Source organism: Pinus tabuliformis, chromosome 6 (genome assembly GCF_031772625.1).
Source record: "Pinus tabuliformis cultivar Carrire ecotype Pingquan chromosome 6, CPIR1, whole genome shotgun sequence".
Taxonomy (NCBI): domain Eukaryota; kingdom Viridiplantae; phylum Streptophyta; class Pinopsida; order Pinales; family Pinaceae; genus Pinus; species Pinus tabuliformis.
In genome coordinates this window covers 71815182-71887270 of record NC_142292.1, presented here as the reverse complement: position 1 = coordinate 71887270, position 72089 = coordinate 71815182, and the positions used below count along the sequence as shown (strand labels likewise).

General features: G+C 39.0%; 2 protein-coding genes across 2 annotated transcripts in view; one reads left to right on the top strand and one right to left on the bottom strand.

The window, feature by feature from the left end:
• LOC149257298 (uncharacterized) overlaps positions 1-1178 on the top strand; it is a 3945-nt gene extending 2767 nt beyond the window's left edge. The window contains exon 2 of the mRNA XM_089368528.1: positions 1-1178. This exon is cut by the window's left edge and continues 870 nt beyond it. Coding sequence (XP_089224654.1) covers positions 1-1178 — 1178 coding nt within the window.
• Positions 1179-47469: 46291 nt separating this feature from the next.
• Positions 47470-58938, bottom strand: LOC149257297 (pentatricopeptide repeat-containing protein At1g73710-like). The gene is given in 5 exon segments (XM_089368457.1): positions 47470-49382; positions 49683-50221; positions 56694-56723; positions 56864-58071; positions 58444-58938. Coding segments are annotated over 5 exon segments (4185 nt in total).
• Between the last annotated feature and the right edge of the window lie 13151 nt (positions 58939-72089).

Sequence of the window (72089 nt, the reverse complement as noted above, 5' to 3'; positions counted from 1 at the left end):
CGGACCATGATCATTCGGACATCTTCCACCAAGCTTGGAAATCCGCGCACCAACTAAACCTCCCTAGAAGATGGCATGCAGCCTGGGAAGAATACAGAGAAGCCTTGATCGAATCACACATTCGAATTACAGAGGGCCCGGATGAGCTAGTATGGAACCAGACAGAACACGGTTTATACACCCCCAAAGATGGTTACATACAGCTTATCGCCCACAAAAAACCTGAGGTCAATGCTAGTTGGTGGCAGAGTATATGGAAACAATCCGCATCTCCCCGATCAAAGCTCTTCAATTGGTGCATACTGCGGAATAAAATTCCCACCGGAGATCAGCTTATGAAAAGAGCTCAGCATGGCCCCACATGGTGTGTTCTATGCAAAGAGGACTCGGAATCTACAAACCACATATTCCTGAAATGTCGTTCAACACTGATCCTTTGGAAAAACCTCAAGCCATTCATAAACTACTCGGGCGATTGGGTCGGTACTGATCTCATTAACGCATGGTCTGAATGGGAAAAGAAAAACAAAGGTTCTAAAATTATCAACCTCCCCATCATTGTTAACTGGGCCATATGGAAAACAAGAAACAACGTGATATTTGATAACAAGCCAATACACTGGCCATTGCTTGAGGCCAGTATTATATCTTCCCTGAGGGAACTTCCCGACCTGCCCCCTCCTTCATCTCGTCAACTTGCCCCACCCCCTCCCATCGACCCAAGTACACCTTGGGCATATTTCGATGGGGCTGCAAACATGCAAAGCTGTGGAGGAGGCATTATCCTACATGTATCAGAGAATCATCAATTCAGAATCAAGGCTGGTCTGGGTGCTGGCACCAATAACTTTGCAGAACTCATCACTCTCCGCCACTTACTTCACTTTGCACTGAGGCACCACTGCACTAGCATCAATATTTTTGGGGATTCACAGATCATCATAAATTGGATTAATGACACAGCTGCTTGTCACATGCACTCTCTCAGCATTATATTACATGAAGCACTTGCTCTCAAATCAGCTTTTAACAATATTACTATCTCTCACATTTACAGGGAACATAACAAAGGTGCCGACAAATTATCCAAGGAGGCAGCGCTGATGGACAAAGGCATTTGGGAGATAACAGAGGTCAAAGACCAGCAGGAATTTTTTTTTTCCACCGTCCGTATATAGACCCGGGATATCCAACCTTGGGTCAGCAAACAGCATAATAGGAACCGCTTACATATGACAGCAGCACTTATACAGACTTATACTGAAATTTTTGGTTATATTTTTGGGATTGATAAATGATGAATATGCTATAATAAAACAATCAGCATACCCTGCATGGTAATGCAACTAACAGCACTAACTGTTAAATACTTTGTAAAAAACAGACACATTCTCATGTAATTTTTGCTTATTAATGAAATATTTATGGATTTTTCCAGAGGAAAAAAAAATATAATTATTTGTATTTATTATTATCTTAGAATTTAAAAATATAATTTAATTATTATTAACTATATTAAATTTGTTTATATATTAAAAATATAATTTAATAATTAAAAATATTTATTTTTATTAAACAAAAATACAAACATAAAACAACAATCAAACTACATTGAAATAATAGACAAAATTATATATAAAAAGATATACTTAGAATATTATTGAAATTTGAAAATGTCACATAGAGATTAGACGTATTCATTCAAAATGCAGTAAAATACTAAAATTCTTTTGCACATGATTACTTTTGGTTCCAAATACATAAAGCTTCCAAAATAATATCATACAGATATAGTTTGAAAATATTAATATAAAATGTAATGCTTGAAACTTACTTTCTAGATATTTTCAAAAAATTATCTTTAAGAGTCAAGTCTTGTTAAATGAAAACTACTTTTGATATTTTCATAAAATTATTTTATTTATTTTTTAATAATATTTTATTAAATAGAATTGTTATGTAAATTTATCTATGGTCCACGAAGCCTAATTTATTGGTAATTACAAAAAAATATATAGTGAATTCATGTTCCTTTGGATTCTCGAGCTACACAGTGTCTCTCTAGTGGCAACACGTATGTATGACATCAAACAAATACATTTGTCAGTCACTGCTCTCTTCAACGCCTTTCACCTACATGTCTTTTACATCCACAACAACATTCACTGCTTGAATATGAAATCTGCAAGTATGATTATGCAAAGTATATAAATATAATGACGACAAAATAAGAGTCGAGGCAAATTACCCAATCAAAATTGAGAAAATTTATATTTTAAATTAAAAAAAATTAATTATTATTATTTTTTTCATGTTTACATTGGAAAACCTATTTTAATTTTTAGTCAATTTAGATTTAATGTCACAATCAATGCATTTTGAAAGCGTTATTTTTTTTTTATGACTAATCCTATTAAAAAAGTAAAAATATAATACATCGAGGCTCTGCCTCAAACTCTGTTTCTGGTGTTCATCAAAACAGTTGAAACTGCCCCAGATTGGGGAAACCAGCTTGAGTTTGCAAAAACAGTTACCATATTACATTGTACTGACATAACAGACACCAAAATTCAACCATGTGACCCAGCAAGATGGTGCTTCTCAGCTATACTGGACATAACAGCAAATTAACATAACTACTATACTGCTAATCAGACGCAAAAATATCAAGCGATTGGACCAACCCGTGATCTGCCTGAAGCCGATTTGGTTCATGTGTGGCTGGAGAAGCCAGAAGGCTTCAGTTGTTTGGCTCCTCCTCAGGAGGTTCCTCGACCACGGGACACGCATACAGCTCCCAGTCATCTTCCGTGTTTGCCACTGCTTTCTTCTCAGCATCCCCTGTAGGCCCCTCTACCTTCTGAGTGTCTCTTGTGCTGCTAGCGCATTCCACCGTTAAAGCCACACCTGCAGAGCTGCCACCCGCCCGTTGAAAGTCGTCTACATGCTCATCGTCATCAAACAGTTTTTGAAGCTTGGTTTCCTGACTAGCTTCCCTTGAATTTTCCCCCTGCACATCACTTAGATCCTGGTCACTCATGTCCGGAGAATGCTCCTCAGAACTTGTCCCTTGATCGTTATCCGACCTTTCCTCTTCAGTGAAGACGACGGTTACCTTGGCAGTGATAGTGGGTTTGTTCAGCCGACTATGGAACCTGAAATGGGTGGCGTGAGAGGCGGAGCCGGGACGCTGCTATGAAATTACAGAATGGAGCCCAGCATCTCTGTGCGAATCCCTTGACACCATTCCACGCCCGCGCCTTCTGCTTGCATAAGAATAGTGTTTGTGCTGAGGTCTGGGTTGAGGCTCATCTTCCTGATTCTGTGGAGAGGAAGGGGGAGTCAAGCTTCACACAGTTCGAGGTCTCGCTCTGCCTCCCCGGGAGCCTCCATAACGACTCCTCATACGCTCCCTAACCATCCTGGTGAGAACCGGAAGCAGATCAGCCGGAGAATTAGCAGGGGAAGGGGATTGATTGCAGAAATAGGGTTCTTGACCAGAATTTAGAGGGCATAGCATGGAGTGGGAGAAATGGAGGCCATTTCCCAAGTCGATGCAGCTAAGGAGGACAAGAGCTACTGATCGGGCGACGAATAATGGGAGCAGGAGGTGCCATTCTGATATCCATTTCTCGTTCTGAGGAGTTCTTTATTGTCATCTGCATGCGGGACAGATATCGTCTGTTGTGAGCCTTGATCCAGACCCCTTCCATCACCTGGCTGGTCCTTGCGCTGACGAAACTTAATGCACCCATTAATTCTCTTGGAAAACACCCGCATCCGGGTGCGTTTCTTTCTCCTGGATCATTTCATTTTTGACCAGTTCCTTATACTCCCCGATCTGTTGTTCACTAGCTGGCAAAGAGAGAGAATCTGTATGTAGAGCCTTTCCGCTTTCAACTCCTATGTTCGCCAGTAAGTCTGCTACTTTGTTCCCTTCTCGTCGAATATGTTTGAGATTGACTGCCCTGTGGGTAGAGAGCCAAGTTTCAATTAGATGTAATCGACTTGCTAGCCTCCAGCTGTTGCTTACCTTGCTAGAGGAGGATCCTTGTAGGATTTTGGTGACCATGCTGATAAGTATCTGCGAGTCTCCTTCGATAACAAGTGGAAAGAATCCATGATTATGAGCTAGGAGAAGGCCCTGCCATAATCCTTCTAATTCTGCAGAGTTGTTGGTATCCCACCCAATTGAGCCTAGGTAGATTTGGCATGGTATACCTGCATGATTTCTGATTATTCCCCCAAATCCAGCCTTACCTGGATTCCCTTTAGAGGCGCCGTCAAAATTTAGTTGGAACATATGACGGGGAGGAGGTGTCCATTTATTCGGTATGCTTTTTTTGACTGAAGTTTTTTCCTTGATTATCAGTGCTTGATCCCACTGTATATTCCAGTTTGTCCATATGGTTTGCTCCTGTGGGGTTGAGGGGAAGTCCTCCTCATACCAAGTTTGTAGAAGTAAGGTCTCCCTTATGTTTTGACATATTGTGATCCACAGGGATTCCTCAGTCATAGATTGATTTTTGAAGATGCGTCGATTCCTCTCCTTCCATAATGTCCACATAAGAAATCCCGGTATTAGCTTCCAAAGGGAGTTTAGAAGCTTGCTTTTGAACGGACTCTGATCCCAGTTTCGAATATTGTCGATAATATCTTCTGAAGTCCTCCCATCCTTTTGACACCTGAAGCTGATCTTTTCCCAGAGTTTGTGCGCTAGCGAGCAGGAGTTCATAATGTGCTGAGCGGTCTCCTCCTCTTTCTTACAGTTGGAGCAGTAGGAGGGACCATGGAAGTTTCTCTTTCTGAGGTTGTCCCATGTTAGGATTCTATTGTGACATAGAAGCCATAGAAAGGTGGAGATTTTCGGCCAGATTTTGGGGTCCCAAATTCTCTGCCAAAGAGGGTCCTTAACAATGTGCTCCTGCATGATGATGTGATAAGCCTCCTTTGTAGAGTAGGTTCCTTTCTCTTCATATCCCCACCTAAGCACATCCATCTCCTCTGAATATTGTATTCTTCTTTTTGATAGTTCTGTTTCTAGGGTCTTCTTTGCTAATTCCGTTCCTTGGCTTAATATGCTTTCCGCACTGTTCCATTGCCTGTTTCCTTGCATGGTGGATGGGTTCCAGAATTGCTTGACTGTGCTTGACATTTGCAGGATCTGTTCTGGGATTTGATGGGGTAGTAGTAAGTCCTTTAATTTGGGTTGTTGCTGCCATGAGTCCTCCCAAAAACGTGCTGAGTTTCCATTTTTCACTTCCCAGAAGCTATGTTGCTGTATTAAGAGTCTATGTTGCTTGGCTGCATTCCATATTAGTGAACCTGTCTTAACTTCTGAAATTCAGATTAATTCTTCTGTTGGTCGACTGTTGGCATATTTGGCATTCCAAAGCCTGGCCCAAGGAGTGGACGGTACAGTGAGCCACTTCCACCAAATGCGAGCTCCCATCACCATGTTGCTTTGGTAGGGATCGCACAGACCCGTTCCTCCTGCAGCTTTTGGAAGACAGACAGAATCCCATTTGACCAAGGCCCATTTGCGTTTTTGAGTTGTATTACCCCACAGGAAGGATCTCTGTAGACATTTGATTTCCTTGAGAACCCATTTGGGTGCCGCCAGGATAGAGAACAGGTACAGAGGCATGGATTGGAGGACAGACTTTATCAGGATGAGACGACTAGCTAAGTTGAGGGATCTATGAGTCCAGGAAGATAGGCGTGCCTCTAAATTTTCTAAGAGCAGTTTCCATGAGGAATGTTTCAACGCGGCATCAGTTAAAGGGGCTCCCAGGTACTTGGAGGGAAGAGTGGCAACTAAGAATCCAAGGATTCGAGCTATAGATGCTTGGGTGACAGCAGGCGTGTGAAAAAAGAAAATCTGGGACTTGATTTTATTTATTTTTGCTCCCGAAGCTTCAGAAAAATTAGACAATAATGAATTGAATTGACGAGCTTCCTGAACTGAAGGATGACCGAAAAGCATATTGTCGTCCACAAATTGCTGGTGGGTGAAGGTGGGAGAGTTTGGAAAAGTCAGACCTTTGAGTTTCCGGGAAGATAAAGCATCTTTAATACAACGTCCTAGACCTTCCGCCATTATCACAAAGAGGAAAGGGGAAAGCGGGTCTCCCTATCTGATTCCCCGAGAAGGTTGAAAAGGGGAGGATGGAATTCCATTGATCAAGATTGAGAAAAAAGAGGAAGAAATGAGATTCATTACCCAGTGAGTCCAGGTTAGGGAGAAGCCAAAAGCGACAAGGATTTTCTGAATGTATTCCCAGCTTAAGCTGTCAAATGCTTTTGAGAGGTCGATTTTGAGGAGCATACCTGGTTTCCTGGAGCTTTTCAGAGAATGAATGATTTCATGAGTAAGGATTATACCATCCGTGATCTGCCGGCCTTCGACATATCCCGACTGCTCTGGTGATATGAGAAATGGTAATAGCGGCTTGAGTCTTGTTGCTACAATTTTTGAGACGATCTTGTAGATGACATTGCACAAGGCAATGGGCCGAAATTTGTCTGGGGTATTAGACTGAGCCTCTTTTGGTATCAGCGCTATGAATGTGGCATTCATAGCTGGCAGCATCCATCGCATAGATCTTGATTCCTCGACAACCTGCCAGACATCCATTTTAATTAGGTCCCAAAAATTATGAAAGAAGTTGGAAGTGAACCCATCAGGACCTGGCGCCTTTCCTTCTTTCAGCTGAAGCACTGCATTTTCCACCTCCTGTAGGTCGATCGGCTTGAGTAGAAGTTGATTTTGCTCCTCCGTAATGACTTTTGGTATACTCCTTGTAATTTTATCTATTGCTTGCGATCTGTTACCCTGTGGTTCTTGATGGGCTTGCTTAAAGTAGTTGAGTAGTTCTAATTCAATGTCTTCATGGTTTTCTACTCTTGTCCCCTGCTCAGTTTGAATGTGGGTAATGTTATTGCTCATTCTGCGCTGGATAGTCGTTCGATGAAAGAACTTTGTGTTTTTTCCCCCTCTTTTAGCCACCTGATACGAGATTTTTGCCTCCAGAGCAATTCCTCCTGTTTGGCTCTTTCTGAGATTTGTGCTTCAAGAGCCCTTTCCTGTTTCACATATTCCTCTGTTCTGCCCTCTGTGATAATTCGTTGTTGTAACTGCTTCATGTCTTGATCTAGTGCTGCCTGAGCCTGGAATATGTTGCCGAACGTAGAGTGATTCCATTGCTTTATTCTACTTTTGAGGTGTTTAAGCTTCTGTTGGAATTGCAGCATTTTTGTACCCCTTGGCGGATTATAGTAGGTCCATTCCGTGGTGACCAAATTTTTAAAATCCGGATGAGTCATCCAAAATGACTCGAATCGGAAAGGCTTACGACTTGTATTGCCAGGTCGAGACCAATGAAGGGAGATTGGCCAATGGTCTGAACCGGAGAATGGTAGTATTGAAGCTGAGAGGTCGCCTCCCAGATGGATTGCGTTGTCTGAGATAAGGAATCTGTCCAGGCGAGACGCAATTTGTTGGGTTCCAGTTCATTATTGAACGACAGGTCTATAAGCCAATTTCCTTGGATGTAATCTTTGAAGTTGTTGCTCTCCGTATCCAAATTATTCCTTCCTCCTCGCTTTTCTTCCATCTTGGTGATCATATTGAAATCCCCCCATTTATCCATAATGGATGAGCCCTGTCTGCATTGATCACAGAGAGTGTGTTCAGGAGTTCGATTTTATTCCCTGACTCCTGGGGAAAATAGACATTAGTTAATAGCCCATGAATATTGGTTCCTGTGATATGGAATGTCGCTTGGAGGAAATTCTTGTTGGCATGAATATTATTGAGCTCAATGGTGCGAAAATCCCATAAAATTGCTAAGCCTCTGGAGGCGCCGGATGCATCTACTGCTACAACTTGACTACCAGGCCAAACTTTTGCTGCTATTCTATCTAAAGAGATGGAATTGCATTTGGTTTCCTGCAGGAAGAGTATTTGTGGTTTTTCTTGCTTTATCATATTTTTGATTAATCTACTTTTTCCCGGGCTATTGAGCCCCCTGATGTTCCAAGAGATGAGCTTCATGATTGAAGGTTAGGGAGAGAGTCGTAGTACTTCGTGAGCTTGGAATACCTCCCTGACCCCACAAGCATTTCCCCAATGCGTATGGTGCGCTGAAGGTCCGTTTTCCTTCCTCGTTTTTTGAACTCTTTACTGATATTTTTCCCATCCCAGGGACTTCCTGTTTGGATGCCCAGTGATTTCTGTCTTTGAGCTATGGATAGGATTGCTTCCAGATTCTCCAACTGCTTCTCAGGAATTTTGTCATACATTTGTGCATCACATGCTTGTTCCAGGCCCTGGATGTCCAAATCCCCAATATCTATGTTGTCCTGTTCTTCTTCCATATGCTGTATTTCGCTTATTCCTTCTGTTGTTTCTGTATCCTTTGCATGTTCGGTATACCCATTATCTTCCTCCATAACTTGATAGGACCAATTGAGCTTTGTGCTTTTATCTGATGAGGACGGATCTGTGGTTAATGTTTCTTTCAGGCTTTTCTTGGGATCAGACTCTGGAGATTGCATGTTCGTTGCCTGGACCTCCTTAACTGAGGTAAGGTTCTCAGAGTTGTGGGCATCTTGCTGGGCTAACACTTCAAAAGTATTGCTCGTGGAAGGCCGTGAGGTATTAGCTTGTGGTTTCTTAGGGTTTGAAGTGGATCTTTTGTTGTTTCTCCTTCTATTAACTACTTTTGTGAAGCCTTTCTGATCCGTCTCATTCGATTCAGAATTATTCAGGGGTTTTTGAGTTAAAGGACAGTCTCGGAACAGATGACCCAGAGTATGGCATCTTCTGCACCGGAATGGCACATGTTCATAATCAACTAGCTGGACCCATTCTATATCATCATGAAAGATACTTACCGTGTCCGGGAGAGGCTTATCGAGGTGCATGTATACGCAGATCCGGGCGTAGGATGTGTACCTTTGAAGTTTTGTCTCCTCAGCAGTTTTGACATATTCTCCAAGCCCATTTCCTATGACCTATAAGGTCTCCTCGTCCCAGTACTCTGTTGGCAGAGAATACAGACGGATCCAGACTGGCGCCCAGCTGAGATCCTCTTTGTCTGGATTGAACCGCTCCACCCATCCTCTCAGGAAAAGACCCGCTGCATTAAAGAAGTAAGGCCCTCCATCTATTACCCTGTTTTTGTCCTCTATGCAGTTGAATATGGCCGTGAAGAACCCTTTAGGTCCTAGCTGCAGCGTGATGTGTCCTTTCGGCTTCCATTTAGCCGCGATCCAGCCATGCAGTGCTTTTTCTGTTGGCCACATCCCGATGAATTTGCCGATCAGTGCGTGATCTCTCATGTACTGGATCCTTTCATTGATTCATTGACTCGGTATCTCTATCTTTGGGCGTTCAGCAGCGACCGGTCGACATGTGCTTGAAGCGATCTGGGGTCATTCTCTGTTCCTTGTTTGTGTATCTTCGGGTACTGCTTCTTCCTTGTCTGCAGGTATTTCAACGTTCTTGGGTTCATTCTCTCGCCGCCGTGAAGGATCTTCATCTCTTGGGGGAGGCACATCGTCCCCCCTGGGGTTATTCATGCTGCTTTCTCTATTGCTTGACGGGTACAGCCTGTCCGACTAATGCTTGTAAGACAATGGTGCAGCGTTCTGCTCAAATCTGCCGTTGCAGGTTTTTGCAGAAACCCTACTCCTCTCTCAGTCGCCAGTCGCCGCCCTCTCTTCGCTTTGATTTAACTTACATCGTTGTCAAACATTTCATTTTGAAAGCGTTATTACCCTGCTGTGGGAATAATAAAGCAATATATAAAAGAAGTATAAACAAAATTTAAACGACGATAGAGTGTACCTTAAAATTACATAAAATAACCACAATCATCAACAAACATCGCGACAAAGGGACTACACCTAACATCACATATAAAATTTAACATAAGATAGAAATCTACCGTAAATTGTCCTAAAATTAACAAATCTGGATAAAGTAGAGGACACACTTTATCCAGTGTTTGACGCGCGATGGTTTTCGCATTGCTGTGAGCCGCGTCAAATTCTGCTAAAACTGTCGAACCACGAGATACCATGGCATACAGTATCGCCATGCGAGCCGTTGCCTTTGCGTAATCTTTTTATTGCTATAACCAGACGCCCCGACGTTCGAACCACCGATGTTTGAAGGGAATGAAAGACCGAATGAATAAGTCTGTTAATTGCCCCGATCCGTTCGTCTTGCGTCAAGCTTCAACTATGGGATCGAAAAAGGCAAAAATTCATGGGCAAAAGGGATTGAACCCGAGATCCGACGAGATGAAGGAAACCCTATGCTTAGGGTTTGAGAGGGAAATGGAAATGGAATTGATTGAAAAAGGATGAGACCGAACATTGCAGAATGCGGCAGAATATAGTGCGATATGCTCGTAATATTTTTTTTGATTATCAATTAAAATGGATTAGACCTCTGATTTGTCGCTGGCGTGATTAAGGAGCAGGACAATCATTGTTTGAATATGAAATTTGCAAGTACGAGTCATTGTGCTGTAAAACACATAAATATAATGATGAGAAAATAAGAGTCCAGACAAATTACCCAATCAAAATTGAGAAAAAAAGAAAAAAGAAAAATCTAAAATTCCTAAAACTCTATAATAGGTCATTTTTTCATTATCTAAAATTCTCCTCACCAATACCGATTCATTATTTAAAAATAAATTAATTTTTTTCTAATGTTTACATTGGAAAATCTAATTTAAAGTTTAGTCCATTTAAATTTAATGTCACAATCAAAGGCATTCTAAATGTGTTATTACCCTGATAAGAGTTTATCCAATCATTTTCAAGATAAATAGCTCAAAATATTATTTAAAAATAAAAAAAATTAATCTCTAATGTTAGACTATAGAAAATTTGCAAAAAACCATTTGGTCAAACCTTAACTAATACGGGTTTGACCAAAAACTTACGGGTTTAATCCGTCAGAATCAATTAAACATTTTATAAAATTTGTTTTTATTAAACTGGTTTATACATTTATTTATTTATAAGTATAAAGCTATTATAACAATATTTATGGGCACAAAAGTTACTACAATAATATTTATCAAAGTATTATATTTCAATAGTATATTTGGAGAAAATATTTGAATTGGAATAGGAAAAATAACAATCAATTCACCCAACCACCCAAAATAATCCCAATTAATTAATTTTAGAAAACATGTCCAATCTTTTTTAATTATTTAAAAATATTTTAATAAATCTATTTTTTTAAATTATTTATTCTTACATATATATAATTAAATATATTAATATTTATTAAATTAGCTTAGATTCATCTTAACTCCAATGTACCAAGCATCTAGGTATCAAATCTCTTGAAAGGCAAACCTCTTTTAGAATAAAAAGGGATTTGATCCCTCTAGCCTTAGTAGATCCAGAATTAAGATGGATCTAATCTGGTATAACATATATGTAGTTGAGATTGAAACATTTTATTTATAATTCACTTCTTCCACATTAAAATGTTAAAACATGCCCCATCATATTTTTCCTTATGCATACATTTAATCATTTTTATTATTAATATTTTCTAAAATATTACCTCTCAAAATCCATATTAAACATTGAAAAATTACAAATCTCCCTCATACATTTAATTAGAAAGCAACTGGAGCAAGTATTAATGTAATGTGAATTCTCTCAATCTTCTCTATATGTCTCTATGTTAAAATCTTTTACTCAATATTTTATTTATAACTCAAGTTAAATTTTTGTTTTTTATTGAAATTTTAAAAATCCTATATATCAACTCCATATTAAAAATGAAATAAATTACAAATCTCCCTAGTTATAAAAGGTGAAAATATAAGATTTTTTTTTTAAATTTAAATCACTTTATTTTTCTCTATATATGTTATTTACTATGGACATTGAAAAATATCTTTTGTTATTAATATATTTTTGTTTTAAATATCACATGTCCACTGAATGTATAATGAATTACACATAATGTAATATCTATAATACTTGTTCATTTCATCTCCATATTAAGTAGTGAAAAAATTACATTTTTATTTTTATTTATTTTTATTGATCTGTATATTAAGTAGTTAAGAAATTACATTTCTTCCTCATACTAAAAGGTAATTTAATTTTGGCTTTTGGGTTACTTTATATCTCTATATAAGGCAATGTAAAATTAAGGTGCAAATTGAAGGATTTCAATTATGGACCACATTAATTTATTTTGTTATTTCTATTTTTAATTTGTTTTTTTTGTGAGTCAAAGGTCTTCAATTATATTCTCATGAAAATAGATAGTACAAAATGTGTCTCTATGGCTCCCCTGACCTCATTCCGACCAGAATTGTTGGTAAGGGGAGCTAGAGTATTCAAAAGATATTCCCATTTAACAATTATCTCTGCCAGGCTGATGAGCCTTATAAGCCAAAAATGAGAAAAAATGATCATAAAAACAGAAAGCAACATATCATGGAGGTGGCTTAGGAGGAATCACAGGAGGTGTAGTAAGAAATCCAGCTTGTTCATGCATGTGAAAGTCGATATGTTCTACACAAGCTTCCAGGTCACGAAGGCGAGCATTAGTACGATGTTGGCTTCAACGAATGTTGTCCAACTATTCTAAAATTTCATTCTATCTGAACTGAATGTCATTCATGTAGGTCACCAGTTCATTTATGTCCTCATACCTATGCTCTCTGAGGATGTGCAGGTTGGCCTGGATTCCTTAGAGTTGATCTACGTTGGACTCCAGATATGTTGGGGCATCCGCATGTCATAGGGAGCAGCCTTGGGCATGAGCCAGTTCCCCTTCTTGTTCCACACTTGTCAAATTTTTCGTAGAATCACTGTGATTGTTGGCCTGGTGCCTTGCAAGGTTGTGCTACCCTCCACCACGTCAAAGTCGCCCTCTCTTGCGTGACATTACCACCTGGACAATATAATTCTCGAACACTAACTTAGAGGGAACCCAAACTATCTCACCATAGCAAGTGTTGAGAATGCAACAAGATGATGGAGGCTAGTGAAAAGAAGTCGCCTTCACTAAGTGGGCCTGCAAGCTATTTTTGGCGCAAAGTCTATTTTTAGACTATGTCTATTTTTAGACATATGGATCATGGTCTATGAGTTGCAAGATGCTATTTGTGGATGATTGATCATGTTGGTAAAAATAGATGGACTTCTATTTTCAGACATATGGGCGGTTTCTATTTTTAGACTGCCAGGCTAAAAATAGAACAGTCGAATATTATTGTCTCATACTAATATTTGGACTATAAACATTATCATATCCTCTTGGAGCACTTCAGTTTGAGCTACAAATGTGGCACATGCAGCTGTCAAAAGGAAATACGCTTTTCTTGTGGGTCAGTTGAGCTATTGCATGTAGGACTTCAGTTAGAACTCATGTGGTTGAGTTTGGTGGAGTTGATTCTGGAGTTGATGGAGTTGTGTTCAGTTTGACTTGGTTAAACTAGTTGTATTTAGTCTAACTGCAGAATACACTAGTGATGAGTGATGTGAATTAATTGTTAAATTAATTCACTAATTATTAACTCATAAAGCAACTAAAGAATACATCAGTTAACTCTGTGCATGGATAGTTCAGTGGAGACAGGTGTTAGAGGTTGAGATTGCTATCAGTTGTGACTATAGTTGTACATGAGATCTTGCACAATCAGTGGGATTGAGTAATGCCAATGAGGATTGCGTGTTTCAGCCAAGGAAATACGAGTTTTCTCCAGCCATTCATCATTATTCTCTTGCAGGATTGCGTAGTGGAGGCAGGCAAACAATGGAGGAGATTTGAGGCATCAGATCTGAGCTAGTTTGTGTGTAATAGGTGGAGATAGTACTGAGTACTTGTGAGGAGTATTGTACTATGTATTGTTACATGTTCTCAATCATTATAATATACAGATATTGTGGGCTTTTCAGCTGTAAGCTTTCCCCGGGTTACATACTGTGTTAATGTGCGCATGCGATTGATGTTTCATTGTTTTTTTTGCTGCTAAATTGATGACCAACATAGAGGAGGTTATGTATTATGCATGTATTCCGCAATAGTGTGTAATCAGGATAATCTATGTGAATAAGTGTCATATTATTCAAAATTTCTACATGGTATCAGAGCAGTTGATCATCAGAACTATTATTCAAAAAGTGTTTACATTTTATTTCTTCAGGCAGAGTTTGTAATCGGGCCAGGTAGCCTCTGGATTCATCCTTCCTTTGGAAGGTGAGATATCCGGTAAAAGACCATACAATCAATCTCTGTACGAGAAATACTTTGTTCTCTCGAATTTTAGATCAGAGGTGGTTGAGTTTTGAGCTGGTGGAATTCGAATTTGCAGCAGTGTTTTCTTGGTGCCAACGTTGCAATGTCTTTCAACGGATTGCGATTGGAGTATGCTCTTGAGGGCAGATCGAATTATATTGCATGGAAGGACAGGATGGAGGCAGTGTTAGATGATAATGGGCTGAAGGAGTTCATAGAGGCTGAGGTCCCAAGGCCTACTGATACTGCGCAAGTTGATGCTTGGCAAAAGAAAACAGCAAAGTGTCGAAGGATTCTGTTGGAGGGCGTGAAGAATCACATTGTGTCCAGCCTGCATGGAAAGGCTTCTCCATACTTGATCTGGAAAGTGTTGACAGATCTATTCCAAAGCAAGAGCGATCAGAGGAACCTGGTGCTCAAAGATAAACTCGGAAACATTAAGTGCGAGAAGGGAGACAACATGCCCAAGTATCTCATGAAGTTCACTCAGTGCAGGGATGAGCTGGGAAGTATGGGGGTGACTGTCGATGATGAGGACTTGGTGAGCTTGGCTCTCCTTGGTCTTCTGAAGAGTTGGCATTCCTATCAGGACTCTGTCAATGGTCGGGAGAAATTGCCAGGATGGGAGAGACTTTGGTCAGATCTTGTGCAGGAGGAGATCAGGCAGAATACTGGGGACAGATCTTCATCAAAGGCACCTGATGAAGAAAATTTCGATTTGGCTGCCAAAGAAAAGAAGGGGAAGAACAAGAAAGCTTCTCATTCCGGTGCGAAAGGCAAGAAGTAGGACATGTCCAAGGTGAAGTGCTTTCACTGTCACCAGCACGGACACTATGCCACTAATTGTCCGTAGAAGAAGAAAAATAAGCAAGTTGTTGGATCTGCAGCAGGAGAGGCCTTAGCCTCGCAGTTTGAGCTTGATTTTTCATTGATCGCATGCTTGGTATCAAGTGTGATGGGATCGGTATGGTTCTTGGACAGTGGTGCGTCTTTTCACATGACAGGAGATCGAGATTTGTTTTCTGATCTAGAGGAGAAAGATCTTGGAGTGCACATCGAGATGGGCGATGATGGTAGATACAGTGTGACCGGTATCGGTACCATTTCCTTTGAGAGGGAGTCTGGTAAACCCTTCATATTGAAGGAAGTGATGCATGTTCTAGGATTGAAGAAGAATCTTATCTCTGTGGTGATGTTAGAAGACAAGGGATATGATGTTGTTTTCAGTGAGGGAAAGGCTTTCTTGCGCAGTGAGACAACTGGAGAAACTTGGAAGATAGGGGTTTGAGTCAGGAACCTTTATCAGTTGCATGTAGATGGCTGAGCAGCAATGGCATCCAAGGCAGAAGGATTGGTGAGCCAGGATGATGGCGAGCTATGGCACAGGAGATTGGGTCACCTTCACCATGGAGCCTTGAAGATATTGCAGCAGATCACTACTGGGCTTCCTAAAGGCACTCTTGCGCAGTCAAATCAATGCAAGGGGTGTACTTTGGGAAAGTTTGTGAAATCCACCTTTCACGAGAAGGATAGTTGCGCCACGACGATCCTTGAGAAAATTCACACAGACGTGTGTGGACCTTTCTCAGTAGCTTCGACAACAAAGCATAGGTATTATGTGATCTTTGTTGATGATTTCTCTCGAAAGTGTTGGATCTTGTTCATGCAGAAGAAGAGAGAGACATACTCAAAGTTCTGTGAGTTCAAAGCACTGGTCGAGAAGGAAGCGACAATGGTGGTGAATACATCTCTGGCGAGTTCAAGGATTTCTGCAGCATAGAAGGGATTCGAAGAGAGCTCATAGCTCCCAATAACCCACAGCAGAACGGGGTTGCTAAACGGAATAACAGAACGATCGTGGGTGCTGCACAGCCGATGTTGCATGATCAGAGCCTACCCCTTCACTTGTCGGCGGAAGCATGCAATACTGCAATATATGTGCAGAACCGTTGTCCTCATAGGATACTTGGCATGAGTACACCCGAGGAGGCTTATTCTGGTAAGAGGCCTGATATTTCTCATTTGAGGATTTTTGGTTCTAACGTTTACATGCATGTGACGAAGGATGCCAGGAAGAAGCTGGAGTCGACCGCAGAGGTTGGGATATTTGTGGGGTACACTGATACGCCCCACAACTATCGTGTGTATTTGCCAGACAGTGGCAAGACTGTTGTGCAACAGGATATAAAATTTCAGGAGGAGAAAGCCATGAAGTGTTCGCTTGAGAGGGAGCCACACTTGCATGCAGATGAGGAGCTATTAGTTCCTAAGGATGAGCTTCAGGACGTGGATCAGCCACAGGACGAAGTTCATGGAGTGGAAGAAACCACTCATGCAACGCCAACCATCAGAGGGCGACAGTGCTTGACAGAAGCTGAGCGACTGGATCAAGATGCAGAGAAGGTTGTAGGACCACCTACTGCTCAACGTAGATAGAGACAGTCACCTGATCGGTACACTGGATACATGGCTCTTGTGAGAAAATGTGTTGTGACTGAGCCATCCTCTTTCGAGGAAGTTGTGGAGGATCCCGCATGGGTAGATGCCATGGTGGAAGAGTATGATTCGATTGTCAGAAACAGTGCATGGGAGATTGTCCCAATACTGAAGGGGAAATCAGTGGTGGGTTCGAGATGGATCTACAAAGTGAAGCAGGCAGCTGACAGGAGTGTGGAGAAGTACAAGGCAAGATTTGTTGCCCGAGGCTTCTCACAGATAGAGGGGATCGATTATGAGGAGACCTTTGCACCTGTCGCAAGGTATTCTTCCATACGGACGATTCTTGCTCTCTCAATGCAGATGGGGTGGTACATTCATCAGATGGATGTGAAGACTACGTTCCTCAATGGAGTCATTGAGGAGGAGGTGTACATAGAACAACCCGAAGGTTTCGAGATCTTCAGCAGCGAGTCGCATGTGTGTAGACTCAAGAGAGTGCTGTATGGGTTGAAACAAGCACCACGTGCTTGGTACACATGGATAGACAATTATTTCACCAGACTTGGATTCTCCAAGAGTGAGGTGGATCCTAACCTATACCAGATTGTGTTGGAGGGTAAGTTGCTTATCATTGTACTTTATGTAGATGATTTGGTTCTAACAGGTGATGAGCTGTTGATACTTTCATGCAAGGATGATCTTGCTAAGGAGTTTGAGATGAAGGACTTGGGCCTCCTTCATTATTTCCTGGGATTGGAAATTTGGCAGCGCAGTGATGGACTATTTGTTTCTCAGGGGAAGTATGCTCGGGAGATACTGGAGAAGTTCAACATGCATGGCTACAAGCCTGTTGATACTCCTCTTCCTGGAGGTTGGAGGAAGGAGGATTCTACTTCAGCAGAAGTAGTGGATGCCACTGTTTATCGACAGTTGGTGGGGTCGCTTATGTATCTAGTCAATACACGACTCGATATATGCTATGCTGTTAACCAGCTTTCACAAGCTATGGTTAAGCCAGCCAAGCTATTCTGGAAGGCAGGCAAGAATGTATTACGTTATCTCAGAGGCACATCAAGATATGGATTGTGTTACAAACAGGAGGATGAGGTGAAGCTATGTGGCTTCACGGATGCAGATTGGGCAGGGAGCCCAACGAACAGAAAGAGCACATCTGAAGGGGTCTTCAGTATCGGGTCAACAACAGTTTCTTGGTACAGCAGGAAGCAGAGATCCGTGGCGCTCAGTTCAGCAGAGGTCGAGTATATGGTAGCAAGTTTGGCTACATGCGAGGCTATATGGATGAGGAAGATCCTGGTCGGGTTGTTCGGTTCATACTTGGAGCCTACTGTGATTTACTGTGCTAACCAAAGTTGCATTAAACTCTCGGCTAATCCAGTATTTCATGATAGATCCAAGCACATTGACATCAAGTACCATCATATTAGAGATTGTGTGCAGCGGAGAATCATGTTACTTTCATACATTCCAACGGAGGATCAGGATGTTGATATCTTGACGAAGGCGCTCACCAGGAGCAAATTCGAATACCACTGAGGCAGGATAGGGGTTGTTGATAATCCATATCTTGTTGAGAGGGAGTGTTGAGAATGTAACAAGATGATGGAGCTTAGTGAAAAGAAGTCGCCTTCATTAAGTGGGCCCACAGGCTATTTTTGGCGCAAAGTCTATTTTTAGACTATGTCTATTTTTAGACATATGGGCGGTTTCTATTTTTAGATTGCCAGGCTAAAAATAGAACAGTCGAATATTATTGTCTCATAATAATATTTGGACTATAAACATTATCTTATCCTCTTGGAGCACTTCAGTTTGAGCTACATATGTGGCACATGCAGCTGTCAGAAGGAAATACGCTTTTCTTGTGGGTCAGTTGAGCTATTGCATGCAAGACTTCAGTTAGAAGTCATGTGGTTGAGTTTGGTGGAGTTGATTGTAGAGTTGATGGAGTTGTGTTCAGTTTGACTTGGTTAAACTAGTTGTATTTAGTCTAACTGTAGAATACACTAGTGATGAGTGATGTGAATTAATTGTTAAATTAATTCACTAATTATTAACTCATAAATCAACTAAAGAATATATCAGTTAACTCAGTGCATGGACAGTTCAATGGAGACAGGTGTTAGAGGTTGAGATTGCTATCAATTGTGACTATAGTTGTGCATGAGATCTTGCACAATCAGTGGGATTGAGTAATGCCAATGAGGATTGCGTGGTTCAGCCAAGGAAATACGAGTTTTCTTCAGCCATTCATCATTATTCTCTTGCAGGATTGCGTAGTGGAGGGAGGGAAATAGTGGAGGAGATTTGAGGCATCAGATCTGAGCTAGTTTGTGTGTAATAGGTGGAGATAGTACTGAGTACTTGTGAGGAGTATTGTACTATGTATTTTTACATGTTCTCAATCATTATAATATACAGATAGTGTGGGCTTTTCAGCTGTAAGCTTTCCCCGGGTTACATATTGTGTTAATGTGCGCATGCGATTGATGTTTCATTGTTTTTTTTGCTGCTAAATTGATGATCAACGTAGAGGAGGTTATGTATTATGCATGTATTCCACAATAGTGTGTAATTGGGATAATCTCTGTGAATAAGTGTCATATTATTCAAAAAATTTATAGCAAGAAATTAGGGGTCAAATTGAGAACTAAGGAGCCCAACCCCACCTCTGGGCACTAGACCCAATGATACAATGAAACCCAATCAAAGTAACGGTGGCATCACTTGATACCAACCCCCAGAAAAATGCACCACTCACAGAAGAGGAAATAGACTCCCAGACCCACACCCACTCCACTTGCCTGGCAAGGGGACCCAACAACGAATAACCAAACCTGGACCTGAAACCAAATGGTCTCAACTTGGGCCAGAGGCTAGAACTAAGCAAATAGAGGCCATAAATAAGAGGGGTAGAGGATAAGTAATCCAAATGGGAGTGGAAAGGAGTAGGAGGCCAAAGAATAAGCAATTCCCAACATGAAAAAAAACCACTGCCTAAGAGTTGTTCACCAGGAACCCTCCATCTCCGACACAAAATATCTCCATTAGGTGTAATTCCACCACCACCATCCTAAGCCTAATTCCACATTGCAAAACAAAAACAATACTTTGCCCAAAATTCAACCACCACCCAAACAAGAAATGCATCAGATACCCAAAGACAAAGCAAAAGGATTACCTGCACCAAACAGGGGTCAAGGCTAGCTGGGACACCACACCATAAACTGAATATGATGCACCCAAATTCTGAGCTAGAACCACCACAGAAGACTATACCTCCAGCCAATTTTTCTCCAAGGTCCCAAATGAAAACCTGAGAGCCGAAACTGAAACAACAGTTGCAAGACGGGTTTCCTCTGCGTTTCATCGGTAAAAACAACACCAAGGCGAGCACGCATGGCCTCCAATGATCTCCCTTAACACCCTACACCCAACACTCATCACCCGCGTTTCAACAACCTTTCCATTTCCCTTAGCCATCATTAAATCTTCTTCGCCCATTTTTGGAGAGTTCGGACAGTCGAGGTACTGTCGCATTAATATTGATTTAACACAGAGCATGTATGTCACATGCTTTGAAGGGAAATACCTGAGGTGCATCTGCCATCTGTTTTCCCACCCCCGTCGAGGGTTCTATGTTTAATTTATTAATTTAAAGTATTGTTTTACTATTTCTAAATGTAACGCTATGTGATAACATATCTCCTATACTGGGTTGGGTTGTACAGTGCCTCTGAGGATATATCATATTAGAAAAAACTATATTTAAATAGGCTACATTGGAGAAAAATACAACTAGTTGATCAAACTTGGATGCCAAAAACCTCCATTTATAAATATATTATTTTATCTCAATTTTTTTTAAGTTATTAATTATTAAGTAATTATTATCATTATTATTTTATGTTAATTTAATTTTAATTTGTATGTAGTTTGACCATTAGAGAAAAATACGATGGAAAAACCACGGGTTGCAAAAATCTCGAGCCAAAATTATTTATTAATTATTTTTATTTTTTTGTAATTTGACTAAATAGAAATGTTTACATAACATAATCTAACATAGCATATGTATACTTATGAGCCCAACATTTAAAAACTATTCACATATTTAACTCCTATATATCTCACATCTAAGGTGTACACATCTAACATCTAACACCTACACATCTACCCCACACTCGGTTATAGAGCGCCTCTCGACGCAAAAACTAAAATTATGTTAGATAAATGTTTTAAAAAGTTAATCATATTAAATTTTTAAAAATATTTATTATAATAGTAAGAATTAATAATAATAAAAGACTATATCCCTAGATCGGGGTGATAGACAACATGCAAGAGGGGGGTGGCGTGGCCAAATTTCCCCATGCATAAGAATGAAAGTTTATTTCTCTCACTATGGAGTTAAGTTGTCTGTCGTTCTCCTGTCCTGTGATATGCATCCTTGTCCTATGGAATTTATATTGCGCCTGGACCTCTCCCCCTTGTTGGTGGGATTATTTCCTAGACTGTTTCTTAATGGAGGGCCCATGTAGAAGGAAATCTACAGAGCCATGGTGTGAATCCTAGCCTTTTCCCATGAAGGGGTCACTTGCTTCTGGTGATAGAGTGGAAATGACCTAGGATTGCAAGCATGCCAATTTGGATTATGCAGCCTGGTGGAACAATTGTTGGATTGGGACATTGACTTATGAATTGGAGCTCTCGTGACTGTGGATTTCTTAGATGTTGAAGGGGGTTGCTGAAGTCATTTTCACTATGAATCCTGTGTCTGCTTCTTGCTGGCTCCAACGATATGGGCTTCCGCTATTAGGACCTAGGCTCTTTTATTGTCCCTTATTATATGTGGTTATTTCTTTAATATTGTGTGGTTGAAATTTGATGAAATTATTTTAATTCCTTTGAAGCTATATTGTGACCTTTGTCGTGGGACCTCCTCAAGAGTTCTTGTCTATGTTAAAAAGTGGTCTTATCCACCTATGGTTTATTGGTCTTCTCACTTGTGCAAGCTTGTGTTGTCTTGATATCTCTATAACTTCTAGCATTTCTTTTATCTTGACAATTAGTGTTTCTATCCCTTTGGTCTGGGTTTGTTGGGGTTTACAGTCTCACTTGGCTCCTTCCCTATCGACAAATTATGCCCATGCAACATATGTGTAGCTACAGGGCCAACCGCAAGCCTAGGTCCAGGCCTAGGAATTCATTGCCATCTTCCATTCAATTATTCCTCCAACTTGAAACTCTTACCACCAATGACTACTAGGGATATTACGATGTTGAAATCTTGGGGGAAGTAGCCAACTAGTTTCTTGACCTTGGCCACACGAAGGGAAGAAGGAAACAATACATTAACTTCATTACCCTCCACTGGTAGATGAAAACTCTTTTAGGTTGTGTCCTGAAAAGGAAGTATGAAAATCAAAACGAAATCATTTCATCCTTGAATGAGATCAAGTGAGTGCAGTGATATTAATGCTCGTGTTTGACTAACTTAGACACTCATTTGGATAATATGGAAAGCCATCTCCAATGCGAACTTAATCCCTTTGCTCCAACTAGTACAAATGCATAAGATCCTACTCCATTGAATTTTTCTAACACTTGACCTCATCATATATCTGTTGGAAATACTGAGAGGGGGGGTGAATAAGTATTTCTTTTTCCCACTATTGTTTCACTAGTTAAAACATATATATTTAGAACACAAGATGAACAGCAAGAATAAATGCTTTTATTAATATAAACTGTGCAGTAAAATAGATACAATATATAGATGGTTACAATCAGTTTCCAAGCTCCAACTTGGACTTTGGTGAGGCTCCAACCTCCAGAGCACCAACTCTATTTTGCCAAGACACCAATCTTGGACTTAGGAGCACAAACTCCCAAGGACTTCAATCCTTCCTACTTCTGAGGCATCAACCCCAAGGACTCCAATCCTACTTACTTATGAGGCACCAACCCCAAGGAATCATATCCTTCTTACTTCTGAGGCACCAGCCCCAAGGACTCCTATCCTTCTTACTTGTCAATATTCATTTGATAGTAATGTTCTGCTCTCAGAACTCTTCTCTGTTGAGTTCTATCTATTTATAGCTTCACTGTAGTCTCCAAAATACAGTATCAATGACAACCAGTCTTCTTATGAATGAGTCTTTACAACTCTGCACATTGCCCGCACATAGTCTCCAATAGCCTTCATGCTCTCTGATAATGCCTTCACACAGCTCTAGTCAGTCTACTGTTAGCTGCACTAAGCTCTGCATAAAGAACAACTTCTTGTTCAAGCTTATGTTCTCTTCTGGCTACTTCTTCCCTTCGACTCTCTACTGTCCTATTGGCCCTTCAGCCCTTTTTCTGTTCTGTTGGATCCTCTCGCTGCCTCTGTCTCCTCCAGATTATTTCCACGGCTTTCAACATCCTTCAACAAAATTCACTGCTGTTGATTCCCTATCTCACACTCTGGTTCTTCACCATACAAACAGTCCCCACAGTCCTCTGTTTTTACTGTTTTATGCATTCCCATGCCTCTGTCCATTCGTTTCCTCTTACACCGCCTCTTAGACTTCCTCAACGCTCGCTGTCATTTCCTCTGTGCTCGCTTGCTTCTTCAGCTTCCCGACTTTTGGTTTCCTCTGTCTATTCATGCTCACAGGACACGTTGAATCAACGGCCAGGTCCAAATGATCCACGAAGAACCCATCTCCCCTATTTACCGTAACAGTGCTCCATTTGGCAATGATGTCGGGCATACATAGAGTTTTACGTTTAACGGACCTGCCATGTCCTATCACAATTGCAATCGGCTTGAATCTAGTCTTTTGAGCTATCGTTCAGGCCTCCTGAACTATCGGGAGCGTTATCGTATTTCATTTCTACCTCCAAACCCTGCGCAAGAAATATACACAAATACACAGGAATTATGATTGAACATAGGCAAAAAACCTAAAGGGCGGACTTCAATATTAATTCACCTGCAACTATTCCTGTATCGGATTAGGAAATATACACAAATACACAGGAATTATGATTGAACACAGGCCAAAAAACTAAAGGGCGCACTTCAATATTAATTTACCCGCAATTATGTCGCAATTAGCACTCAAGGCTTCCAGGGGTCCTTTATACATCAAGCTCATGATATCGCCAATGGAAGACGCCCGATCCTCCACTGGACATGATATTATATTAAGCCCGTCTATAATGTTGCTTTGGGTTTGGTCTTACAATCGCAATCGGCGCTTGGGTGTGGCAAGGTTTCATAACATATGCAATTGTGACGGATGCGATATGGTATTACACCATAGTTAATATTCTCATCGGGTTTGCAACCTTATCGCTATCGGCGATCGCAAGGGGCCACTTACCACTGTATGACTTTCGCTCCGAATTCCCGATATGATAATCGCTATCGGCAATCGCAAGTCGCACAGGGTCAAGACTCATCTTTAACATAGACCCCTCATAGCGATGCGATGTGCTGGACCTGATAGGATCCCAAATCTCCCATGCATATATTTTCAAGTCTGCTTTTCGCCTCCAATAGTGTATTTGGAAGATATACATTTGCTTTGGTTGCCAATAGTGTTAATGCCACCTTTGCTCCTCCGATAGCTCTTGATAGTGTTATTTGTGAATATATGGCTCCAAATAGCTCTCGATAGCTGTGTCTGCTTCCTCTGTGGCTCCGACAACTGTGTTTGCTGCATCCCATGGCTATGTTTGCTCTATCGTTGTGTCCTCCGCTCTTCCTCTATGCTCCTTTGATCGATCTTCCTTTGGATTTTTTCTCTGATAGCTGTTAATGCATATATAGATGGGTTTTGCCTCCGATAGCTCCCGATCGCATAATTTGCTTCGTCTGATGCTTTGTTTACTCCTTTGTTGCTCCGATGGTTGTTTGCATCCTCTGTTTTCCATTTATGCTCCCCTTATTTGGCATATATATATATATATATATATATATATATATATATATATATATATATATATATATATATATATATATATATATATATGGCTCCTCCTGTAGCTCCTCTTGCTCCAATGTGGCTCCTCTCGTTTCCATCTGCTCCTCTGGTGGCTCTATCTACTCCTCTCGTCTCCATCTGCTCCTCTGGCTTGGCAGTGTCTTTCAAAGACCTCCTTGCATATATGAATGCCTCTCTTGCTCTGATATCCTACAATATGATTTGATATGCCTCCTTTGGTAACTCCTCTTGCTTATGGCTTGGCTATCCTGATGGCCTTGCTCCTGTCTCTTCATGGATCGCTCGGCTTCCCCTTGGCTTCATGTCATCCTCTAGCATCTAGAATATTGCCATATTGACATCAACAACAACCTAGGACAACAATCTCCCCCTTTGTTATTGATGGAAATATTCTTCTTCTCTCCCCCTTTGACATCAATGGCAAAGGAGTGCTCTGGGACTCCCCCTATCAAGTTGCTTCTCTTCTTTTTACTCAAGATAGAAGGATTGATATTTTATCATCAATTTGCACATTATTCCCTCTTCATGTCTCAGAATTGCTTTATCATGGCTTCAACAATGCTTAAAGATGCTCTACTTTAATGCTTTCATTCAGATTGCAAACGGCCATACACCAAGTGTCCAAGTCCAGGCTTTTATGCTTCAATCCATATGGCTGTCTCCATAGGTAACATTGAGAGACCTTCATAGTCCAAATCAAGAGAAAAAGCCCTTGAGATTGTCTTTCTTGCTATCTTTCTTCATATCTGAGTTCCTTTGTGTCTCTGTGCTTCCCCTTAAGTTAGTATTCAATCATCATTGCATTTGGACAAAAATGTGAGGGGTTGTGCCTTACTGTTGCTATATTTTTTAAGTGATATGTATCAGCTTAAGTTATGCTTGACTGCACAACATTCTCCTTCCTATGAGCCATCTTTTCCTTGTGTTCTTGTACATATCTCTGCAGATTCAGATATCCAATCTGTGACTGTCTTTTAAATACAATTGCTGATCTGCACCTTTTTGCAATTCTTCAGTTTATTATATGTTGCCAGCTGCTCTTACTTCAAACTCCATTCTAGATGTATCTGTTTGTTTGAAGACTGCCTCTATCAGTGTCCAGAATTTATCTGTTCTCACATTTAATTCCTGAGTTAATACATAAACTTCTATGATAACAACACCATGGTTGTTTGCCCTATTTCTTTAACAACAGTCCAAAGAATGGTTATAGGATCATATGCTTCAATGGAGTGCTCCTGAGAACATGATATGCTGCCCCTAACTGTATGCATCATCTCCTCTTGGCGGAGTCTTCTTATAAAATGCTTAGATTGTCAAAATTTAGTCCAATGACATATGTTGTTGGCTGAAGAACTCAAGGGACTTTCGAATTTTATTTCCTTCCTTCTCCATACTTGTGTAACTTTCTTCTTTTGCATGGTTCTAGCTTGTGTAAGAGCCTATGTCAAGTTACAATCACGTGCCATATGACCAATGTTATGACACTTGAAGCATTCTCCATTGTTCATGAATAAGATGTAGAAATTTGAATAATATAACACTTATTCATAGAGATTATCCTGATTATACACTATTTGCGGAATGCATGCATAATACATAACCTCCTCTACCATTGATCATCAATTTTGTGGAATTAAAAACAATCGCATGTGCACATTGAAACATCAATCACACATATAAACACAGTATGTAATGGGGAAATCATACAGCTGAAAACCCCCAACTATCTGTATATTATAATGATAGAGAACATGTAACAATACATAGTACAATACTCCTGACAAGTACTCAGTACTATCTCCACCTGCTACACACAAACTAGCTCAGATCTAAACAAGTCACAGGTTCAAATCTCCTCCACTGTTTGCCTGCCTCTACAGCGTAATCCAAGTTGAGAATAGATCAGATCCAAGTTCAAATTCCCTTGGCCTGTACTGCGCAATCCTTATTGGCAATCTCAATCAATGATTGTGCAAATCTCATGCACAACTATAGTCGCAACTGATAGTAGTCTCACCCTTTCACCCACCTCTAACACTTGTCTGCACTGAATTGTCCATGCACTGATTTAACTAATGTATTCTTTAGTTGATTTATGAGTTAATAATTAGTGAATTAATTATTAATTAATTCAAATCACTCATCACTAGTGTATTTGACAGTTAGACTAAATACAACTAGTTCAACTAAGTCAAACTGAACACAACTCCATCAACTCCTCATTCAACTCCACCAAACTCAATCACTTGAGTTCTAAACTGAAGTCCATCATGAAATAGCTCAACTAACCCATAGGAAAAGCGTATTTCCTTCTGGCAGTTACATGTTCCACATCCGTAGCTCGAACTGAAGTGCTGCAAGAGGATAAGATAATGTTTATAGTCCAAATATTATTAAGAGCTAATAATATTCGACTATTCTATTTTTAGAGCGGCAGTCTAAAAATAGACTCCGCCCATATGTCTAAAAGTAGAGGTCCATCTTTTTTACCAACATGACCAATCATCCATAAATAGCATCCTGAAACTCATAGACCATGATCCATATGTCTAAAAATAGAATTTGCGCCAAAAATAGCCTGCGGGCCCACTTAGTGAAGGCGACTTCTTTTCACTAATCTCCATCATCTTGTTGCATTTTCAACACTCCCTCTCAACAAGATATGGATTATTTTCAATCCCTATCCTGCCTCTGTGGTATTCGAATTTGCTCTTGGTGAGCACCTTCGTCAAGATATCAATGTCCTGATCCTCCGTGGGAATGTATGAAAGTAACATGATTCTCCATGCACACAATCTCTGATATGATGGTACCTGATGTCGATGTGCTTGGATCTATCATGAAATACTGGATTAGCCAAGAGTTTAATGCAACTCTGGTTATCACAATAAATCACAGTAGGCTCCAAGTGTGACCCGAACAACTCGACTAGGATCTTCCTCATCCATATAGCCTCGCATGCAGCCAAACTTGCTGCCATATACTCGGCCTCTGCTGCACTGAGTGCCACAGATCTCTGCTTCCTATTGTACCAAGAAACTGTTGTCGACCCAATACTGAAGATCCCTCCAGATGTGCTCTTTCTGTCCGTTGGGCTCCCTGCCCAATCTGCATCCGTAAAGCCACATAACTTCACCTCATCCTCATGTCATACCACAATCCATATCCCGATGTGCCTCTGAGATAATGCAATACATGCTTGCCTGCCTTCCAAAAGAGCTTGGTTGGATTAACCATAGCTTGTGAAAGCTGGTTAACAACATAGCATATATCGGGTCGTGTATTGACCAGATACATAAGCGACCCCACCAACTTTCGATAAACAGTGGCATCCACTACCTCTGCTGAAATAGCATCCTCCTTCCTCCAACCTCTAGGAAGAGGAGTATCAACAGGCTTGTAGCCATGCATGTTGAACTTCTCCAATATCTCTCGGGCATACTTACCCTGAGAAACAAATAGTCCATCAATGCACTGCCAAATTTCTAATCCCAAGAAATAATGAAGGAGGCCCAAGTCCTTCATCTCAAACTCTCTAGCAAGATCCTCCTTGCATGAAAGTATCAACAGCTCATCTCCCATCAAAATCAAATCATCTACATAAAGTACTATGATCAACAACTTACCCTCCACCACAATCTGGTATAGGTTAGGATCCACCTCACTCTTGGAGAATCCAAGTCCGGTGAAATAACTGTCTATCTGTGTGTACCAAGCACGAGGTGCTTGTTTCAACCCATACAGCGCTCTCCTGAGCCTACACACATGCGACTCACTGCTGAAGATCTAAAAACCTTCGGGCTGCTATATGTACACCTCCTCCTCAATGACTCCATTGAGGAACGCAGTCTTCACATCCATCTAATGGATGTGCCACCCCATCTGCGCTGAGAGAGCAAGAATCATTCGTATGGAAGAATACCTTGCGACATGTGCAAAGGTCTCCTCATAATCGATCCCCTCTATCTGTGAGAAGCCTCGGGCAACAAGTCTTGCCTTGTACTTCTCCACACTCCCGTCAGCTGCCTACTTCACTTTGTAGATCCATCTCGAACCCACCACTGATTTCCCTTCTGGTCTTGGGACAATCTCCCATGCACTATTTCTGACAATCGAATCATACTCTTCCACCATGGAATCTACCCATGCGGGATCCTCCACAGCTTCCTCGAAAGAGGATGGCTCAGTCACGACACATTTGCTCACAAGAGCTATGTATCTAGTGTACCGATCAGGTGACTGTCTCTGTCTGTACTGTGCTGTAGGTGGTCCTACAACCTTCTCTGCATCTTGAGCCAGTCGCTCAGCTTCTGTAGTGCGCTTTCGCCCTCTGATGGTTGGAACTTCATGAGTGGTCTCTTCCACTCCATGAACTTCATCTTGTGGTTGATCCACATCCTCAAGCTCATCCTTAGGAACTAATAGCTCCTCATCTGCATGCAAGTGTGGCTCCCTCTCAAGCGAACACTTCATGGCTTTCTCCTCCTGAAATTTGATATCCCGTCGCACAACAATCTTGCAACTGTCTGGCAAATACACACGATAGTTGTGGGGCGTATCAGTGTACCCCACAAATATCCCAACCTCTGCGGTCGGCTCCAGCTTCTTCCTGACATCCTTCATCACATGCATGTAAATAGGAGAACCAAAATCCTCAAATGGGAAATATCAGGCCTCTTACCAGAATAAGCCTCCTCGGGTGTACTCATGCCAAGTATCTTGTGAGGACAGCGGTTCTGCACATATACTGCAGTATTGCATGCCTCCACCCACAAGTGAAGGGGTAGGCCCTGATCATGCAACATCGCCCATGCAGCACCCACGATCGTTCTGTTCTTCCGCCCAACAACCCCGTTCTGTTGTGGGTTATGGGGAACTATGAGCTCTCTTCGAATCCCTTCTGTGCTGCAGACGTCCTTGAACTCGCCAGAGATGAATTCACCACCATTGTTGCTCCTAAGAGCCTTCACCTTCTTCCCCGATTCCTTCTCGACCAGTGCTTTTAACTCACGGAACTTTGAGTATGTCTCGCTCTTCTTCTGCATGAAGAAGATCCAACACTTTCGAGAGAAATCATCAACAAAGATCACATAGTACTTGTGCTTTGCTGTCGAAGCTACTGAGAAAGGTCCACACACGTCTGTGTGAATTCTCTCAAGGATCGTCATGGCGCAACTATCCTTCTCGTGAAAGGAGGCTTTCACAAATTTTCCCAAAGTACACCCCTTGCACTGATCTGACTGCGCAAGAGTTCCTTTAGGAAGCCCAGTAGAAATCTGTTGCAGTATCTTCAAGGCTCCATGGTGAAGGTGGCCCAATCTTCGGTGCCACAGCTCGCCATCATCCCGGCTCACCAATCCTTCTGCCTTGCATGCCATTGCTGTGCAACCATCTACATGCAATTGATAAAGGTTCTTGACTCAAACCCCTATCTTCTGGGTTTCTCCAGTTGTCTTACTGCGCAGGAAAGCCTTTCCCTCGCTGAAGACAACATCATATCCCTTGTCTTCTAACATCGCCACAGAGATAAGATTCTTCTTCAATCCTGGAACATGCATCACTTCCTTCAATACGAAGGGTTTACCAGACTCCCTCTCAAAGGAAATGGTACTGATACCGGTCGCACTGTATCTACCATCATCACCCATCTCGATGTGCACTCCAAGATCTTTCTCATCCAGATCAGAAAACAAATCTCAATTTCCTGTCATGTGAAAAGACACACCACTGTCCAAAAACCATACCGATCCCATCACACTTGATACAAAGCATGCGATCAGCAAAAAATCCAGCTCAAACTGCGAGGCTAAGGCCTCTCCCGCTGCAGATCGAGCAGCTTGCTTATTTTTCTTCTTCTGTGGAAAATTTGTGGCATAATTTCCGTGCTGGTGACAGTGAAAGCACTTCGCCTTGGACATGTCCTGCTTCTTGCCTTTCGCACCGGAATGAGAAGCTTCCTTGTTCTTCCCCTTCTTTTCTTTGGCATCCAAAGCATAGTTTTCTTCATCAGATGCCTTTGATGAAGATCCGTCCCTGGTATTCCGCCTGATCTCCTCTTGCACAAGATCAGACCAAAGTCTCTCCCATCCTGGCAATTTCTCCCGACCATTGACAGAGTCCTGATAGGAATGCCAACTCTTTGGAAGACCAAGGAGAGCCAAGCTCACCAAGTCCTCATCATCGACAGTCACCCCCACACTTCCCAGCTCATCCTGGCATTGGGTGAACTTCGTGAGATACCTGGGCATATTGTTTCCTTTCTCACACTTAATGTTTCTGAGTTTATCCTTGAGCTCCAACTTCCTCTGGTCGCTCTTGCTTTGGAATAAATCTGTCAACACTTTCCACATCAAGTATGGAGAAGCCTTTCCATGCAGGCTAGATAGAATGTGATCCTTCACGCCCTCCAACAGAATCCTTCGACACTTTGTTGTCTTCTTTTGCCAAGCCTCAACGTGAGCAGCATCAGTAGGCTTTGGGACCTCAGCCTCTATTAACTCCTTCAACCTATTGTCATCTAACACCGCCTCCATCCTGTCTTTCCATGCAATATAATTTGAGCTGCCTTCAAGGGCATACTCCAATCGCAATCCGTTGAAAGACATTTCAACTTCGACACCAAGAAAACACTGCTGCAAACTCGAATTCCACCAGCTCAAAACTCAACCGCTTCTGATCTAAAATTCGTGAGAACAAATTATTTCTCGTACAGAGATTGACTGTATGGGCATTTACTGGATATCTCACCTTCCAAAAGAAGGATGAATCCAGAGGCTACTTGGCCCGATTACAGACTATGCTTGAAGAAATAAAATGTAATCACTTTCTAAATAATAGATCTGATGATCAACTTCGCTCCGATACCATGTAGAAATTTCAATAATATAACACTTACTCACAGAGATTATCCTGATTATACACTATTTGCGGAATGCATGCATAATACATAACTCTACCATTGATCATCAATTTTGCGGAATTAAAAGCAATCGCATGCGCACATTGAAACATCAATCACACATATCAACACAGTATGTAATGGGGAAAGCATACAACTGAAAACCCCCAACTATCTGTATATTATAATGATAGAGAACATGTAACAATACATAGTACAATACTCCTCACAAGTACTCAGTACTATCTCCACCTGCTACACACAAACTAGCTCAGATCTAAACAAGTCACAGGTTCAAATCTCCTCCACTGTTTGCCTGCCTCTACTGCGCAATCCAAGTTGAGAATAGATCAGATCCAAGTTCGAATTCCCTTGGACCGTACTGCGCAATCCTCATTAGTAATCTCAATCAATGATTGTGCAAATCTCATGCACAACTATAGTCACAACTGATAGTAGTCTCACCCTTTCACCCACCTCTAACACTTGTCTCCACTGAACTGTCCATGCACTGAGTTAACTGATGTATTATTTAGTTGATTTATGAGTTAATAATTAGTGAATTAATTAATAATTAATTCACATCACTCATCACTAGTGTATTTGATAGTTAGACTAAATACAACTAGTTCAACCAAGTCAAACTGAACACAACTCCATCAACTCCTCAATAAACTCCACCAAACTCAATCACTTGAGTTCTAACTGAATTCCATCATGCAATAGCTCAACTAACCCATAGGAAAAGTGTATTTCCTTCTGGCAGTTGCATGTGCCACATCCGTAGCTCGAACTGAAGTGCTGCAAGAGGATAAGATAATGTTTATAGTCCAAATATTATTAAGAGCTAATAATATTCGACTGTTCTATTTTTAGAGTGGCAGTCTAAAAATAGACTCCGCCCATATGTCTAAAAATAGAGGTCCATCTATTTTTACCAACATGACCAATCATCCATAAATAGCATCCTGCAACTCATATACCATGATCCATATGTCTAAAAATAGACATAGTCTAAAAATAGACTTTGCACCAAAAATAGCCTGCGGGCCCACTTAGTGAAGGCGACTTCTTTTCACTAAGCTCCATCATCTTGTTGCATTTTCAACATAATAATTCATGATTTCTTCCTGCAAAATTGTTTCTTGGACGTTGTCGGAGACTATAGCATCTATCTCTATGAGATGGTTGGGGACCATAACATCTATCTTTATGATATGCTTTATAGTCTTTTGCCATGTGACCAAAGTTTGAACAAGAATAACAATAACCAAAAATTGAACTTTGGTACCTAGGAGATGGAGGTTTCCTTGATGTACTTCTGAAGCCTTTCTGCCTTGAGATCTTTGATGATAACCATTTCCTCTCGCCTCTTTGAAATCATCTACATTTCTTCTTGGAGCAGGATTTCTTCTTGGAATACGATTTCTTCTATTGTAGCCTTGATTTTTCTCCTTGCATTTGCTAGAACTGGGAGCATCACCATTTATTTCTGGCTTCTTCACATCTCTTTTGTTTAAAGCATTTTCATTCTTGTTTGAGGATTCACCTGCATACCCAAGACTTGATTTATCAGATGGACATCTGTGATAGCTGAGCATGTCATCCAAGGCCTGAGAGCTCTTCAAGATTTTGTTAATCCCTCCAACCTTTTTTCTGAGGAGGACAATCTCTTCTTCCAATCTTTCACACTCATTATTCTTCTTAGCAAATTGTTTCTCAGTTTCTTCCTTGATACGAGTAGCTTCATCTGCTTCTATTTTAAGGGAGATCATATTTGACTTCATTTTGAAGATTTCTTCATTCTTTGCTTGACTGCTCTCCATTCTCTTCTCAGCTCCTTGTGCTTGTTTCCTGGCTTCTTGTAATTGAGACTTAAGGGAGGAGACCTCTACCTTGTACTGACCAATCTCTTCTTCAAGTTTGTTCAAGCTCTTGTGCCTTTGTTCAAGTTGGCTTGACAAGATATCTTCCTGCTTCTTTGCTTTATCCAGTTGATTTGTCATGGATATGACTTCTTCATGATGCTTTCTTTTGCTTTGATGATATTCCTTCTTAAGCTTGGCAAGCTCTTCATCCCTTTCTTGTACTTGAAGCTTGATGAGGTCAACTTTCTTTCTTGTTTGATCTTGGTCACCAACTAGAGTTATCTTCTTAAGTGACTCATTTTCCTTTTTCATATTGTTAATCTCTTCCATGGCAGTCATAAGTTGAGTGAGGAGTTCTTCTACAAAATCTTTTTCATTCTCTTCATCTTCTAGGTTTGCTTTAGCCTTGATGTCATCATTCTCATTTTCAGCTTCTATGATGGGTTCAGGATCTCCTTCTTGATTGATGGTCATGGTCAGTGCTCCTTTTGAGTGAAGATCATGAAGTTTGTCCCATATGCCCTTTGCTGATGAATCTTTTCCTAGATTGTTCTTTACAGAATTAGGGAGCCCATTCAAGATTGCCTTTACTGCTTTTGCATTGTACTCCTTGGATTCTCTATCCATCCTGCTATCATCAATCACTGATTTCCAGATTTCAATGCCTTGAGTCTGTAAGAAATTCCTCATTCTTTCTTCCCATATATTAAAGTTCCCATTGAGCCTTGGAGCCTCCTCAAATTGATTGTCTTCTATTTTAGTAGTAGAGGGAGACACATCCTTAGGAGGATTGGAGACTTTCTTCCTTGACTTCGCCATTTGTGTTCTAAGGTTCAACCTTCAAGCTGTTAGGCTTTGAATGAAGGTACCTGCTCTGATACCAATTGTTGGAAATACTGAGAGGGGGGGTGAATCAATATTTCTTTTTCCCACTATTGTTTCACTAGTTAAAACATATATATTCAGAACACAAGATGAACAACAAGAATAAATGCTTTTATTAATATAAACTGTGTAGTAAAATAGATACAATATATAGATGGTTACAATTAGTTTCCAAGCTCCAACTTGGACTTTGGTGAGGCTCCAACCTCCAGAGCACCAACTCTATTTTGCCAAGACACCAATCTTGGACTTAGGAGCACAAACTCCCAAGGACTTCTATCCTTCCTACTTCTGAGGCATCAATCCCAAGGACTCCAATCCTACTTACTTCTGAGGCACCAGCCCCAAGGACTCCTATCCTTCTTGCTTCTGAGGCACTAGCCCCAAGGACTCTTATCCTTCTTACTTGTCAATATTCATTTGATAGTAATGTTCTGCTCTCAGAACTCTTCTCTGCTGAGTTCTGTCTATTTACAGCTTCACTGTAGTCTCCAAAATACAGTATCAATGACAACCAGTCTTCTTATGAATGAGTCTTTACAACTCTGCACACTGCCCACACATAGTCTCCAATAGCCTTCATGCTGTCTGATAATGTCTTCACACAGCTCTAGTCAATCTACTGTTAGTTGCACTAAGCTCTGCATAATTAACAACTTCTTGTTCAAGCTTATGTTCTCTTCTGGCTACTTCTTCCCTTCGACTGTCTACTGTCCTATTGGCCCTTCGGCCCTCTTTCCATTCTGTTGGATCCTCTCGCTGCCTCTGTCTCCTCCAGATTATTTCCACAGCGTTCAACAGCCTTCAACAACATTCACCGCTGCTGATTCTGCTATCTCACACTCTGGTTCTTCACCATACCAACAGCTCCCACAGTCCTCTATTTTTACTGTTTTATGCATTCCCATGCCTCTGTCCATTCGTTTCCTCTTACACCGCCTCTTAGACTTCCTCAACGCTCGCTGTCATTTCCTCTATGCTCGCTTGCTTCTTCAGCTTCCCGTCTTTTGGTTTCCTCTGTCTATTCATGCTCACAGGACACGTTGAATCAATGGCCAGGTCCAAACGATCCACGAAGAACCCATCTTCCCTGTTTATCGTAACAGTGCTCCATTTGGCAATGATGTCGGGCATACACAGAGTTTTACATTTAATGGACCTGCCATGTCCTATTGCAGTCGCAATCGGCTTGAATCTAGTCTTCTGAGTTATCATTCAGGCATCTTGAACTATCGGGAGCATTATTGTATTGCATTTCTACCTCCAAACCCCACGCAAGCCATATACACAAATACACAGGAATTACGATTGAACACATGCAAAAAAACTAAAGGGTGGACTTCAATATTAATTCACCCGCAAATATTCTTGTAGCGGATCCACAGCGTATGTCGCAATCGGCACTCAAGGCTTCTAGGGGTCCTTTATACATCAACCTCATGATATCACCGATGGCCGACAGCCGATCCTCCACTGGACACGATATTATATTAAGCCCATCTATAATGTTGCATTGGGTCCAGTCTTGCAATCGCAATTGGTGCTTGGGTGTGGCAAGGTTTCATAACATATGCGATTGTGACGGATGCGATATGGTATTACACCATAGTTAATGTTCTCGTCGGGAATGCAACCTTATCGCTATCGACGATCGCAAGGGGCCACTTACCACTGTATGACTTCCACTCCGAATTCCCGATGCGATAATCGCTATCGGCGATCGCAAGTCGCATAGGGTCAAGACTCATCGTTAACATAGACCCCTCATAGTGATGCGATGTGCCAGACCCGATAGGATCCCAAATCTCTCGTGCATATATTTTCAAGTCCGCTTTCCGCCTCCGATAGTGTATTTGGAATATATACATATGCTTTGGCTGCCGATAGTGTTAATGCCACCTTTGCTCCTCTGATAGCTCCCGATAGTGTTATCTGTGAATATATGGCTCCCGATAGCTCTCGATAGCTGTGTCTGCTTCCTTTGTGGCTCCGACAGCTGTGTTTGCTGCGTCCCATGGCTCTGTTTTCTCTATCGCTATGTCCTTCGATCTTCCTCTATGCTCCTTTGATCGATCTTCACTTGGATTGTTGCTTTGATAGCTGTTAATGCATATATAGATGGGTTTTGCCTCCGATAGCTCCCGATTGCGTAATCTGCTTCCTCTGATGCTATGTCTACTCCTTTGTTGCTTCGATGGCTGTCTCTGTCCTCTGTTTGCCATGTATGCTCCTCTTCTTTGGCATATATATGGCATATATGGCATATATATATATATATATATATATATATATATATATATATATCTATATATATATATGTATATATATATATATATATATATATATATATATATATATATATATATATATATATATATATATATATATATATATATATATATATATGGCTCCTCCTGTAGCTCCTCTTGCTCCAATGTGGCTCCTCTCGTTTCCATCTGCTCCTCTGGTGGCTCTATCTGCTCCTCTTGTCTCCATTTGCTCCTCTGGCCTTTCATCTCCATCTACTCCTCTGGCTTGGTAGTGTCTTTCAAAGACCTCCTTGCATATATGAATGCCTCTCTTGCTCTGATATCCTGCAATATGCTTTGATATGCCTCCTTTGGTAACTCCTCTTGCTTATGGCTTGGCTATCCTGATGGCCTTGCTCCTGTCTCTTCATGGATCGCTCGGCTTCCCCTTGGCTTCATGTCATCCTCTAGTATCCAGAATATTGCCATATTGACATCAATGACAACCTAGGACAAAAATATCTTTTTACAGTTATTTTGATTACATATGTAACTCAATTTTTGCTTATTCTTGTAATTATTACATTAGTTACTTTGATAAACTTACTCTTAAGTCTGGTTTCCCTTGTGGGAGATTGAGACTAGTAATAACATGAACCAATATGTTTAGAATGACATATTTTGAAATTTTAAAATAACATGAAACTAACTTGCAAAAATAATAATATGAAATTATATACTTATTCACCATTTAATTCCAAATTAAATTGTATATATTTACTATAATATTTTTTTTTCACATTTACTTTTTTATGATAATTGTCTTATTATTCAATTAATAAAAAAATATATTAATGCTTACAGAATTTAGATATCTTTATAATTCTAACTAATAATATTGATATAAAAACTTTATTTAAATGATTTCATCACTCTCGTTCACAAATTTCAAAATATGTTATTTTAAGAATTTACTGTTTTAGCATTGATTTAAATATTTTTATATTTTATAAAAAAATATATTATATATTATATATTAAATAGTCAAATATCTTATATATATATATTAAATAATCAAAGATCTTAACTAGAGTGAGTTAAGTTTCTAAAAACATGTTGTAACTGATCTTATTTACAACATTTATTATAAAATAATTATATGCAATAATGAAGTTATCAATTCTCCATAAAAATAACATAAACATTTGTATCTCATCCAGCCTATCAAAATTATGTTTCTCCTTGAATTCTTCCTCATCCGCCACGTTTTCTCCTTTAATTCTTCCTCATCCACCATGTCGTGGTTTATGTCTTCTTCCCAATATGGCCATTCGTGACAATCAATATTTCAAAATTAGAGATTCTTCAAGTTAGGAAAAAAAATGTTGACAAAACGCTATATATCAATTGTGGTTAATTAGGTAAGTTTTAAACTAGCATTTGCACCACATGTTGCAAAGGAAACGCCGTAAGGCAATGATATAAAAAACAATAGCATAGAAGAAAGAAGTCAAAATTTTATGCAAATGACATAAGAAACAACAGCATAGAAGAAAGAAGTCAAATTTTTATGCAATTTTGTTTCTTTACCGGTGTTTATTTTTTATCATCAACAAATGGCTAGATCATATATTCATATTACCAAGAACCTTCGCGTTTGAGGGCGTTGACACAATGCCACAAAGCTCATTCTGATGATCACCGGGAAGGGAATTGTTGTGAGAGATGCAAATTGTTTCCATTGTTTCTCGAATGGACTCTGTTCTTGCACTGATTATTGTAATGCTAATTGCAAATCGTCTCATACAAAATAGTGTGACTGCAAGCATAAGCAATTACTTTCCTTTTGTGACAAGCATATGTTTGATAGAGAAAAATGGAAAAATGCAAAAGCAGAGGGGATTAGTAAAATATTTGATGTCTAATCTAGGGTGCATACATAGCATCGGTTTAATCTAGGGTGCATACATAGCAAAAACATACCTCGATAGTTAGTGACATTTTCATAAGACAGATTGAATTTCTACCTGATTCATTTCTTCATATCGGCCATAATTTTACAAAAAATGTCAAATAGGGGTTACATTAAGTATAGTATTGCTAGAAATTTGCATAATGCAGTGTTGTTGGGTGGTATGCCAATGGTGACACGTCATGTGATCATATTTCATTGATATAGATGGTATTTCGAGCATAATTATTTAAGGTTATGTGTAGAAGATTTCAAGAGAAGATATGCATGGCAGGTTCAAACTGCCCTAACATAATTCACCCAAAAGATACAAAATTTATCTGACAAACTGATTTATCTTGGACAATGTGATTGTTACATGAGAAGGCATGCATTGAGCTTAAGATTGTAAAATATCTCATAACCTTTTCCAATATGCTATAAATCAAGGCCAAGGAACACTAATGTAGGGAATGATAAACATGCATAGAAGCTAGGACATTCATAACATAGTAAGAAGAGCATTCCCTATGGGGTCCTCTAGGTCAAACCCATTTCTAATTACATGGCCATGCACCTCGTTTCCTTGTTGCGGAGCTTCTGGGCCAGCGCACGCACCAAGTACACTGGAAAAGGTAACATGATCCGCCTCTATAGCTGTCTTTTGCATCCAGCCATAAAGCCTTAATGCCTCCCGACAATACCCATTTTTAGTATATCTAACAATCATAGTATTCCATGACACCACATCCCATTCAGGCATTTTGTCAAACACTATCCATGCATCTGCTACATATCAATATTGACTTGTTCGACTTACTCATAACTAGTCACTGAAGCTGATCATATAGTGCAAGAACTCCAGCCCTTACTACTCTTAACATAATATTAGTTGTTACTCCTCTGAAGAGGGCATGGATTCCCTCTTGGCGCACAATCTGTTGAAAAGCATGGACAGTGTTGCTATAACTTGTTTCTAGAAAAACAACTTGACAGAAAATTTTATGTGAGATCCATCATAGTTGCTAGAAGTAACATCACAAGCTCAGAACATGAGCAAGAATGTAGATTTTATGTTATATTTCTTACTTGTATAATGTCTTCAGCATGTCGTGTATAAGACAAAGAAAGAAAGTCAATGTTGTTGCAAACTCCCCAAGATGCAATAACCTTCAAAGTACAAACAACAGAAATAAATCAAATTACAAACCTTGTCATAATCAAATCACATGACGCACAATAAACTTTAGCACAAAAATAGACTAGTGCCCTGCAATTTGTAAGGTTACATTTATTTCATGAGATCAAAGCTTGAACTATCTAATATTTGAAGAGCAAGGGTTACCACAATTAGCAAATGCACAAATTAATTTATTTGACACTTTGATTTCATGTTAGTTACAGACTGCATGCTTTCAGTTTATAAGGTTTATCCTAAGGTCCTTGATGGCTGCCAATACTGTCTTCTGACATTGCTTGATGAACATTTGACAAAGGATGAGAACAATGATGTAATTGAAATTCAAAGATTATGAATAAATAAGGAAGACCTTTATATAAGGGAAATTAACTCAATATGTTCATTTTAAAGATATGCTATCACCAATATTAATATTCATTAGGTTGGGGACAAATAGAAAATTAGCATTAGGTTTCTAACATCCAAATGGTCTCACCATAGTTTGAATTAAGCAATCCTAGTGATAAAAAGAGTGAGAATATGTTAAAAATTGGATTCTATAAGCTTCTAGAGGGCATTATGTTGTCAAAGATTGCCCGAGGTGAGAATTAATCAAGTGTCGGATACCCAAAAAATCAGCCATTGGATTTAGTAAACTACAAGTAAAGCCTGTTCAAGGTGTAAGATCGAATTTACCATAATGAGCATAGACAAACTAACTAGTGGACAGGTAGTCAAACAAACTATGTGCTTCTAAAGGCATTATGTCGTCAAATATTGCAGATGCCCCAAGGTGAGAATTAAACAGGTGGATGATACTAGAATTTGAATGTGTAACATCAAAGTTCCAAATGGCTAGTTTATAAAGAGAAAATTAGTAAGAAAGGAGCAGGGTAATCTTATATAATTTCATTGGCTTCACGTTTGAACATTATGTTATTCTGAACCATGATACCCTAAATTCATATATTAATTCAATGGATTTCATTAAACAATGCCCTATCCTTGAAGCAAAGTAATAGAAGAGTACTGCCATTTCTGTGGAAACTGTATATGTTCTGAACCTTCTTTCTTGATAAGTTAATGTCAGATATATGATCTGATGGCTATTTATTTCTGTGAATGCTGTCACAGTTTGCTTCTGATATTTTTTTCCAGTTGATAGACAACTTTCAAGACTTTTGCTGACTGCAAAACACAATTTCATGACCAACACACAACTAAACAAAGCAAAGCAAACTGTGTGAAAGGCAAATAATGCCGATGGGAAAAGAATAATCTCTGAAATCAGTGAGAATCTATGCCCATGCAACCTACAAAATTTGTACGTGCTTAATATTGGCATAAATTCTACACCAATTGGGCTTCACACAGATATTTTTCTCAACCCATATTTAGGTAACTCTTACATTTCCGAAATCTTCATTGATGACTCTTCCCTGGCCTGTATTCATTAATATCTGACTTGAAAACCTAGAAAAAACAATGAATTTTGACCCATCAATTGCAACAAAAAACTAAACCATTCGACATTACCCAATTGTAGTTCTATGTGCTAAAAATGAAATTGCAGCATTAAAACAATTCCAGTCAGTCATGACCATGGACCCTCTGTCTAAAAAAATTATAACTATATTGGCAACTAACACAGTAATATCCATGCTTGCAATTACTTACGTGTTTATCTGTATCACTCAGTGTCAGAAGATCAACATGAACTTGAGTGGCATGCATTCTAAACAATGGACCAACAAGAGTTGCACTGTTTTTGACACGACACACTATATCTTGATCCTTAATCTCTGCAACCTGCAATCAGATCAGTTAGCAGATATTTAACACTGGAACTCTATATATATCAAGATAAGATGTGCAAATGTTCCTCTGCTAGGATATTCACAAAAACAGTGTCAGAAGAGCATAGTTATTTAAGGCTGCGTGTATAAGATTTCAAGAGAAGCTATGCATGGCAGATTCTACCTGCCCTAACATAATTCACCCAAAAGATACAAAATTTATCTGACAAACTGAATTATCTTAGACAATGTGATTGTTATATGAGAAGGCATGCATTGGGCTTAAGATTGTAAAATATCTTATAACCTTTTCCAACTCAGTCTGACCATATCCCTTTACAAGATTAGTCCATGACACCACATCTCTTTCAGACATTCTATCGAATAATTGTTGTGCTGCAGAATTGTGCACAAAAGTGCACAAATTCTTACGAATTCTAAGAATGATGTTAAAATTGAAACAAGGCAGGGCGCAACCATTTGGTTTCCATCTCTGTTACAAGTATTCCATGTCAGAGCAGCTATCCATTGAATATATGATAGGTCTTGCCTCTATATAGAGGCCCTTTTGGGCCATGATCCATTTTCCTTTGAAAATATTACATTTTCCTGCATCTTTCTTTGGATCGATCTGAATTGTCTCTAAAACCTTGCATTCATTCCTTTTAATATCTTGAATTTAAGACATTTTCTCTATGCTACTTCTTGTGTTTACACTGCCATTGTCAAAGAAATAGTGACTGGTATGGAACCATTTTTATTGTACAGGCAAGAACAACATGAAATTGGGTTTAGGAGCTTCAAGGCCATCAAATATTGAACTGAATGATCGTCAGGGATCATATGTACCCACAACTCTTTCAATCAAGGAAGACTGTCAAATTGAGAGAGAAGACATTAGAACAAAAGGGAAGGAAGACAACCAGTGCCATATCAACAACGATTTCTTTATGTGAAAATAACTTTGACTTACAAATCATAAGGCCTAAATTATCCATATCTGCTAAAACAATTTGCAGAGTAATATGGCAGCTTCATTAACTTGGGAAATAAACATGCCACTGAAAAATTAAAGGAATGGACAATGCCTTCATGTTGACTTCTGATTTTGAAACAAGGGAAGCTTTACACATTATTGAGCAAATACTCTGTCTACCTGAAGATAGAGGGACTGACTTAGCATGAAACCCCCATTTTCATCAAACACTTTCCTTTATCAATAAGAGAAAATAACATATCCAAGTGTTCATCAGGATCTTAACTTTCTACAAAATCATACAAAAGTCATTGTTCAAAAGTACAGAGTTCAAGCAAGTACACAGATGATCTACAAGAGTCTTAAAGTTACATAAGGGTTGCAACAAAGATTGAAAGATCTCTCGAACATGGGTAAAATTGCAGGAGAAGAAAATTTGTGCAGGGCTACCCAATTTGGGTAACACAAATATATAGAGGGAATATATGTAAACCTAGGAGGCCAAAATCATTAGAAATTGTATAGTAGGTGGTAGCTTCATAATATTAATTTTCACATGTCTCACTGTGAGCTAGAGACGAAACTGGTATACTTGAGGATTAGACATCAGTGTCTGATCAATCCAATTTCTATGAAAACTCAAGAGTCATTTTTCCAACAACATAAAATATTACATTTTCCTGCATCTTTATTTGGATCGATCTGAATTGTCTCTAAAACCTTGCATTCATTCCTTTTAATATCTTGAATTTAAGTCATTTTCTCTATGCTACTTCTTGTGTTTACATTGCCGTTTTCAAAGAAATAGTGACTGGTATGGGACCATTTTTATTGTACAGGCAAGAACAACATGAAATTGGGTTTAGGAGCTTCAAGGCCATCAAATATTGAACTGAATGATTTTCAGGGATCAGATGTACCCACAACTCTTTCAATCAAGGAAGACTGTCAAATTGAGAGAGAAGACATTAGAACAAAAGGGAAGGAAGATAACCAGTGCCATATCCACAACGATTTTTTTATGTGAAAATAACTTTGACTTACAAATCATAAGGCCTAAATTATCCATATCTGCTAAAACAATTTGCAGAGTAATATGGCAGCTTCATTAACTTGGGAAATAAACATGCCACTGAAAAATTAAAAGAACGGTGGAAAATAAGGAAGAAAGGAGCAGGGTAATCTTATATAATTTCATTGGCTTCACATTTGAACATTATGTTGTTCTGAACCATGATACCCTAAATTCAAATTTCATATATTAATTCAATGGATTTCATTAGGGATATTATTTGAAACAATGCCCTATCCTTGAAGCAAAGTAATAGAAGAGTACTGCCATTTCTGTGGAAACAGTATATGTTATGAACCTTCTTTCTTGATAAGTTAATGTCGGATATATGATTTGTTGGCTATTTATTTCTGTAAATGCTGTCATAGTTTGCTTCTGATATTTTTTCCAGTTGATAGACAACTTTCAAGACTTTTGCTGACTGCAAAACACAATTTCATGAACAACACACAACCAAACAAAGCAAACTGTGTAAATGGCAAATAATTCCAAAGGGAAAAGAATAATCTCTGAAATCAGTGAGAATCTATGCCCATGCAACCTACAAGATTTGTACGTTCTTAATATTGGCATAAATTCTACATCAATTGGGCTTCACATAGACCATTTTTCTCAACCCATATTTAGGTAACTCTTACATTTCCAAAATCTTCATTGATGACTCTTCCCTGGCCAGTGTTCATTAATATCTGACTTGAAAACTAGAAAAAAACAGTGAATTTTGACCCATCAACTGCAACAAAAAACTAAACCATTCGACATTACCCAATTGCAGTTCTATGTGCTAAAAATGAAATTGCAGCATTAAAACAATTCTAGTCAGTCATGACCATGGACCCTCTGTCTAAAGGAATTATAACTATATTGGCAACTAACACAGTAATATCCATGCTTGCAATTACTTATGTGCTTATCTGTATCACTAAGTGTCGGAAGATCAATATGAACTTGAGTGGCATGCATTCTAAACAATGGACCAACAAGAGTTGCATTGTTTTTGACACAACACACTATATCTTGATCCTTAATCTCTGCAACCTGCAATCAGATCAATTAGCAGATATTTAACACTGGAACTCTATCTATATCAAGATAAGATGTGCAAATGTTCCTTTGCTAGGATATTCACAAAAACAATGTCAGAAGAGCATAGTTATTTAAGGTTGCGTGTAGAAGATTTCAAGAGAAGCTATGCATGGTAGATTCTATCTGCCCTAACATAATTCACCCAAAAGATACAAAATTTATCTGACAAACTGATTTATCTTAGACAATGTGATTGTTATATGAGAAGGCATGCATTGGGCTTAAGATTGTAAAATATCTTATAACCTTTTCCAACTCAGTCTGACCATATCCCTTTACAAGATTAGTCCATGACACCACATCTCTTTCAGGCATTCTATCAAATAATTGTTGTGCTGCAGAATTGTGCACAAAAGTGCACAACTTCTTATGAATTCTAAGAATGATGTTAAAATTGAAATAAGGCAGGGTGCAACCATTTGGTTTCCATCTCTGTTACAAGTATTCCATGTCAGAGCAGCTATCCATTGAATATATGATAGGTCTTGTCTCTGTATAAAGGCCCTTTTGGGCCATGATCCATTTTCCTTTGAAAATATTACATTTTCCTGCATCTTTCTTTGGATCGATCTGAATTGTCTCTAAAACCTTGCATTCATTCCTTTTAATATCTTGAATTTAAGACATTTTCTCTATGCTCCTTCATGTGTTTACACTGCCGTTGTCAAAGAAATAGTGACTGGTATGGGACCATTTTTATTGTACAGGCAAGAACAACATGAAATTGGGTTTAGGAGCTTCAAGGCCATCGAATATTGAATTGAAACAAATATATAGAGGGAATATATGTAAACCTAGGAGGCCAAAATAATTAGAAATTGTATAGTAGGTGGTAACTTCATAATATTAATTTTCACATGTCTCACCGTGAGCCAGAGATGAAACTGGTCTACTTGAGGATTAGACATCAGTGTCTGATCAATCCAATTTCTATGAAAACTCAAGAGTCATTTTTCCAACAACATAAAATATTACATTTTCCTGCATCTTTCTTTGGATCGATCTGAATTGTCTCTAAAACCTTGCATTCATTCCTTTTAATATCTTGAATTTAAGTCATTTTCTCTATGCTACTTCTTGTGTTTACACTGCCGTTGTCAAAGAAATAGTGACTGGTATGGGACCATTTTTATTGTACAGGCAAGAACAACATGAAATGGGGTTTAGGAGCTTCAAGGCCATCAAATATTGAACTGAATGATTGTCAGGTATCAGATGTATCCACAACTCTTTCAATCAAGGAAGACTTTCAAATTGAGATAGAAGACATTAGAACAAAAGGGAAGGAAGACAACCAGTGCCATATCAACAACGATTTTTTTATGTGAAAATAACTTTGACTTATAAATCATAAGGCCTAAATTATCCATATCTGCTAAAACAATTTGCAGAGTAATATGGCAGCTTCATTAACTTGAGAAATAAACATGCCACTAAAAAATTTGAAGGAATGGTGGAAAATTAGCAAGAAAGGAGCAGGGCAATCTTATATAATTTCATTGGCTTCACATTTGAACATTATGTTGTTCTGAACCATGATACCCTAAATTCATATATTAATTCAATGGATTTCATTAGGGATATTCTTTGAAACAATGCCCTATCCTTGAAGCAAAGCAATAGAAGAGTACTGCCATTTCTGTGGAAACTGTATATGTTCTGAATCTTATTTCTTGATAAGTTAATGTTGGATATATGATCTGTTCGCTATTTATTTCTGTGAATGATGTCACAGTTTGCTTCTGATATGTTTTCCAGTTGATAGACAACTTTTAAGACTTTTGCTGACTGCAAAACACAATTTCATGAACAACACACAACCAAACAAAGCAAAGAAAACTGTGTGAATGGAAAATAATGCCAAAGGGAAAAGAATAATCTCTGAAATCAGTGAGAATCTATGCCCATGCAACCTACAAGATTTGTACGTGCTTAATATTGGCATAAATTCTACACCAATTGGGCTTCACATAGACCATTTTTCTCAACCCATATTTAGGTAACTCTTACATTTTCGAAATCTTCATTGATGACTCTTCCCTGGCCAGTATTCATTAATATTTGACTTGAAAACCTAGAAAAAATAGTGAATTTTTACCCATAAACTGCAACAAAAAACTAAACCATTCGACATTACCCAATTGTAGTTCTATGTGCTAAAAATGAAATTGCAGCATTAAAACAATTCCAGTCAGTCATGACCATGGACCCTCTGTCTAAAAAGATTATAACTATATTGGCAACTAACACAGTAATATCCATGCTTGCAATTACTTACGTGCTTATCTGTATCACTCAGTGTCGGAAGATCAATATGAACTTGAGTGGCATGCATTCTAAACAATGGACCAACAAGAGTTGCACTGTTTTTGACATAACACACTGTATCTTGATCCTTAATCTCTGCAACCTGCAATCAGATCAGTTAGCAGATATTTAACACTGGAACACTATCTATATCAAGATAAGATGTGCAAATGTTCCTCTGTTTTCAAAGCCTTAATTTATATTGGAGGAGGGAATGACCAATGTCTTTTTATTTGCATTTTTGTTATACACTAAAAGAACTACTAGTACCCTTTTATCCACAATTTCTCTATACAAGGAGCATAGATTTAAATTTCCCAAAAAAAAAAACCTATTACAATTTTACAAAATGTTAAAAGACACAACAGCATGAGTACATGATATGCCAGCTTCCTTTTAAAAGCTTTGCACATGAAATGGAGCTCGAAACCAGATCTGCATAATCTTATATAATGTGACCATGATCTTGCAATTGATGCATGAACTCCCTCTCTTGGGTAACAAATCTGGCTAAAGCAAACTTCCCAGCACTTTTATAGGCATCTATAACTGCCTTGAATGTGAATTTGTTTGGCTGAAAACCCTTCTGTTTCATTTTGTAAAACATTCTCCTAACACCGTCTACCAACCCTAGCTTCCCATAGCTAATTGTCATACTTGCATAAGTAATTGTATCTGGTTCAAGACCTTTGGCTTGCATGATCATGAACATGTTGTAAGCTTCATTAATCCTCCCAGCACTACCAAGTGCATATATAACAGCATTGTAAGAAGACACTTCAAAATCCAATCCAGAAGCTCTCAGTTCATCACAAGCTTCCAAAGCTTCAGCATGCATCCCCACTGCAGAAAAGATTGTCATTCTCAAGGCCTGAATACCATGTGGAAGCCCACTTTTACGTGCAACATCGAGCTACTCTACTGCCTCCCTTGGAATGCCTCCTCTCTTCAGAAGAATGCCCAGTGTTTTGTGTGTATTCTCATTGGGTGAAGCCTTTAGTTTTAACATTTGATGAAAAAATTCAGCAGCCTCTCTCAATCTTCCATCTGCAATGAATAGGCTAATGACACTATTAAAAGAAAGAACGTTAGTAAGAAATCCCGATTCTAACATTTCCTTTGCAATTTTAGTGGCTTCATTAAGCCTTCCATTCTTTTTGTATAAGGACAACATCATGGAAAAAGAAAATTCATTTGCCTGCTGCTTTTCCTTCAAGACTTTGAATACTTCTTGTGCTTCAGTCACCATATCAGTGCGAGCATCAAGGTCAAGCATACAGCCTGATATAAAGGCATCTGGCTCAACACCCAATTTCTGTATGCGTTTGTACGTTTCTTGTGCTTCCTTCAAAAAACCACGTTTACTATAAACCTTAATAAAAGAACTATACACCACAGAGTTCCCTGCAAAACTAGCATTTTGCATTATTTGAAAGTAACGTACAGCTTCTTCCACACATCCAGCTTCGGCAAATGCATTTATCAAGGCACCATAAACAAAAACATCTGGCTCCACACCTGCGTTAACCATCTTTTCAAACATCTTCTCTGCCTCTGCAGCTCGACCCAATCTTCCATAGGCGGCAATAACAACACAAAATGATGAACAGTTAGGCACAAACCCTGCTTCCTGCTTTTTGGTAATAAAGTTTTTTGATTCATCTAGAAGTCCTAAACTTGCAAATGTCTGAATGACAGAAGCATATGTACATCTGTCAGGCAAAACCCCTTGAACTTCCATTCTTTCAAACAACTTCAGAACCTTGTCATGGACTTTTGCAATCCCATAGGCCTTGGTCATGACATTAAATTCTAATACATTTTGACCCTTGCCTCTTTCTTGACTGCACTTAAACACCTTTTCAGCTTCTAACCAATAACCCTGTTCCCCATATGCATCAATATTGGCAGCATAGCATTCACAGCTCACTCCTCCACCAAGATGGAACCTTTCAAACCATGCCCATGCTTTCTCAAGCATCCCCAGATCTATATACATCCTAATAACAGCTAATTCAGAGTACTCATCCACATGAATGCCCAATCCACCCATCTCCCTGACAACAACTTCTACTTCACTGAACATGTGTCTAATACAAAATGCATATAAAATAGTTCGACAACCCACAGTATCAGGAACGAGCCCTGCTTCCTTCATCTTTGTGAAGTAACAAAATGCTTTATCAATATTGTCATTTTGAGCATGCAATGCTATAAGAGTGTTGTACGTCCTTGTGTCAGGCAAGCAATGAAGCTCTTCCATTTTCACCATAAGGGCATCTGCTTCGTCAAGATATCCATAAGATCCACAGATGTGAATCATGGTATTGAATGTTACAACATTTGGGCTTATTCCTTCTTTTAACATCTCAGAAAATAACTTGGAAGCTTCTTTTAGGCAGCCTGCCTTCCCATATGTATCAATTAATGTATTATACATGTAAGAACTACCTGGCCTCTGAACTTGATCATTCTCTCTGCAAGGATCCATTCACTTATCATCTAATAACCCTTTAATGAGCACTCCTTCAGGAAAATTATTTGGAGAGCAGTCCCTTTTACCCACTGGGTCCTCAAAATGATTTTTTACTTCACAACGACGACTAATATAGAAGAAATCCTTCTGTCGCTGTCGATCAGGCTCTGATTTAGATGAACAAACATTTGTAGTATTTCCTAGAAAGATTTTCCCAGAAGACCAATCCCTGAAGAACTGTTCAACTTTCTCAGATTCCCTTGCCTTCTTCAAAATATGGACTACCGTATTCACAATGACCTAATCTGGCCAGAGACCTTGTGATATCATGCGATCCAGCCAGAGAAGAGCCTCTTCTTTGAGACTAGCTTTCCCATACACATCTATAAGAGTACCATAGGTAGTGGCGGTAGGCAAGACCTTGTCTTTAACCATTTCTTCCCAAAAAATTTTCAGTTGATCCCATTTCTGTGCTCTTCCTAGAATTCTAAGCAGGATATTATAGTGAATAACATTAACTTCATAGCACTCTTTCTTCTGAAACCACTTAAAAATCTGAACTGCTCTTTCCCAGTCCCACTGCTCCTTTAGGATAATGCTTCGCTCTTTTGCACTGAGGTTTGCTTCCCAAGGTTCAAGCGCTTCGTCAATGTTCTCTGTAGAATCCAAAGCTTGCAAAATGGCTGGGATACACCCACCATACGATTTGTGTGAGCTTTTTCTTTGTTACATTTCTGCACCCGGAACTTGACTTTACTAGTGTGCTCTTGTGAGACTCTTTTGGTGGATAACGATGGCCTTCCGTACCTGGAGAAACATGAACAGATTGAAAATGTTGCTTGTATTTCTGTTTCCTCTTAGCCCTCCTGGGATGTGTATTGCAATAAGGATAAAGATAAACATATCCTGTGTTTAGGGCCAAAGAAGAAGGGATGTCTACTAATGACTGCGCTAGCATTTCTTCTTTTTAATAGGCAAAGGCAAAAAATGAATGAAATAATAATAGATTACGGAAACTCGTAACAAGGAAACCTCCTGCGCAGCCTGAATCGTATCCTGGCGGGATGAGGCTGTAGTGCTGTGAAGTTGATTGGCAGCGTGTAGGGCTCTAAATTAAAATAGTACATACACATCCATATAATTTGAAATTAAAATGCTGCATACGCATATCTATATAATTTGAATGGATTATTGGTGAAGAAAACATATATACTAGAAAGCCGAACAAGGATCCCTTGTGTAAGCTGGAAAACATATAGAAATGTGTATATACGCCACTGGGACAAAACTAATGAATGGACAATATTCAACGTAAAGTTGTGTTCATAGCAATAAACTATTTCTTATTACCTGGATTTTGCAAATACTGTTAATACATCAATCTAAAAATGTACTCAAAAGGCCCTAATTTATCGGCCATCTCTACAAAGAACAGGAAAAGAAAACAAATATGTAAATACCTTTAGTAGATCAAGTGTATCGGTGGCCATTCGACCCTTGCTCGGCAACCCCAGACGAACCACATTGTGCTCAACAACATTCGGCTCTAGGAATCCGTTCCCCGCTTGCGTCGAAAGGTCCTTCGAAACAGCCGTGGATTGCAAGGATTGAAATCGCAGAAAATTGAACCTGAAACCTCTGCGTTTGCGGGACTTGAGCAATATTGGGACCGATACATTCGAGCAAGTGCCGGGGAAGGAAGCAGTTGATGTTGTGGCGAAGCCGCAGCTTTGGTCGACATTACAGAGTCCCGATAGCTGAACCGTCTTCTATGAATTGTTTCCAAACTCTCAACTCAACAATGGAGATCTGCCAGTTGTGATTCTTATAACGTTTAGTACTGGTGGAATCAATCCGATGGCTCAAAAAATTTTAATCGTCTAACAACTAAATCAAGGGCTCACGAATGGACACGTAACCTCAAAGAAAAGTTGATTTCAGAGGGGAACGCCTTACGGCGTAATTATGTATGAGTTATCTCATACAATAAAAATATTTTATACTAATTTAAAAGTAAAAACAATATAAAATATTAATTATAAAAAATGACATGGACATTACCAAATCTAAAAGCAAGATAGTTCATTGGGAATTAATTATGATATAAGGTTAGATAATGATATGCTTTTTCTTTTATTTTTTTGGTATTTATATAGACAAATTAGAAGATTTACTATAGGAAGTAAGTTGTGTAGGCACAAACTTCATAGTGGGACTATTTATCATCCTCTTCATGTACGCAAATGGAATTGTTATTTTTATGGAATAGTGTGGCGCTAATGAGATGGATGGTTTCCATAAGAGTAAGTAGGGTTTCTGTAGGGTTCGTAGGGCATGCATAGATTTTCCACTAAACACATTCTGGCTAGCTGAGTGTTAATGTGGTTCTCAGTGTTTAGTTGCTCGACATGGTCCAACTGATTAGGGATCACATGGTTCCTCCACTTCGCAGAAAGCCCAATACCTTGAATGCATTAAAATTGTTGGTTTTCCACAATCATGCATGGTGATTTGCTGCTTTACAGGGAGGATATTGTCCCCTTGGTGATGATATTCCTAACCGATGAAAAATTCATTACAATGGTCAGGCAATCACCGCCACATCAGGCCTTGCATCCTTATAGTTTTTTGTTTATCCATACAATGGAACAATGCAAGAATGATCCTTCGCATAGCTTGGCCCGTAGTCATGCGGCATGTCCTATCACAATGAATGTGTCATTGGAGGAATGTCCATCCCTTCACCTAAATTTTCCACTTCCTCCCTCAACTATCATAGAAACAACAAAAGAAAGAGTAGAAAATGACTCTATAGGAGCTCTCAATCACCCTCCCTAAAGTCTAGTTACATAAGGAGGAAACGAGGTTGCATGCAAATGGTGATCATGGAAGACATCCATTTAGTAGACATCCCTAATTTTATGAAAAAAGTGGTGGTGGGTGAATATTGTGGTATGACTGAGTCATCTCTTGAAATATGGACTCAAAATAAAGTATCAAGAACTACCGTTGGATACCAAGGAAAAGTTAAAGGATAATTTGGTGAGATATGTATTAGTGCCTTTAACAAAATTGGAGGAGTCATCCTTTTCTAAACTTCTAGAAAAGAGGAAAGATCACTTGGCTAAAGAAGAGAATTTGTGTTGATTAAAAAGATAGTACCTATAAATAGCAGAAGGTGACAACAACACTAAGTTCTTCCATAATTTTACAAGCTATTGTAGGAACATCAACACTAGTTGTAAGATTATAACTAGGGAGGGTGCATAGTTCTCGTCCTTTGTGCACGCAATGATTATTTCTTCACTTTTTTCTTAGAGTTCTTGTGGATGTCCAATAAGTCTTAGATCTATTACATGATTTTTTTATAAACGAGATTAATCATGATCTATCCAAAGGGATTACTAAGGAGTAAATATGTAGAAGGAAATTTTTTTAGTACCAAATGGCCTAATGATGGAATTCTCCAAAAAAAATTATGAATTGATAAGGATGACCTGTGTAAGGTGTTTGTGAATCTCAGAGTTATGGCAGGATGCTCGAAGCTTTCAATTCAACTCGTTTGGCCTTATTCCCAAAAAGCAAGATGCCTCATCTTTTGAGGATTTTCATCCCATTTCCTATTGCGATGTAATATATAAGCTAATATCAAAGATAATAGCCAAAAGAATTAAACCAATGTTTAGTTAATTCATTTCAAGGAACAACTTGGATTCTTATTTCAAACACAAATTTATGATGTTGTATCATTGGCCTTGGAAACCATGCATTCAATTTGAGGGCTTACAACAAGGTTCGGTGTGTTTTTATATGCATAGCATTACTTCAATTGGGAATGAGGCCTTTGATGGTAAATTGGACCAAGGACTATATATCAACTACTACATCTGTTGTTTTGATCAATGGTTCCATGTCACGATTATTTTGTTTCTCCATGGTCTAAGACAGGGGTGTCCTCTAACTCTGCTCCTATTTCTACTAGTGGACGAAGATATGACTAAGATGATGTTGGATGAAAAACAAAAAGGTGCCATAAGGAGGTTTCAATTCTCCCTCAAAGGTCCCAACACACCTATTGTTTATGGAGGATGTGCTCTTGTTTGTTGTTGGATCTTATCAAGAATTTTCAGTGTTAAAAAGAATTTTGGATCTCTATTGCCTGGCCATAAGGATGGAAATAAATACGAATAAATGTTGTGCACACTTTCTCTTTCCAAGTGAAGATTTGGGTGCAACTTTGGATTTGACCTTACAGATGGATAAAAAAGAGATTGACGATGGAATAAAATATTTGGGTTTCTTTCTGAAGCCTAACTCCTATCATGTTAAAGATTGGATCCTTTGGTCCAATAGGTGGTTGTCCAGGTGTTGCAAGCTGATATTGATTAAAGTGGTCCTAGAAATGATCTTTGTATATTGGATATTGATTGTTAAAGTGGCAATTGGCATCCTAAAAAAGAATCGAAAAGTATGTTTCACATTCCAATGGTCATGTAACATAAATTCTGAAGGTATTGCTTTGGTGAAATTGTCTCGAATTCCACAACCAAATTCCTAGGAGGTTGGGGATTAAAAAACATATTCCTTAACAAAGCTCTAGTAGCAAAAATCTTATGGAGACTAACTTTTATCAACTCTTTATGGGGTTATATACATTTGAAATCCGAATATTTGGGATATCTTTCAATAGTAGAGTGGTTTTGTCTTCCCAAAAACATTCAAAAATTAGGTCATGTGTTTGGAAGGCATTTGTGGATTATTTCCCCTCATTGGATCATAGACCCATTTGCGAATAGGGAATGGTAAACATGTTCATGTAGATGAGGACCCTTGGGTGGGCATAAGAAATTCTTACATACTTTTCCAAAATATGTTTACTAAGTTACACACAAAATGTTATTACAATCTATGGGATGTAAAATCTCTGGATGTTGTGTCACTGGGCCATGCTAAGTGGTTGCTTATGAATCAAATAGGACTTGAGAATGACCAAGAAAATTATTTTGACATGTATGTGGACTTCCTATCTCTTCCTTCATTCGATTGGATCCAAATTTAGAGGCCGCACCGAGTTGGACTAAAAACCCAACAAATGGAGCATTCACAACTAAGTTAGGTTCCAAGGCTTCACAGGATTTGGGGTTGATCACATCTGGTGGTGGGAACATATGTGGAAGTTCCACTCTCTAGTAAAGGAAAATATTTTGATGTGGTTAGAGATATCTGAAAATATCTTAACTTGGGACAATTTAACAAAAATGGGAAGGACAGGTGTGAGATGGTGTGCTCTATGTCAACACAATTCTGAAACAAATTACTACTTTTTTATTTCATGCCTTTTCTCTATGCAGGTTTGGTTAACTTTGAAATCAAAGTTTTCTTTTTTGATAAGGTGAGATGGTTTGAGAATGGAAGTATGTCTTTGCACATGCATATAAGAAGTCTCATTGTGTTGTTTTAAGGCTCCCTCTATCTTATTTGTCTACTTCATTTAGTGGGAAGGAAATTTATTGGTTTTATGGTATAAGCATATTCCAGTTGAGTTGTTTCCCAGTTAAATGAAAAGGTTTCCAAGAAATACATAATAGAATCAAAATAGGAAAAACTTAAAATGTTGGTTCTCCCTCATTAGAAACTAGGATTCGTTAGAGATTCTTTGATAAAACAAGTCAAGGACATTTTCTATGATATGGTGTTGGAGCCATCCTCCATCTTTCTCATTCACATTTTCAATTGTTGGGATATTGTCTTGTGTGGGATTTAACTTGAAGATATAATTTGCTTCTATGTGGATTCCTCTGTTTAAAGCCCAAAACATTGTTCTAAAATAAATTCAAGTTCTAGGAGATTCAAAGCTTGTCATTGACTTACCTTATGCAATAATGGTTATGGTCGATCTTGCCTTACCACTGGTCTTAAATATATATTCAATATTTTCAAAATTATATGTATCTCTTTGTCGGCATTTGACACGGAACTTGTAGCTGTTGTCTGTAACTATTTGAAATTTTGTCATTGGTTATATGCACAGGGAACGTGCTGCGTGCTATTTGTACCTATTTGAAATCTTGTCATTGTTTTTATACACAGGGAACGTGCCGCGTGCTATCTGTACCTATTTGAAATCTTGTCATTGGTTATATATATATATATATATATATATATATATATATGAAAAGACCAATCTTTTAAAATTTATGCATGGACAATTTTGTGCAGGGGCTCCTGTCACGAGCTTGCAATTTGTTGTGCCTCTCTGTTAGTGTTGATGGCCAACTCTTGGTTAACCAGTGGTGAACCTACTCAGATCTTTCACACGCTTTCGGCTTACACAACGGCTTCCACGCCTTACAACAGCCTTGGTGTGCCTTCGATCCTTTGGCGAACTTCTTGCGAACTTCGGACGAAAGCTCAACAGAACTACTATCACAGTAGACTTTTTAAAATCACAGAGATACTCGATTGCAGAAATATGGTGTACTCGTTTTATTGCAGAAACTCAGAGTATTACAGAGAGAGAATTTCTTTACAGATATTGACTGTCGTCGCTTTTACTGGACTTTCTACTGTTCAAAAAGAACAAGTATTACCGGAGGCTACCTGGTGATAGACAGACTCTGCCTCAGAAATCTTTAACAGACATTTACAAACTGAAAGACTCTTCTAATGGTTCAGCCACTTTAGGTTCTCACCAGTGCCGAGCACATTGATGCGCAGGCTTCCAAACCACCTAAGGACTTGAGTGAATCTTTCGTGGTGCAAGCAGATCAGACCCTTAGGTCCGCAAATGCAGAGCAGGAAATACACTCGACTCTGAAAACTCACCAAACTCACACAAGACTCTTGGACTCTCTAAACCCCGATGCCAAACAAATGAGCCTTACCCTCTTTATATAGGAAGCGAGGGGGGACAAACATTACTGTTGGTCGGAACAAAGAAAAGACTTAAAGCTAAAGGAATCATTGCTTTTTAGCCTTTATCAGAGCGACGTCCGCACAAATATTTGAGTCATTCGAATGGACCGAATAATTGCTTTCAGGTAACGCTAAGATATTGTCTGTAAAGTAGATTCTTGTACCTAAAGCAAATCTGACAGACATCATGACTCTCTACACAGTGGATGCTTTTTGTACTAAAAGCCCACGAGAAAAGACTAATTACATAGTGAATGCTTTGGAATAGCAAAGCTCACGAGAAAATAGCCACAATTAAGCCCTTGTGACTGGTACAAATCAAAATACAGTCAGATCAGGGAATCTGCCTCTTTTGTAAAGTATATCATCACATGCTTTGGTGTAGATCCGGCGAACTATCATTGGTTTCCCAAGGATAATTTGATGCTGAACTTTGGTTAGGATATACCATTCTAAATGCTCTCTCATATACTCTTGGAGTGAATAATTTATTCTATGAAATGGATCCCACTCCTTGACTGTCATTTCTTTGACCATCTTATAGATGCTATGAAAACATTCCCCAATATTATTTTCAAAACATTTATCACAGTATTTTCTTTCGTAATTTTCATGATATATTGGGTCCATAGCGGTCTTGCTTACTCCATAATTTGTCAACCAATTCTGAAACCACTGACATTGTTGATTTCGTTGGGATGCTGCCAATGTACTAAATTTCAACTTTGTATAATGAGTCTCCTCTTTATCATCAAAATTTAAGAAGTCCCACCATAACTTCTTGTAGTCTGCAAAATCATAAACGGTGTCAGGAAAAATTACCCTGGGATCATTTCTGGGCCACCCAGCACATGGTTGGACAGGGAATTGCCCTGGTTCATTCCACAAATCTCTTGTCCGGTAGATACAATAGTAGCTTTCATAAACTCCTATACTGCGGCCTCCATGGTACCAAATGCCGGCAATATCATGAAAATTTTGTTCTAGGACCCGACGAGCAGTCCCGCCGTCTGCTTTTGCTTTGTCATATATCATATCACGGATCCATTTTCTGCCCTTAGGGTAGAATTTTCTTTCAGGTACATAGTTTTGAAGGTCGGTGTGAGGCTGCAAATTTGCATCAAGGACTTTTGTATTCCTTAGTTGCCATGTGGGTCTCCAGTTATTTTTGTATGTTTCCCAGTCTTGATCATCTGGGATGGTTCTCAAGACTTCTTGCTTTTGCTGCTGGTCCCATTCAGTAATAATCATCATAACATGTGCTTCCTTTTGATCAATGTATTCTCGGCTAAGAAAGTCAGGAAGACTGTTATCTTTACCTTTGATATGTTCCATTGAAAAATAAAAATTTGCAAAGAGTGCCTGCCATCTAGCAAACTTTGCTTCTCCAGCTTTTTTGATATCTTTGGATAAAACTTTCTGCAGTGTTGAAGCATCTGTTATAAGAAGAAAAGGCTTGTTTATCAGATAAACTTCGAATTTGCTTATATAATTCCATGCTGCCTTTACTTCTCTTTCAATAACAGAATAGTTTTGTTCTGCTGAATTCCAAACCCCTGAAGCAAATTGCACGACTTGTTCTTCTTTGCCAATTCTTTGTTTCAGGATTCCTCCCCACCCAATATTACTAGCATCAGATTGAACTATCTTAAAAGCCTAGTCATCAGCTACATACAATATAGGTAAAGATTTTACCTTGGCTTTAATTTCTTGGACTGCCCTGGTGTGGAGGTCTAACCATTCAGGGGGATTGTTACCAAGCCTTTTGTTGAGCACCTTCCTGTCGCTGGCACAATCCTGGTAGAAATTGCTGACATAATTTAGGCATCCCAGAAACCTTTGCAACTGTGTCTTATCTTTAAGCACATCTGGGAATTTGTCTGCAAATTCAATGGCATGTCGTTGCAGAGAAATTTGCCCGTTACAAATTGTGTGTCCCAAGAATTTTATAGAAGTCTAGAACACTTCTATTTTCTTCTTGCTCAGTACAAGTCCATTTCTCAGAACTAATTTCATAAAAGTATTTACATGTTTAAAATGGTCATCAATGTTTTTGGGAAAAATTAAAACATCATCAATATAAGCAATTAGCCAGTCAAAATATGGCTTGAAGATATCATCCATGACTTTCTGAAACTTTGAGGGATCATTTTTGAGACAGAATGGCATGACATTCCATTCATAATGCCCTGCTGGAATGCTAAAAGCAGTCTTAAATTTATCAGTTTCATCAATGGCAACCTGCCAAAATCCTGCTTTTAAATCAAACTTTGAAAATATCTTGGCACCTGTAATTCTCTTGATCAAATCTCCCTTGTGCGGAATTGGGTAGGTGTCATCTTCCAGAACTGAATTTAGAGGCTTATAATTTATTACAAGTCTAGGAATACCTCTAATCTGTTCAGCTCTTTTATTCACATAGAATCCATAGCAATTCCAGGGGCTATTGGATTCTCTGATTAATTTTCTGTTAAGCAATTGCTGGATTTCTTTTTGGCAAAGTTCTCTATATTCTTTGCTCATTGGGATGGCTCTGCTCTTACAGGGTTTTCCAGTATACCCTTCTTTGTAAGGCAATTTGATAGTATGCTATTTTCTGTGCCAGAAAGCATTTGGTTCTTCTGAACAACATGTTTCCTCCAATTTTTCTTTCAGGTCCTGGATTTTTCTTTTGACTTGTGGCAGTTTTAGCTGTTCTTCAATCCTCAGTGTGCCTTTCAGATCCTTGAGATCTGACAATATAGATTCTGCTCTGTCCAATTTTTGCATAGCTTGGACCATTGTTGAAATCCTTGGACTTGAAACATAAGGAAGTTCAATTCTTTTTCTTTTGCCTTTTGATGTGGGCACTGAAATGAAATAGCCAGCTCTTCTTCCTTTCAGCTTAGCTGAGCCATGGGGTTCTACTGCAACTAAAAAGACATTTCCTAATATACAATCGACAGGGATGTCTGCAATGGAAAACTTCATATATACACAGTGGGTATCAAAACATAATGATGCTCTAGGAATTTCATATTTGAGTTTTTTGTTTCCTAGTCCCACAACTTCCCTTTCAGCTGAAACCCAATATTTGGCTAGAACATTCTTAATGTTAAGAATGTTAATATCTGCACCAGAATCTAATAATGCATTCATGTGAAAGATTTGTCCTTGGATACAGATTTTTACCTTGACATGGTGTTGTTGGTAGGTGATGGTGAACAACCTCATACCTTTGAAACCAAAATTTGGGTCTTGCATTCCTTCAGCAACTTGCATTTCTTGATGATATGCTGTAGGATTCTAGGAATCTTCTTCTTTCTCTTCTGCATTTCTTTTTCCTTTTTGTATTTCTACAATCTGAGCTTTAATTGCAGAGATTTCTGCTTTAAGATGGTGAATTTCACCACTTACTTCTCCAAGAGTAAGTGACCTTACTCTTCCTGGTTTTTGATGATGCATTTGAAATGATTTAGTATTTCTTTTGTAAGATGCATCAATAAACACAGGATTATACCTGATTCTTTAGAAGCTTTGGTTTTGAGCTGGTTAGTGACAGCTTCAATCAGGCAATTCTTCATGTCTCCTTCCTCCATTGCCCTGATCTGAGACAAAATCTTCAATTCTGCTTCTTCTTCAGTAGATGCCATGAGAAATTTTTCTTTCAGAGGCTTAGGCTTTTCTTCTTCACTGGAGCTGGTGTAATATTCTGAATCATTTTCATATATGGCATGGCAAACACACTCATCTGAATCTGAGCATGAACATTCTGATGAATCTGATTCATAACACTGGCCAATATTTGCCTGCAACTCTTCTTCTGATGTAGAACTAAAAGAATCAAGAGAAGACTCTTCTAGTTGATGTTGTTGGGCTATGTCTCTGATGGAAAGATTTGGGCATCTTTCTGTAACATGCGTCTTGGATTTGCATCTAAGACAAAAAATAGGTCCTGAATGTTCTTGCTTGACTTGTTTGGACTTCTGAGCATATACAATTGTTTTCTTTCCTTTGTTTAGCTTTGATTCTTCCCCTTGAGGACATCTGGAAGCTGTATGCCCATTCTGGCCACACAACCAACAAGTGATTTTATTCCACTTTTCTTGTTTGTGGGAGTGCAAATGAATATCAGAGGGGTTGTAGTAGTGAGTCTTTGGAAGATATCTGTAATAACCCTTCTTTTTTTTCCTCTAATTTTTATCCTTTGCAAGATATCTCCTTCTGTCCTTTGGATAATTTCTTTTATTCTTGTAGAAAGTTTCTTTAAATTCTCTTTTGGCTCTCTTTCTGGACTTTCTTTTTCTCACCAAAGGATCATCTACTGTGAGTCCATACTTGCTGCAGATGGACTTTTGTCTGGCAGTCTTGATAATTTTTCCAATGACTTGTTCACCTTTGAACGGGTACAAAGACTCACCAATGTCTTTGTAATATGGGAATATATCTCACCCCATGTGTAAGATTCAAAAGGTAACTGGAAAATCTCTTGCATTCTAATATAATCAACAAATCTAGAAGGTAGAGCAGCAAGGTATACCTGTTTCCACAACAAGTTCTTGGAGTCTTTGACCTCATAGATCCGCTGCATCCAGTCTCTATGGAAATCATCAAACTGTGACATCTTATGGCACTTGAGGTTCATTAGGGTAACCTCATGTTTATTTGCTATCTCTGTCTCACTACCACACCAATGCTCCAGAATCATTGATGTCAGTGCGCCAATCATATTACTGATGACAGTGCCATCTGGATTGTGAATAACATCTCCTTTCTCATCCTTGAGAACTTCTGCTTCCATGGTTTCACTGAGTTTAGGAGAAGATTCAGTCTCCCACCACCTGAGGAGAGTACTTGTAAAACATTGAATGATAGTTCGACAAGCATCTATTTCAGATTTGCCTCTGAGACACATGAGCTTATATTCTGTATACATCAAATCTATCATTTGGCGGACTTGGCCAATGCTCATGTTATCAATGTTCCATTCTCTGTGAGAGTCAGGAAAGAAAGTATGGGCTTCAGGCATTTTTCCTTTTCCTTCAATATCAGGAGCAAAATATCTGGAAAATCTATGTTCTAGAGGTTCATAGATTGGAAGAATCTGTGTCTCTTGTGATTTTTGCTCTGGTTTTGTTTCTGTTTCCTTAAACAAAGAAGCAATATTAATATGTTCTGATTCATCAGCTTCTGAAGAAATCTCTTTAGGAAACAACAAAGGGAATTTTTGGACATTTCTCACAGGATTTTCAATTTTTATATTTCTCTTTACCAGGAAAGAATTTGGAACTGGCTTTTCAAATTTTGTCAACTGTATCCTTTCAATCTTTGCAGTTAAGCCAGTAAGGAGAGTCTTAGTTACACATATGTGTCCAACTAAGTTTTCTCCAACTTCTTTTATCTTGCTCAATGATTCTCTGGTATAAGAGTGAGTCATGATGGAATCAAACTGCAAATTATTTAAGCAACTATTTACACTATTCAATGAAGACTATACAACATCTATCTGCTTCTTTACATCTTCTGTTTTTTCTACATTCATTTCCAAGCCTTTGAAAGCAGTATTGGTCCAATTTAATTTTTCACTGGCTTTTTGGATTCTCCCATCAATGCCTAAGGCTTTGTCATCTTTTTGGACCAGGGGAATGGCTTTGGCTGCATTTGTGCTTTCTCCTAAAATAATTCCTTTATAAGGAGGAAATGTAGTAGGAGTTTCTACCTTTGATCCATCAAGTGCAGTCCATCCATGTTTATCAATTGAAGTACTAGAAGTAGTTCCAGTGAAAACATTTATAGGAGCAATTTTATCCTTCCATGAATAGAAAGATATCCAGGTGTTATTTGCTTCCATATAATGTTTCCAATCAGTTGCCAACTGTCTTTTTTGTTCAGGGGTGCATGCTTGGTCAAACTCTTCTGCCTGAGGATTTGTATACAAATCCCAATTCAGCATATCTTTCATCCATTTGGCACTAATTTCTGACTTCAAGCATCCATCCATAAGCACAAAGAACTTATGCATTTCCATAATTGCTAGCTTTTTACAATCAGAAGGAATTTGTTTAAATCTGCATTCTGGAATTAACTGTGATTGCTCAAGTTTTCCTAGTCCATATCTTGGCTTTGATGGTCTCATCAAGCAAGTCATCTCAGTGAGCCTAGGATCTTCTTCTTCAACTGTTATCATGAGGACATGGTCAGAATCTGGCTCTGGCTCATGTGGGAAGGGAATATCAGAGCATTTAGGATTCAGACATGAATTGATAGAAGTAGAAGGTGGAGCAATACCAGTTCTTGGATTATGATGTAGATGAACCTTTTGTTTGGCTAATGTAAGCAAATTTATGGTTTCTTCACAGTCTGGACATTTTACTTCTAAGGAAGAAAAATTTACAAGCTGAGCTAATTCATACAACTGGTTATCTCTACAGAAAGACGAAGATGAGCAAGCGGTATCCACAGTGGAAGGATCTCTGTAGTATTTGGAAGATTTACAAGCAACATCAATTCTTCGACGATCAATGGTTGATCTCTGTGGAAAAGAAATGATTGCACTGGAAGCATTTTCAGAAATATTTGTAGAGGTGATATTTCTTGGTACATGAGGTCTAGAATGGTTTACAACCCAATGTTCTGGAAACTGCAAGTCTTCCCATTTAATTAACAGATGTTCAACCTTTTGGTTTTTGGGATCTGTTTTGACGAAAACACTGGACTTGGAGTCTCTACTGGGTGTATGACAGATAGCAGGCCACAGAGTATTTCTATGTCTAAAACAGGCTTTAGTCTGTATAGCTATATTATTCCTCTTTTTCTTCATATCAAATACCATCGTTTGGATCTGCAGCTGCAGGATCTCTTCAATGGTTTCATCATAGACATACATAGAGAAATTTGGAAAGCAGTCAAAATAGACTGGACCATCAGACAAAGGGGCCACAATACCTCCAATAATGGAATCTATATACTTATTGTGCGTCATGTCTCTTACAGTAGCAAGCACAAAAGTGTGTAATCCTTTATGGATTAAAGGATTGATTCCAACCCGAATACATCCTAGGTGCAAATAATTTGTTTTTAGCTTCTTTGCTTCTGCTTGCAAGGTTTTAGGATTGAGCAGAGATATAGCCTGGATACTATCGGAGTTTTCTTAAACTTGACTGATAGATTCTTTAATACTTATCCTAGAAGCAGGAATTAAATGGAAAGGAGCTAAGTCACTGTAAACTTCTGAGGGGGTTATTGTGGGCAATTCCCATCGGGCAGAGGGCTGAGTTTCTTCATAGGTAAGTTCAGCAGAGTTAAGAGTTCTACTTGAACTACTAGCAAACATATCCCTAAGGGGATTTTCCTCAGCTTGAGAATCTCTCTCTTCAAGTTCACGGAAAGAAACAGACTTCCTGAACGATTCCATTTCTGAATAAGAGTACTTTAGTTTTTAGAGTACCAACCTCAAGAACCAGGAGTCACTGGCTCTGATACCAATTTTGTGCAGGGGCTCCTGTCATATATATATGAAAAGACCAATCTTTTAAAATTTATGCATGGACAATTGCATTTGAGACAAGGAAACGTGTTGTTTGTATTTAATTAAATGTGTTTGTATGTAATGAAGCTGTTGAAAACATAACATAATAGATCTATGCAATCTGACTGTTTGCTACCCTTTGAATTCAAAGTGTACGTAATCCTGCTTTTTCTTATCTTCTAAATTCAAACCTATTACAGTTTCTTAACCATTTGGGAATGCATAATTGAGATAGATTAAATATTCTAAATGAAATGGAATTGATAAGTCAAGGCTAAATGCATAAGCTAGTGGTGTCATACGGGATGTCAAAGATGAACCCTAGCTTTACCGCCGTCACTGCCTCGCCCTCGGTCGCCGTCTGGCCTCTGGTTTGCCATTTCGAAGCTGGAGACGCGCGTTTCAGTCCAGGATTACGGGACTATCATCTCCTTTCTCTTTTTTTTGCTGATACGCAGGTTTTCAATCACTCTCTGAAAGCTACCCTAGCCCTCTTTTGCTCTGCTCCTGGCATTACTTCTGCGAGATCTTGGACCTCGGCTGCCGCATCTCCTACCAGCCGCCTCCATCAGAATGCAAACGCAGAGGCCAAGGATGAGTGCGACGATTATTCTATCGTCTTTTCTCAGGCGGAGGCTCTTGGGAAGAAAGTCTCTATTCTGGAAGGCTGCTCATTCTTTCCATTGCCCTCTCTGTCCCCCCAAAACAACCATTCCTCTGTTCTAGATCTTCAGTTTTTTTTACGTGTCCTGGATCTACCTGGACGCATTGTCTGGAAGCTCTTCTGGGTGGATCGCATTGACAGATTCAATGGTCTTCGGACTCTCTCCTCTTCTCCTCACAAACCCCTACGACAAGTTCAGGGGAAGAAGGCCTTTCAATGCTCCAGCCGACTCTCGACTTGGATCTGCAAAGGAAAGCAGAACCCTGATCCTTCTGCCGCGTTTCAGATCCAGATCAGGCTTATCTCCGGCAAAACTCAGCTTCATTGGGTGAACTCATCGGATTTAGTGCAAAACCTCAAGAATGCTCTGGATCTCAAGTTGGGGATACCCTCTACAGCTCAACGACTTCTCCATGAAGGTAAACAACTTGAGGATTCTCTCCCTCTGTCTTTCTATAGCATTAAAAGAAATGCATCCATTACTCTTACTCTTCGATTGAGAGGGGGAGATGTTGGGTAGTCCTCCTTTGCTAAGACGTTTTCATTTAAAGACGTTGTCCATGCTCAGTTGCCTAAGTCTTCAACAACAGGCCATCCATTTGAGGCTCCAAAGCCTTTTCTGGTAGACAAATCAGAGGACATTCCTTCCATCAATCTCTCCCATCCTGGGATTGATGATCGCTATCAGCTTTTTGTAGAATCCGCACTTGTATGCAGATTTAATGGGCTATGGCCTCGCACATCAGATCTATACCAATGGATCCATACCAATTGGACTAAAAAATGCCAGATATACTTATGTTCAAAAGGATTCTTCATTGTGGCTTTTGACCTAAATGAAGATTACCAGAAGGCCTTAACGGGAGGACCTTGGTTCTGGGGCTCGGCTGGGCTTTTTCTTACTCCTTGGTTTCCAGACTTCGACCCTACTACAACTGTTATCACCAAAATTCCCATTTGGGTCAGGCTCCCGAACCTTCCGGTGCATCTATGGCATGTCTCTGTCTTCATAGCCATTGCAGACACTTTAGGACGCTATCTGGCTATAGATTCTACTCGGAAGGCAAATGGGCTCTTCACCTACGGTAGAATCTGTGCAGAAATAGATATTAGCAGAGGACTCCCGGATCAGATTAATCTCAAGTATGGAGATTTTCATTGGACTCAAACCTTGGATTATGAGAATACAGCCTTCCGTTGCTGCCATTGTCATCAAACAGGACACCTCCAAAGCTCCTGTTCCCAGTACCTCGACAAAAAGAAGAATCTGAAGCGCAAGCCCAAGTCCAAAAGTTGGAATCCTTGTGTGCCTCCCCCCCATGGACGATTCAGATTCCTCCAGTTCAGATGAGGAGGAAATTGTAGCAGATGGGCAGAACGTTGAGATCCCGCTGGAAGCTCCCTTGGACGATCCAGCAAACCCCTCCGTCTCTTAGATATCTCATAAACGTTCTCATTTTACTTCATCCTCAGACTCTGATAAGGATATTCCGCCGCCAGGGCAGAATAGTCTTCAACTTGTTTCGGCTCAGTCAAACTCCACTGGATGGGTTAGCGTAAGCAAGAAAAAAGGAAAAAAAAGTCGTGTGATAGTAACTGCCCCCTCAGGGTAGTTCTCTCTGCTTAATTCTAGTTTTTGTTATTCCGTGATCTCTATAGCCCTCCTGGTTCTTCGCCTCGGAGCAAGGTGGAGCCTCTCTCCTTTGGCTCCCTTGCTTTTCTGCTTCGCTTGCATGCAAGCTTGATTGTACTATACTCTTCTTTTCTTAATAGAATTAGTCTTTATTCAGAAAAAAAAAAAAAAAATGCATAAGCTAGTATAGTATTGGTGGCATCTCCTGTCATGGCAGGTAACAAATTGAGTATATCAACTAGGATGGAATATCCCAATAAAGCTAAACTGGAATAATAACATGAATAACATAATCTAGAATGTATATATCATGATCTATAAGTAAACAAATTACATTAATAAAAAAATATTTTCAAACAAAATGTGATTTGAAACCATCGTTAACCTTTAAATTACTTTATTTATATTATTTAGTGAAAAAAAATTAAAAATAGATTAAAAAATAGGTAAACAAAGTGTGTATTATATCGTTAAAAAATAAAATCTTTGAATTTTTTTTTCTCAAATCAAATGTGATGGTAAGACCACCAATTTCATTCCTGAAATAAACGGAAGATTCAAATAATAATTAATATTTTTATTTAAATATTATTATTATTATAATTTTGTCAATTTTAAATTAGAATATTTATGATTATTGCTCCAATATGAGTATGACTTTTAATACGCATAAGACTAAAGTCATGATAATTAAATTCTAATAGATCAACTACTATAATTTTATTTATGATAACAATTACTTGGAGAAGGTTTCTTCATACAAATATTTAGTTATTGACATTTATCATCAGCTCAATTGGAATTATAGCATTGAGAAAAGGATAATAAGAAGTTGAAAAACTTATTATGAGCTTGAAAACAATTGTAAGTCGACATATTTTTGGGTATGGAGTAAAAAAAAGCTCCCCTTTGAGACACTCATCGCCCTTGTTATATTATATGGTTGTGAGATTTGGGGTGAGGAAGATGAAGCTAATCCAAAAGAAATTTATAACCTACAACCTCAAGATTAAAGGAAATACTCCCTACCTTATCCTATTAATTGAAGCTAGTCTTTACCCCATTGAAAACATGGAATGTTTAGGTATCTAATGTATAAGAAGAAGCTTTACAACATGGAAGCCAAGAGGTTCCCCAAAATTGCTTCTAACTCTAGCCAAAATCCCCACCTCTGGCTCAAGTGAGGTTGTCATAAGGATACCCAATCTTGGCTCGACCATTGGGGGATAAAGGAGGAGATCATCTTGGAGAATAAGGATACTATTAAAAATACTATTACTTCCAAATTTAAGTATAAGTTGCGGGACAATAATTAGTTATAAGGAAAAAGGAAGCAAAGGTATTATAAGGAGGTGATGAACCCCAATCTTTGTAACTAGAATCTATCTGTCATGGAAGGTTTTTATTTTCTAGCTCTAGTTTTATCAGTTTATTTGATAAGTTCTTTATTAGCTTATCCATTTCCTCCATTTTCTGTTCTTGGGATTCTCTTCCATGACTTCAGGAAGTTGCTTCCTCTTTCCCCTTTTTCCTCTCCCCAGGGTCTGTCCTATTTCTTGACTTCCCAGTTGATGTAAAATTTTCTTCTACCTCGAGAGCATCAATTTGAATCTGGTCCAGGGTATGGGACTTCCTCTCTTGGAGTGTGAAACTGAACTCTGATTCAAAGGCTCTAGCAAAAACTACTCTCACAATGGCCTGTGGAGGTTTTATCTCGACAAGTAGACTGTTATACAATTTATTAAATATTTTTATAAACCTAGAGATGTCCTCATCATGTTTCTTTTTCATAGCATTGAACTCAGTAAGAATATATCCATGATCTCTCTTTTCTCCCCACTTCTGCATAAAAGAGTTTTCCATCTCTTCCCAAGTAGTAATGGAAGCATCCAGCAAGGATTTGAACCATTTCCTGACTTCCCCATCCAAAGATTGGACGAAGAGCCTCAACACCACATCCAGGTGCTCAACATTTAAATTTTCTGCAAAGGCACAAAAAGCTTCTATGTGTCTCTGTGCTGATGTATCGTCTTCTCCATTAAACTTGGGCAATAGTTTGAGATAATATTAAAACATCACACTTAAACATTGAGGAAGGTCTAAGGGAGCATATTTGTTTAATAGGAAACCTAGAACATCCATCTGGTGTAGAGGTGGTGGTGCTAGGTTTATTTGTGGTCTCTAATCTATGACCAATTGCGAGACAATTGACTAAACATGGAATGAGAAATTGTTCACACTGTGAGTAGGGATGCTCTTGAGGATATATTTTACCTTCTCAACTTCAGGGAGGGGAGGGAATGAGAAAGAAGGAGTGTTGACTGAAACTTCTTCTTCCTTGAGTTCTAGGGAGGCGACACTGAGTGGCCGACCACTTTCTGAAGGATATACTAGGACTCTAGGAGAAAAATCGGAGCAATGAATTATGGCATTCTGTGAGCTAGATGAGGATGTTTCAGGAAACGAGGAGATAGTAGCATCAGTAAAGGGGGTTTTTTCTTTCTAATCCTTCAGGATATTAGTATACCTGGACTAGATATAGATGGTGTTCTTTGCTGAGAGGTATCTGAGTGGGTATGGGCCCTCTTAAAAGCTACAGTGATGAACTTATGACTTGACTGTGGTGTCGCCAAGGTGATAAATCTACAACCCACACATATTTGCTCACCTTATCAAAGAGTGTATGAATGTCATACCCAGGGGAAAAATTCTCTAACCCGTTCCCTAACAACGATGCCAGAAGATGTTATCACTCCTAGAGACAGTCTCTGGGTTGAGAGGAGACCAATACCTAGGAAATCTAAATTAATGTTGTCAAATTTGTCTTAAGAGCTTGTAGCACCTTTGTTTTTTGCATAAAATTCAAATAAAGTTGATTCAGAACCATTCATAAGGATACAATGCATGAACCGACACATACACAAGAATACACAGGAATATAATCATCAATCAGTGGTGGCCAATCTAGATTGAGAGCTTGCAGCAAATCAGTTGTTAAGACATATGTAATTGTAGAAGAAAGTAGAGGAGAAATCCATCATACAGAGCTTAAAATTTAAGAATTCCATATATCTGGATTTAGAGAGAAATGAGAGAAAGGAAATGTTCATGGAATGCTAAGATACATGGAGCGCTTTTAAAGACTTGATTTCCATATTCATACAAGCATTATCCATCAATAACTTGATCTAAATGAATCTGCATCTTATGAGAAATATATCTGGCAGCTACGTGAGTCGTGGAAAATTTTAGGGGCTAATGTTCGCCCAGTGGGCTAATTTTCCATGATTTTTCCAAAAAACGATTCGCTAATTTCCAATTTTTATAAAAGATGATTCGCCCAAATTTTAGAATATAAAATTATTTTACCTTAAAAATCGCCAACATTATATAGAGACCATATATAAAATCATTATAAATTTGAATAATTTTGCAAATATATCATTAAAATTTTTATAGTTTGCATATTAGGGATTAGTGAGATTCGCCAATGTTTTTAAACTTCAAGAAAATTTTCCATCCTTAAAATTTTCCTATGAAATCTGAGAATAATATTCAACATATATGAAAAACACAAAGGGAGATGAACATATTGCAATCCAATAAGTTGGAATCACCAAAAATCTCGCATTAATTTTCTGAGAAACATATATACATCGAGATTCATAACATTGTCTCCATGAAACATAATTTTCTGAGTGTTTTTTTTTTTTTTTTTTTCTTTCTGAGATTGTTGTACAACATCTCCCCCACCTTCTTATGAAGGTTTATTTTATCCGGTAAAGGGATGCTTGCTAAGTTCAAAGAGACATCCAAGGTTTTAAACTGAGGCCCTGAAGGTAATGACTGTGCTGATGGGTGTTGTAATGAAATCCTCATCTGATCACGTTCCAGGTCCATAGCAGCCAACAACCGTGTTTGGTGAGATGTTGATTTGGAAGCCATCATTCGTTGCATTCTTTCCCTGACCTTTTTATTGTTCTCTTCAATGGCCTTTCCAATAGGCCAGCTAGATCCGGTGGTAGCAGCACTGTCCTTAGGGTTTGGGATGGTTACTTCCACAGTGGATGGAGTTGTAGCTGGAGGTGGATCCTCTAAAGTAATCTGAAAACCCAGCTGATCTGGTTTTGTTTCCACTAGCTGTATCACAATCTCTTCTTCTTCTTCTGATCCTTGACCCCTAGCCTTTATACTTATGTGAGCTTCTTCCAGCGCAATATCCCCGGTTTGGTCAATGATCATCTTTGACTTTTTTCTCGTGTTTACTGGGGATTCGGTCTCCATTTTTGTATTAAGAGGCCATGAATCAAAATTATCTTTCCATTCAATTTCAGGCCTGGGCTCATGTATGTAAGTTGATGCTTTTATCTTTTCTCTCCTTTGGGCAATGATGCCTTGGGGATCATAGTGCCAAGTGTCTCCTTTTTCAAAATCCATGGATTCAAGTAAAGCCTCAACTATTCTAAAATCTTGTCTTGTGTTCACCACAAAAGGACCCACAAGCTATCCCATTTTAAAAATGTAACCTTTCTTTGCAGGAACGAAGTGAAGTAGGTCTACATTGAGGATCTGTTGAATAAATTCAAGGGCAAATATTCTCATAGGCATGAACACTGGAAAATGATAGGGATGAAGCTCACACCCGTAAACCCTAAGCTCTGTGTAATCCTCATAGAGGTACCAATCTCCTACCATAACATCTTTGCTAAGTTGGAGGAGCTCTTTTTGCTGAGGGAAAATTCTAGGTGGTGAGGCCCCATGGATAATCCTGTACGCAATGGCCATGAAGGTCAAGATGAACTGAGAGTATTGCCAAGACCAGGTCTTCTTCTTATAGATATATTCTAGTCAAAGATGGAATTCTGCTATTTGTTAGGAGACATCACATTAATGCCCAGATATTCGAACTCTTCGACGTGGGTATACATAAACATGTAGAAAAAAAGGGAATAATAGCGAAAGTAAGCAGTGGCGGGGAAGTAATGAAGCTGGAAGCATATGGTCGTAGATAGATAGAGAGGAATGTCGAGCAAACAAATAGGTTGCTTCATTTTATGTAGACATCCCAGGATGGACTTATTGATCCTATGGGAGCTGTCTTCCCCAAACAAACATGCTATTGCAAACAAAATAGGTTGAACAGACTCTTTGAAGAGGGTAATTGGGAAAGACTCCTCCAGGGGCAAGGATTTGGTCCAAGAAGGACTATTGCTCGTGAAGAGGAAGAGTAGCAAAGTGGTGAGCTAGGGTAGCATCGGTAAATGACTGCATTGCAAGAGAGAAAGGGAAAATTAGGGCCTTCTGAATCAATTTGGGGGTTATCTCCAGTATTTTGGTTCCTGAAGGGGAGACAAAGTAATTCTTTTCATCTAGGTATGTCGCAGTGAGCCATGATATAAATTCTGGGAAGTGATGGACTGAGGGCATGATTTGGAAATATAAGCTAGATTCGACAACTCGAAAGGCATCTTCTCCCCTCACATGGCTGACAAATAGATCAAAGCGAAGGTTGGAAAGCTGATAAGAGCAAGTTGGGTCTGCAATTTGGCTCTCAGAATCCATTAGGGGCTCGAGGCTAGAAGAAGACTTAACCTCATGGGTTTTTGGGTTTCAGGTGCCACTTGTTTCATTTTATCGAGCGAACAAAACACAAAACACAGGTGGTCGGGTGATGGGTTACTTGGAGCTTGTAGGAGCAGTTGAAAGTGACGTTGGGAGGAGGTCCTTAGGTGGTCTAGGTACTTTGAGCAGGAGGTCTTGCGCAGGTGACAAGACTAGGATATTCTTATTGGGAAACTGTAGAGTAGCTGTTGGGAAAAGGGAATTTGGGGACAAGCTACTTTATAGTAAGGAGGGGACACACGATGAAA